Here is a 55,271-nt window from a genome sequence, read left to right on the forward strand (position 1 = left end):
TTGCATGGTTAAATATGTCACATTGCTGGCACGAAGGTGCAAGTAAGGTTAAGGTGGAGATCACGTAACAGGTCAGCATCCTTAGGCACTTTTGAAAGTGAACAGTGTTTCCAGAGGTCAGCTGTTTAGGGTTGTGGTGCCCATAGCATGGATGTGAAATGTTCCTGAGGCTCAGCTGCTGCACCTGCCCAAAGTTGTGTGGTCCAGGATTGGTTGGGGCAGGTAGGCCTCCCAATTCACCATAAAGTAGGGCCCAGGCTTTTTGCCTCTTGGAATGGGCAGGGTTTGGCTCGCCCAAGGTTGAAATTGTTAGGTTCCTACTCTTCTCATTTGCAGATACTATAAATAAACTGTGGCTCTAATTCAACCCATCACTTGTGTCTCAACTCTTTATTTCTGGATCTGTTCACAAATCTATTTCTCTTCTCATGACATTTATCTGCTGTCACTTTGGAGACTGACAAAGTATCTAGGTTATTTTCTTTAGTATACGGTAAGATGCACTTTTATTTCTGGCCCCTTGCTGCCTCCCTACACAGTAAAATGATGCTTTTAGGAAAGTGAACTCATTAACATGGTTTCTGACATAATTAAGGGACATTTGGTTCTGTTTTCTGATCACAGATTTTATACTCTGCAAATGTAAATCAAATTTGCTGAGATGATATTGCCCAGTATTGACAATTGAAATAGGCAATTTTTAAACAAAACAAATCGTTCAAAGTCACGGTTCTAGGATATGTTTAATACAAAGGGAGGAATTAGTGCACCCTATGCCCGCTGCTCTCTTACACATACTCACACCTGAGTAAATAATTTAAACAGGAAAAAGAATCCACAGTGCAGGCCTCATGGAAGCATGACACTGGATATCCTTCATGTACCAGACCACAAGAAAAAGCAACAGCATGCTTTATAGTACAATAGTCAGTTTGATCCAGCCTCTTATCTATTCCTGATAAGATTCTACAAAGAGCAATAGGTCACCTCCGGACTGTCAGTATTTTTCTGGAGGGATTCAGGCACATACAAGAAAGATAGGTTTGGCAATTGAAATGAATTAATGTGCTCTGCTGCCGTGGTGCAACAAATTCACTTTTTTCCAAAATGGAAAAAAGTGTAGGAGAAATGCACTGAGAAGTATGGGATGAACAAATTATTAACAGGAAGATGTATAACTACCACACAAGCAAATCAGGATGAATTCTCATTGTCGAGGCACCAGGTTAGGCCATCCCCACAAACAAATTGGAACAAATGTTCAAGAAAGACGAGGCATAGGCTAACCTCCATACAAGTTTTGTGTAAGCAGATCAGGGTGAGAGCTCAATAAGCAGGTTGTTGGGAGGAATCCAAGGAGACCCTTCAATTTTATTGTCCTTTGTTGCTGATGTTAGTGCATTTCAATGACCTAAACATAAAATCTGTAAGTGACTGTTCATCGTATAAAAACCAGACCATTCCCAATCATTGTCCAGTGTCCAATTAGTGGTATGCTCTTGACACCTGCAAAGCTAAGTGGCATAAAATCTGCATCAACACTATTAGGTAGTACAGCAGAGTTACAAAACATCCGGCTGCTGCAGTCTCGCTCTTTGTTGATGTTACCAAAAGAAGTTAAAAATATAGGCTCTTGATGATGTGCCAGACTTAGATGGTTATATTTACTGGTGTGCAATTTATAAAGCTGCTTCCCTGTAAGTGTTCTTTAAAATTGAATAAATAAATAAATAAAATAAAATAAAATAAGGAAAAGTATTGTGAACTCATCAACATCAGCCCTGTTAAGGAAACAAATTATTTGAGCCAATTTATCAACACTGAGAATTTCTTCATGACAAGGAAATACGTTATTAATCAAGATTCAAGTTGCAGTTAAAGCGCATTGTTCAAACCTCAGAGTTCATTATGAAGCTATAAATGGAAATTTGAAAAAAGGAAAGAGGATGCTGATTTTTAAACTAGCTAGAGCTGAGGCTGCATTTTACTCCATACTAGGTTGTTTACACATCAGACATGTTGCTGATGTAGGCTCAGGCAATCTGCACTAGGCATCTGGACAGTTGTATGCATACAGCCCATGCAGTCTGAACTGAAGGTTATGTTGGTGGCTGCACTGTGTTGGAAGAACCATTGTAGTACCAAGTCATGATGTGTCACTCTTCCTATGTTCCTGATAGCCTTGCCTTCTCATCTCTTTAAGATGCAATGCCTTGTGAAGCTTCAAACCAGCCTGCTTTAAGGGCTGCTGTTTTGCCTGAGTTTGCTGTACCTTCCAGCATTTGAGCAAAAGCTTGAGGGAAGGGCCATAGCCCAGTGGCAGAACATTGGCTTTGCATGCAGAAGGTCCCAGGTCTCAATCCCTGGCATCATCTCCAGGTAGGGCTGGGGGGCGGAATCCTGCCTGAAACCATGGAGAGTCACTACCAGTCAAAGTAGACAATACTGCACTAGATTGTACAGATACATGGTTTAGGGTGATTTAGATAGCAAGTAGTCACCAAGAAGTACATGTGGATTTGGACTATCTGCCAGGATAATCAGAAATAAGAGCCAGTGTAGTATAATGAGTAGACAGTTGGACTGGAGGTTCAATTCCCCACTCTGCCTCAAAGCTCACTGGTTGGCCATGGACCAGTCACTCTCTCTGCCTAACCTAACTCATGGGTTGTGAGGATAAAATGGGAGAAGACAGAACTACATACACTATACTGAACTCCTTGAATAAATTATGGAATAGAAAATCTATTTAATAATTGGGATTAAAATCTTCTTCACAGTAAAGATTTGAATCCATCATGCATTTGAATCCACCATACACAAGACTGCAAATATTAATGTACAATGGGGAGGCTCGTGCTCCAAACGCACCCTTAAAAATATTCAGCTAAGAGGTTGGTCTTCAGCTCCCAATGTTGTTGATTCTGACTGAACATCCAATGTTCCCTAGCCACAGTCTTAGAATTCCTAACTTAGGCACTTGGCAAGGAATCTCGTGTTTCATACATTTAGCATCCAGTAGTTGTCAAGCAATAGTTTCACAATGTAAGATGCTTTAGAAAAACCAGGCCATTAATTTTTGCAGCTAAATGTGGACTTTGGAAGCCAGCTTTAGATCCTTTATTTTGACAATCTGAACCCAAAGTTCACCCGTCTCAGACTTCTCTGTGGTTTTTGGTATCTGCAGCTTTTATTGATCGTTGAACATTGATGGCTCTTGGCACTTGTTTGTTGATTAACTCATTCCTCAAGATGCTTAATTAGTAAAAGATCTACATTGTGGAAAACACTGTTTACACAGAGCAGTCAAAGCCCTCTCAATCAATTAGATATGCTTTCTGGTTTGTATTCTTCTCAGAATCAGTGCCTTTCTTTTTTCAGCCCAGAGGGCCAAGAATCTGTATTCTGGTCACCTCTCTGAAACCACAGGAGATCTTGTAAATGCCCTGACCCCTCACACCAGGGCCTGATATATCATGCGAGGACTGTTCAGAGGATCTGTAGAGGAATTTCTTCAGCACAGAGGGAGGCTGACCAGCAATGTGACCTTCCATAAAGACAATATGAAGCAGCTCCCATTGACAGACTGAAAAGACTTCCTCTAAAACTCATTTGTGGGCACAGTCTGCTCTCCTAGAGCACTGCAGATTGATGTCCTTAAGTCTATGTTACTGATTATCCCAAGCAATTCATGCTGTGTTCTTTGTCTTATTTAATGAACAGAAACACCGAGGAGAGCTAGTAAAACATGGAGAGTTTTACATCCCAAAATGTCTTGACAAAGGGTGTAGACAATTGCTCTAAGTACAGGTTTGAAATGTTGCATTGTTTTTATTTTCATTCCGAGACCTTTGTGTCGAGAGTGGAGCAAAAGAGGAGAAAAGGACAGCATACTGGATTGGATCCAAACTTATGTTATTTGAACTTACCTTCCATTAACATCAATGGGCATTAAGTCCTGACTAACTATCCCAGATGGTTTCTATGGTAATTAAATGTAACTTACTTAGTCTAAGTTCACATGTAACAGCTTTGGAAAATGTGTAAGTGCACCTTGTTGCCCGCATTTCATTAGCTTTCCATATATTTGTAGTTCCTGTTATTTATCTATGTATTCATTTATCTATGTGTTCATGTGCAGGCACATGGTCCTATGTATGGACTTCCAGGCTTTTATGATCCAAAGTGGAAGAAAATATTTAAATATAAAACATAGTCACCTCAAGGACTGCCTTTCCTCATATGAACCAACCTGCATGCTGTTATCATCATCTGAGGCCCTTGTTCATGTGCCTCCTCCACTAGAGGCCTAGAGGGTGGCAACATGAGAACAGGACTTTTCTGTGATGGCTCCCTGTTTGTGGAATGTGTTCCCCAGGGAGGTTCGCCTGGCACCTTCATTGCATATCTTTAGGTACCTTTTGAAAACATTTCTCTTCCATTTCTCCTGAACATTTTATGGCCTTTGAAATGTGTTTGTGGGAGTGGGGCTATTGGTCTGTTTTTGCTATTGTTTTATTATATAATTTGTGTTCTCATTGTGAACCAGTCTGTGATCATCATATGAAGAGCAGTATACTAATTTAAATAACAACAACAACACTAGCAAATTAGCACATTAAGCTTTAGGTACATTTCAAAAAGTACTTAAGGATGTGTTTCCTTCCCACTTCCATTACTAAATGGAACAATTCAGTAATGCAGAGCATCAACCAAGGTTTCATCACAGTGGCTTGGATGGTGCAGTTCTGCTCAGAGAGAAATGTGATACAGTGGTGTCATGTTATATAGAAAAGACCAAAGTGTGGTGAGCTACACTGCAAGATTTTTTTTTTACTGCACATGTCGCTTTCTCTTCCCTGCCCCTCACAATAGCTAACTAGTTTTCTGATTCTGTAAAAAGTGTGTTTTATTTTGCTGTTGAACCATCCGTTAGGTATGCCTCTGCTTTTACCTGTAAGATCACCAAATCTAATAACACTTCCTATACTTGAGATACCACCTATACTTCTGTGGGAAAAGAATGAAACCATCCAGGTTTGCCAAATTACTCCTACTCAAACCATCCATATAGAGAGCTGCATTTATGAAGCTGACCTAATTCATCCACATGAAAGGACTGGAACATATGAGGCTCCCTTATAATGCAGCAGCTCTCTTAGGTTATTCATGGCCCAGGACAAGATAGCTGGTGTGCTGCTGGGCAGGAGGTGGAGGAGATAGGGAAACATGGGGACTGTTCTCCAGGCAGCCAAGAGGGCAAGGAGGAGAAAGAAGCAGGAAAGAGGGGCTGAACTTTACATCTTTATCTGAAGTCATTCGCAACTTCTTTGGCTGAGCCTGCAAGTCGTAAATATTAATGACAGATGTTTGAACAATTCTCACATTTAAAACCTGTTATTCACAAAGTCACAAATTACAGTTCAGGGGAAAGAATAAAGGTCAATGGTGCAACCAATCTGGGATGTGTGTTCTTCTAGTCCTAAGTATACATTTTGTGCTCACAGTTTGCGAGGTGCTGAAGTGAGTGGCAGCTCGTTTTACAAGAGCATGGCATATAGGGGCTAATGGTAGTGAGGTTCCCAGCTTTCCTGCTTCTCCGCTAGCATCTTCTTTGAGTCTGCAGAAAAACACTGTGAGTTTTCAGATACAAATTCTTAAGGGAGCCAGAGAGCTGCACCTTTCATGAATTAATCCAGGGTTCTTAAAATGCATGGTTCTGTTTAATATGGAACATCTGACACTAGGGTTTGCATATCTCTTTGTTCACATGCAGAGTATTAAAGGGAAATGCTGTGTAATCAGTTTAATCAGGTCAGGGAGGGAATCAGGACACCCATTTACTGGCAAAATCCCAGACTCTGTGGGTACAGAGTTTGGAAATCCTATAAATGCATTTAGTTTTATATTGAATGACTTAATCCTGTTTGGCTGCCTATATGGGGACTTGAAGAATAGGCATGGCTTTCCACTGAATCCCATTCTTCACCTGTTCTTTGCAAACTGTTTTTTTTCTTAAACTTCAAAAGCCAATCGCAGATGGTTGGCTGATGGTTAAGCTATGTTGCTGCTTTAACCAGATAAACTATTAATTGATATTATGCTTCTGCAAAGGAGATGTCTAGCCACACAGGATGAAATGTTGCACTCAGGAGAAGACATGGAAAATTACTCTTGAAATCAATGGGTGTATGCATGCAAATTGCAGCTGCAACTTTATGACAAATTAATATGGGAGATAGTACATTTCTTAGCTTGTTCTCTGTTTCTGCTCCTTTTAGTTCAGCCACTACTCAGTCAAATACATAGGCTGATAGAAGACATTTGTCTGAGTAACCTAAGCAACTGCGAGCCACCAACAAGCCTTACAAGTGGAGGTTTTTATCAATCTGTATCTGTATTGGATTTGAAATTGTTTATATATATGAAAATGTTTATATGTGTCCTTTTTGTTGATGTTTTAAATTGCTTAATCACTTTGAAAAATTTCGTAGGAAGCAATTTATAAATGGAAATGAAATTCGCTATGCCATTTGTAAGCAGAGAAATTAGAGGCACCATTTTGCCAAATTTCTCCAGGGAGAGAAATTATTCAAAAGGTTCTCATGAGTGGAGCTCACCTTGCTTGCTTCATTTTAATTAGGTAGTTATATCATCCTTCAAAAGGCTTCCCCACAGGAGTTGGGCAATTAACCATATGCAATTACATATGGAGAACCTGTTGGTGTGTTTATTTCATAAAATTTATACACTGCTTGTTTATATGTTAAAAAAACATAACCTCAACATGGTTTACAAAGAGAATAAAACAATAAAATTACCAGTAAAAACAGTTAAAAACCACTATTTTAAAAATCAACAAATTGTTGTGAGTATAAAGAGGTATCAAAAACTGTGTACGCCATCCTGAGTTCCTTGGAGAGAAGAAGAATAGGCCATTAAGGAAGAGCTGCAGACCTGCTCTTCTAACATCAGAATTGCTACAACTCATCTGAATGGAATCAGCTATATTTATCATCACCTACGGTCTGCAAATAATAACATCCTCAAGGTCCCAGGCCTCAGAGAGGTTAGGCTGGCCTCAACTAGAGCCAGGGCCTTCTCGGCTGCGGCTCCAATCTGGTGGAACGCTCTGTCACAAGAGACTAGGGCCCTGCGGGACCTGACATCCTTCCGCAGGGCCTGCAAGACAGAGTTGTTCCACCAGGCCTTTGGTCAGGGCGCAGCCTGACTCCCTCCTCTGGCAACCTGCTTAGAATCTTGCTTAATTAGTTGCCATTAATTTGATTTTAATTGATTTTTATAATGTAATATTTTTAGAATGTGTGAATATCTGATGGTTTGATTGTTGATTGTTGTTAGCCGCCCTGAGCCCGGCTTCGGCTGGGGAGGGCGGGATATAAATAAAATTTATTATTATTATTATTATTATTATCAACCCATAGGTTGTACAAATTAATTGTGTTATACGATGGTACTATGTTCTAGATGTGCATGCCAAAGGAACAAAGCAGTTTACTAGGATTGTACATTGAATTTTGACAAATCCCAAATCCTGAACTAGCAATGCACCACATAGGGATTATGGTCTGATGAGATACATACATACATACATACATACATACATACACATACATACATACACATACAGTACACACACACACACAGCTGCCCTTCTGGGAAAACACTGCATCTATGCTTCTGACATCTGGCAGAGCCTTCAGAAGGATCAATGTTGCCTGAAAATTGCATTCAATTCTGCTCAACAATTAAGAAGTTATAGATGTTTCTTTTTCTAAAAAAAAAAACACCAGCAGCGCTCATATTTTAAAAGTGCCCCACTCAGAAGGTCCTGAACAGATTTAGCTATGATCTGGCAAGCTTTATCCACTCTGGAGAGGTACTGTACTATGTCTGCAAATTTTACCTTCTTCTGTCATAAAGAAAATAAATTATAGCATGTTTTACATTTCCCAATAGTGAATGGAAAGAGGCAAAGTAGAGTTGGACAGAACCCAAGCTGTAAGCATATAGAAATAAAGATGGGTCCCTTTACCTTTACCTTTTCTGTGTTGCTAACACTAAGTTGTCATCAAATGAAAAATCTCCAACAAAAGCTCTTAATATTCTTAATTACCTCTAAAGGTAGATCTCAGCATCTTGCTTTGATACTTGCCCTTTGACTTTCAGTGCTAGCCTTAGACCCTTTTGCACTTAAACGCACAGTCAAAATGGTGCCCGTTTGCTCAGGACCAGGGCCTAGATACAGGAAACTGGCATTACTTCTGGATTCTGCTGTTTGAAAAAACTGCTTCATTTTGCTTCATTGTAAAACTGACTCTGATTACACAAAACTTCCTTTTAATATTCTGCACGGGAAGAAAGAGATCTGTAGGCCCTGCTGTCAGATGTTCCACCAGATGTTCCTCTTGGCTAAACTTGCTGATATGCCTACTTCCATTTCTTGAAGGCTACATTTTAGCATAGCTAGAGATGGATTTGATGAAGTGGTAACAGATTTGGTCGATTCCAAATCTTAACTCTTTGCAGTAGATTTTTGAAACCAAAAGTTTAAATTTAGCACGTCTTGCCTTTCATTAAAATATCTCTCACCAAAACATTTAATAAAACAAAACTAGGATTTTACTGAATGGCTGATACCCGTGGACATCTAATATACTTTTGTCCCTTCCATCCAAGGTGGCATTTTATGGGCTTGACTTGCCTGGAGGGAACTGTGGTGCAGGGATTTACTCGTGTAATTCTCACCTCCCACACACAGGACAATCAAAACAGTGTAAGAAAGAAATTCAAAACAGCATGATCATCCCAATAACTGGAAAGGCATCTTGAAAATCTTAACTGTCCTTATGGCACAGAAGCCGTCAAGCGACTGCTCTTTGTTACAACAAGTATTGCTCAATAACCAAACTCTGCACAAATTAACATACTTGGCAGAAATATCCTTGTTTTCTCATTTCATGGAAAGACACTGGCTCACTCCCCAAACTGGATTGGTAGGTAAAATAACAAAAGCACTGATCAGACTATTTTTAAAAAATTAGAATGGCAATGTGTGTGTCTCTTGAGGTTCTCAGACAATGAGTAAAAAAAAAGTCCACATTTCTTAGCCTGTTATAGCATGTTGCCTGTTTGGCTGTTGATGTTAATTTAACTGAGGGGCATTCACATTTAACCTTTCCTGCCTTTTCCCTTAACTTATTTTACTTGCTGTTTGAATGTACTCCCCTCTGCCACGGCAGCTCTTTTAATAATTATACATAAACTGTGATGCACAGTGTTAGAATTGTTGGACTGGAGAACATTCTGCCTAATTCCCTGCCAAAAAGGGGGTTCCTCAAAACATCAGCCCCTGCTTCCCAAGTTAACTCCACAAAATCCAGAATACAGTAGTATCACAAAGCCCAACTAATAAGGCAAATTTGGTACAGAACACCCAGGGATTCAAGCAATGTCTGTTTTTATGCTAAAGGGGAAGTGTGATGGCCTGGGAATCAGATCAGAAGCTGAACCTGAGGAATCCCAGCCTGCACAGGAATCCCCGCCTCCAGACCCAGCTGAGCCAGGGCTGGGGCATGAGCCTGAAGGGTCCTCACCTGTGCTGGATCCTCAGGTGCAGGCACCAGCTGAGTCGGCTCTGGCTCCTGACCCATTGCCTGCAGGTGCTCAACCCCCAGCCCCATCAGAGGAAGCTGAGGTTGCCTCTGGGTCTGGTAACCCTCCAGCCTCTCCTGAGCTGCAGAGGCTCAGGGCAGAGAGGCAGAGGGAACTAAGTTCCCGCAGGAGGAGTGCTCGCCTCCAGGCCAGGAGAGGCGAGTCACCTGTGGACCGGGGCCGCCCTATGCCTTGGAGCAGATAAAAGCCAGCCAGCCCCAGTCCCAAGTTGCGGGAGCAACATCGTTGGTAGCCTGTTCCTGCCTGCACCCTGTCCTGCCTCTCCGCCGGAGCTCCTAAACTCACCTGACTCGGACCCAGCTTCAGCTTTGATGGACTGTCTCCATACTGCACCCTCGACCTCGGACTGGACTAGGACCTCGCCTCTCGGTTAGCCCTGGGACCAGCACAGGAAGCAAATGATCTAGTTGTCTCACCTGGGCAAAATTCCATCCTGGCATCACACATGGCAATCAACAGACATAAAGTAAAACCTCATTTCCATCTGATATTCCATGTCAATTTAAAATTAAAACTAAAACTCCAGACCTTACTGAAATTTGACTGAGTAACAGAATAAAATACAGAGTAAGAGCTCCCAGGTTTTTATGCCACAGGGATACCTCAGTCAGCAGACCACGACTCTCTTAATTTCAGGGTCGTGGGTTCAAGCCCTACATTGGACAAAGGATTCCTGCACTGCAGGGGGTTGGACTAGATGACCCTGGTGATCTCTTCCAACTCTACAATTCTATGATTCTTTGATTTCAGTGTTGGCTGCTTGAAAGCTGGTGGAAGTGAGAATTTCTTGCCCAGGGCCCTCTCAAAACATAGCACTGAATAATGGGGTCAATGGAAAAGGGGCTTGAAGAATAGCAAGATAATGAAACAAGGCCAACAGAGTGCTTTTAATTGGCCATGCAATAGTCATTAAGCTTGCAGTCGCCTTTTCAAAGTTGCCACTGAAGATTGCATAATAGAGCTAGCATTAGTCATCCAGTTCTTCATCTTCCTTTTTGAAAAAGGAAGGAAGAAAAGATGCATTTTATATTTACTGCAATATTTAGCACATTAAGTGCTGCAATTACAATTGCATTTGTATTTGACAGTAAATGCTACTTTAAAATAGCATTACAGAAATTATTTAGTACAGTGTGTTGATGTGACAGTTTTTAATGTCCTCTATTAAATCATTGTTTTACATTTTTCTTTCAGAGTGCATTTTCGGGGGTGGGGGGAATAGAAACCCAGAAAATTATTTCAGACACATTTAGGAAGGCAAAATTAGAGGATAGTGCATGCCCATACACAGTAGGCAGAGAGAAGTGACAGGGGGTTCATCCATATACGCTTTTTGCCCTGTGCTTTCTAGGCCCAGGTCCACACTTTAAAGCTCCATGTCCAAGCACTTTTTTCGCCCTGCTGTTTCCCCTGGGAAAACCCACTCTTTAACACTGAATTGGTACGAACAGCAATTAGGATTTTCTGCAGTTTGCAGTTTGCTCTGATTCACCAGTAAAGAGCAGGATATGGAGCTTTAAAGCACAGACCCCTGTGTCTAGAAAGAACAGGACAAAAGGTGAGTATGGATGAGCCCTTACACAAATGCCCTTGCATTCTGTTTCACTGGGCTAATTCACTGCTGGAACAAGTATCAAGATGGCATGCTTCCTCCTCGCACTCCTTATGCCACTCACACTCATACTACCTTCTCAATCTAAGTACTCAGTTACTTCCTCCTCCTCCTCTCTCACCTCATAATTTACCTTTTCATCCAGGCAAAAAAACCCAACAACCCTGATTTGCAGATGCCCTCCAAACAGCCTGCAAGCTAGCTTCACAGAGTTTGAGCTAAAGTTGAGGGTACACAGGAAGGAAAGAATACATAAGCGCATGACTCGTTCACACAGTGCCAACCTGTAGTTTGTCATTACAGCTGAATCAGTGGCACTGTCTGGACCTCTGCTTTCCCAGGTTCATTCTGAGAACTGTAAGAGAAGCAGGGAATTGACTCAAGCCAAGTAAAACCAAAGGGGCGGGGGGAACCCACTATGGAACAACACACAAAACAGCTCCCCAACAATCACACAGTTAAGCTGTGGCTGGGGTCAGCCTGACCTAAGTGGCTACAGCAGTTGCTCAAGAATGGGGATAAGACCCGGCAGCTTAAAAAAGAAAGCGATGTAAATCCTCATCTCCCAAGAACGGGTAAGCAGAGCATTCACTCTCATTAGGATATTTCTTCTTTAAATAAACTCTATGAATAAGTGCTAGAAACCCAGCACTTTATATATATTAAAAAAACCTTTTGCTTTAGCTTTCCATTCCAGCTCATTCTTTGTGATGAAGAGGTCCGAGCATTACTCTGAGTGGGAAAAGATCAGGCTGCTGGATAGGGACAAGAAAGGGAATGTCGTTTCCTGAAAAGTTTCCAGAAACGACATGGGAAAATAACTCTTGAAAGAGATGTGGAACTGGAAACACTTCCTTTTGGAGCAGCATTTCCACAGTGTTGTTTTGTTGGGCCAAAAGTAATAACAGTTCTGCTATTATTGTTGCGAATAGAGTGAGAACGGAGGGGGAGAAGTAATTCATGCAACAAGCAGCTATAATTTCTGGGGCTACAGGCCATGTCTACAATGCTGAGGCATGGTATTCATGTGGTTTCTTTAACCTGCAACTCTGCATTTAAAAAAAGATGGGGGGGCGGTTTCTTCACATCCCACCAAAAGCAGTCAGAAGCTGTGTTTCCAGGAATGCTTTGGGCAGCAAGAATCTTAGCATAAAAACATGTCTTCATTCTTTTGTTTTTATGTCTACATATCTCCCATTTTCAGACTTGTATGGAGCACGTTGACTCAGTTTTTTCTGCACTGTTCCTTTTAATGCAGCAACAGCCTACTGTGAGCCAGTTACCATACAGTCTTGTACGTTGAGTTCAATGGGATTTACTCCCATGAAAGCAAAGAAATGCTTGCAGCCTTAGCTGAGGAATCCATGTAGCCTAAAAACATAACATGAACTGGTTGCTGTTACAGCTTCCACAGGTGAATCTTAAGAATCTGTTTTCTCTTCTAAACAAGACCAGAGTTTTACAGCAATCATGGCTGCAGAGAACTGGGAAATGAGTGGGGTATTTTTGGAAAGCACAAAAGGCTCTGGGGAATCCTGGGATGAGAGGGAGGAACTTCCAGCACAGTTCACACACACACACACACACACACCCTTCTGTACCCAATCTCTGACATAAACAAGGAAAACACTGAAAGTAGATCAGCTGCAGTGCATGCAAAACTAACATATTTATTGTGGAATAAACTTCCAGGGACTCAAGCAAAGCTTATGCCAGAATAAATTTGTTTGTCTTTAAGGTGCCACAAGACACTGTTGATTTTGCTGCAACAGACTAACACAGCTACTCCTCTGGAAGTACACGAAAGGTAAATATTATGGTTATCAGCCTAATAAACTGCTCAGTTTCACTGATTCCTATCAGTCTATTCCCAGAACAGGGGAAAGCTGAGTTCTCCAGATGTCCCTATCATTTGAAGCTGGTCTGTGCTACCAGCACATTGGTGGCACCCAGGCTATGGAATTCCCTCTTCCAACATGTGCACTTGATGTATTATTTACGATCATGTACACACCAGGTGAAGTCTACCATGTTCTTTCATGCTTATTAATATTTGAGACATCTTTTAATTGCTTTTAGTCGGTGAGGGGCTGAGACATCCATGCCCATTAGAGCAACTGCCTGCATGCTGAGTAGCAACTCTGTCCATCTGCAGTCCTAAGGAGTGTGGCCCAGCAAGCCAGAAGCCTTGGGCAGGGTCAAAGGGCATTGCCAGTTGGTGCCCATTTGAGGAAAACACAACAGTTTTGGGATTCCCTCTTAGAAGAACAAACTCTATTAGTTAGTAGAACTGTCCTGCAAATTTATCATCAATTAAACCATACAGAAGATAAGCTTGAGAGTTTGGTTGTTTGGCCAAAACCATCTGAAGAAATCACAGAAACAAGTGCATCAATATGATAAATGAAAATCATTTGGGATGGAAGGGGGAAGTGAAAATATAAAAAGATCAGTCTATGAAGCTGTATGAATTTGGAAAACCTAAACAGCTGGGTCAGTTAACTAAAAGTGCCCTGAGTGGTTTAGTATTTCAGCCTTCTAAATTGGCTTTGGCTTTTCTTCGTTACAAGAAGAATGTCCCTTACTGGGACTCAAGGAAGCTGGCAATTGACCATGTAAGCTACCTTCTTGGGATACCCAAAAGTAGAACAGATCTCACTGAAAGGAGTTTGCAGGGTAGAGCTTGGGTAAAGAGATCCTATTTAACTTTTCAAAACAACAAAGCTTCCAGCTTTAATCCCTGGAAAAAAACATGTCTTATGTAAATATGGGGTGGTTCCATCTCAAGTATTTTATGGCAATATAAAGAAACCTTTGTTAAATGTTGGGAAGTGCACTCCTTTTGGGAGCCAGCATTCAGAAAGCCAGAGTTAAACCACCTGTACAGGAAGAGTGTGATCCTCCAGAGGATGTAATCAACTGGGATATTCCAGCTGTTGTTATACCAATTTGGTGCTCTTTAAAGCCCATTGTAGTGTCCATTTTACAGCATGATAAGGCCGAAAAGCATACTGCTTCACTTACTGGTTATCCTATGGAAACTCTGGAGGAAGAGCTTTTGATTTCTTACTTGGACCTTCCGTACAATGAGCAAAGGGCTATTTTGTATGGATTATTTGGTTAGGTCCTGCTGCTGGGCTTTCTATGGGTGTATGGTTGGCTACTGTAATAACAGGACACTGTACTAGATATGCCGCTGGCCTGATCCAGTAGCGTTATTCTTATATTCTTACGTCTGCTCAGAAGAAAGCTTCACTGGGTTCAATGAGACTTACGCCCAAGTTAGTGTATATAGAATACAGACTATTATGTGCTTTGCGGAGTACAACTCTAAGGTTCCCATGCTCTGCTGTCTCCTCTCCATTTGGCTTTTCTCACAATGATTTACAACAGGAGAAATTACCTCACGCTAGCATGCAATCAAAGAATTTAGGAGATAGGGACAGAGTTTAAAACAACAGCCAATATACTCTGTGCCAATGATATAGTCTGTCTTTCTTTCTCTCTCTCTCTCTCTCTCTTTCTTTCTTTCTTTCTTTCTTTCCCTTCCTTCCTTCCTTCCTTCCTTCCTTTGTTGTTTTTAAAGTATTTTAATTCATAATTCTAAAACTTGCTGTTAATTTCATTCTTCTTATTATTTTTGTGTGTGAACAGAGTTTGTCTTTGCCTTTCTACTATTATACTGACCTTTGGGGAGGCTTTGTGAGTGGTCTCCCATGGCTCAGATGCATGGCTCATATCCACCAGAAGCACTCAGCATTGCAGGCCTAATTCTGTAGAACGTCTGTGAGCCAAATGTCCAGTGGGGGCAGGGAGATTCCAAGGGCTCCGGAATGGCACATGGGATCTCTTGCTGCTGCCATGCTACCCAACTCAACAGCTGTTGGGTGGGAAGTTGCATGTATTGCAGCAGGCTCCCAACTTAACACACATTTCTCTTCTGCTCACGGGGGGCCTGGAATGTAAGCCCCACATAAGTAGAGAGTTGCCTGTATTCTAGAACATGGCTTTAGAGGGGCACGTGTAAAGATAAATAGTGTTACAAAGATTTCGTGCCATCCCCAATCTCTGCCAAGTGGTAGCAAGATTCCAGGCTCTTACCCAGGGTTGTGTTTCTGTAGGAAATCAAGTTACAGATAGGTAGCCGTGTTGGTCTGCCATAGTCAAAACAAAAAAAATTCCTTCCAGTAGCACCTTAAAGACCAACTAAGTCAGTTCTTGGTATGAGCTTTCGTGTGCATGCACACGAAAGCTCATACCAAGAACTCTTCAGATATTCTTCAGATATTCGTGTGGTATCTGAATATCTGAATATCTGAATTCTTCAGATATTCGTGTGGTATCTGAAGAAGTGTGCATGCACACGAAAGCTCATACCAAGAACTGACTTAGTTGGTCTTTAAGGTGCTACTGGAAGGAATTTTTTTTGTAGGAAATCAAGACGCAGTGCAGACTGTTGTGTCTAAGAAATATAGTTTATCGTACACATATTTACACTGGAAGCTTTCAATGGATGGAGTGCAGAGTTTACGGCATTCACATCTCAAGAGGGGCTTGTTCCCCTCAGGAGTGCAGCATCAGATTCCCAGACATTTCTGTGTCTCTGTCCCAGCCTGCCTGCCAGCCTGCCTGGATGGTTCTGCCCTTCAGCCCCTGCATCAAGTTCCACCAACTTCCTCCTTCTTGTTCCCAGAAAACCCCTTGCCAAACAACTCCTCCCCTTCTGTCTGCTATCCCAAGCCTAGTATTAAAAGGTGACAATTTTTCTGTAACCTACATCATCGCTCAGCATAACCTTGGCAACCGTCTGTTGCCAAGGGACCCAAGGACTTCTCTGTGATGAGCCATCAACACCTTTTGTCATGCTTAATGGCCTCAATCCCAAGTGCCGCCCTGGTTTGAAAAGGAAACTTAACCTGTACTTTTTTCCACTGGTCTGGCATCTCCCTTTAATACTCCAAATGTCATCAAAATTCTGCCATTTTACTAATTTCTAACGTTCACTAACTCTAGATTTGCAACAGCAGAGTGGGTGCTGGAAAACACTGCATTCTGAAAAACTTTGATGAAACAATAAATAATTCAATAGGATCAGGGTGCCAGTTATGTTTTATCCAGTGAGTTCTCTGCTCTGTCAGAACTGTGACAAAGAGCAGCAGTGTTTTCAGGTCCATTTGAAAGAAGAGTTACCATTTTTACAATAACTATTCACCCTCTTCTACAGTCCCCCAAATAGGAGACGGTGGCAAGGCACCTGATTGGTTGTCCCTTCCATTATTCAGTAAAAGGTCCTCTTTCCATACAGCAATGAAAGCAGCAATAAAAGATTTAAGGGGCAGATCGGCATGAAATTGACATCCTGAATGGTCAGTCAGATTTAGAAGACTTGGCAGCTATTCCACAGAATCAGACAGAACCAAATGTTGTTAGCCATAAATAGCCAAATGCCACTCATACCTCTTCTCCCTAGCTAGCATAACCATTGTAGTTCTGATCATATCTTTAACCATGCTTTAAAAAGTAATCTAAGAGACCAGTTCATAAACTGGCTGGAGGAAAAAAACCCTTGGAATGTCACTCTTCAATAATTGCTAAAATGCATATTGAAGCAGCTGACTGGTAGCTAACTATAGCTGCTGTAAAATTAACATAACAGACTTTGATCTTTTCTTTACATATTTTCAAATTCAAAGTGTTGCCCATAACCCTGCTTTAGTCTAACGCTGCAACACCTTCTTTCTAAGTTAAGAACAGCCAGTCATATACAGTCAGAGCTCAAGGAGGAATCAAAATGAAAAAGTTAGGTGTGAAGTGGCTTTTCCACTTAAATAACTGGAGCCCAGATTAAACACATTTATTTGGAGGTGAAAAAATACCTACAGAGTTCTTTGGAAACTTATTTCCAATAAAATGAGAGCTTCATCCTCAGACTGCTTGCTCTTGAGTAATCTCATTAATCACATCTCAGTTCAAACTGGCAAAGAGAGTCATGATTGCTATGTGAAAAGTCTATCCAAAGCAGTTTGCAACAATAAAAACTGCATTTATATTACAAAATAGTACAAAACACACACAAAATAATAAAACCCATTCAAATCCTTTATACCATAATCCACTCCAGCAAATAGACAGCGCCTACTCAAGGAAAGGCCAGTCAAAATCTTTGGAGCTTTTCAAAAATCCTGAAGAGTAACAGATTGCTACTGGAACAGTTTCAAATCCATGGGACTACCACAGAGAAGGCCCTGTCTCTGGTGGTCACTAATCTATGCAAAAGACACTAGAGATGGAGGAGAAATTCAACTCAGTTTGCATTTACAGCTGAACCTACCTAATTCATACTTTTTGAAACAGTTTGTAAACCAAAAAGACAAACATCCTTCAAAATGGACACTTCCTTGCATCTCAGGACAATTCTCTGGCCAAGTAATGTATACAAAAAATGCACATACTAGGATAAAGTGTGCATAAAACCACATATATTAGTGGAAATAGCATGCTTGAAAAAGCATTATATAATGGGAAATTGCTTTGCAAAAAATGTGTAATGTGCAAAGTTTCATAAAAGACTCTCTAGTTGGAGAAATTCACACTAATAAACATTACTCGGCTGAAAGACAATTTTAACCATTATTTGGTGCAATTCAGCCAACTGATTTCAGAGTGCAACTGATTTCAGAGAGAGAGGTAAGAAATCTTAGCTGGAAATCAACATGTCTTCAACAGCACCTGACTTAGCTGAATCATGCCTCATACATGTTTGGGCTCAGTTGTTTGAACAAGTATATAAATCTTCAAATACCTTTGGGAGTCCCCAACCCCTATCCTTCTACCACCAATGCTCATGAAAATCACAGTGCTTAAGCTCGCCTTAATCCTTCAAGGCATTCTTTGCAGATGGTGAGAACTGCCTTCAGATGCACCTGTTATACTTCGAACAGCACAATGCCATAGAGCCTAAATCTAATGAGTCATTCTGCAAAACCAGATGAATTTACAGTAATAACTGCTTGCAATTTTGCTGATTATTCCAGGGTGTAGAAAAAGCCTGTGTGGGATCGCTTCAGCATAGGGATCAGCCAGAACAATAATTTAGCTTGCAACTCATGCCAAGGAATGATGCCAGTTTTTACCTGTTGGGAAACTGACACGGACATGATGGAAATCAACTTGTTTTTGCATGTCAGGTACAATAGTGTGTGAGCAGGTGTTTTAGAACTATAGCTGGCTTAGATTTAAATAAGTAATTCCTGGTACCCAGAAAATACATTGTAGTTTATTGGGGTGTCCTAAACACACAATAACAGCAGACAGGCAGCACTGAAAAACCATTAGTTTAAGTTTGCACATTTTTCTTAGGCCAGCTAAATATTCTCTCATATTTTCTGCACTTAGCACCAGTCCAAGCCAAGGAAGAGGAAACACTTGCTTAATCAGATCCTTTTGTGGTTTCTTCTACCTAGAACATTAGCAATGAAAAGGAACCCGAGTAGCAATAATGAACAACTAATACTTAAAGAGACCTGCTACAAGTAAATTTCAGCATTAGATAGAACTAAATCCTGTTAGATGGGGGGCGGGGTTTAAGAAATAGATGCAATACATACATGAATGAAAATATCATGTTTTTGCTCTCAAAATGTTACACTGTTATATAGTTAAGATTATGACCAGAAGTCAGAAAGATCACATGTTATTTTTACATTTCTTCCTTCTGCACACATAGTGAATATATGATCTCCAATACCAGTGGTGACCAGAAATGTAATTATGTTACCCAGCAGGGAAAGCTTTGTCATAACAGCTGGAAGAAATAAAGAAAAACACTAACATTTGAGAATGGTGCCAGGATGTGGAGATACAGGGACCTGGGATGGAATGGGGATGGGGTTGCTACAAATATTTGCTCACCTGTCTGCAGAACTGGCAAGGTTACAGGCAACACATACTGTAATACTCATTCCATGCTCTTAAGACATTGATCTTTTAGTGTGCACACTCACTTTGGAACTCCCTGCTTACTGATATCAGACAAGTGGCTTTGCTGTACTATTCTAAGCACTTGCTAAAAACATTTTTGTTTAGGCAAACCTATTCAAACATATAGAAGCTGTCATTTGTTTTAATTTGGTTTTAGCTTATTGTTAATTTTATTGATTGATTGAAAAAAAAAACCCAGAAAAGAGATTTCCACTGGACACCATTTTAGGCATCCAATTTCCTTACATGTCCAGAAATTTCCAGATGTATGGCAAGCCTATTGTTGTCATTTAATTTTTATATCACTTATATGTCAAAATAGTTTCTTAGTGGTTTACAACTAAAAAAAAAACCAACAGTTAAAATACACAATGACATTAAAACATCCTGAATTAAGCAAACAATTAAAAATGAGTCTTATATCTATCAAAAGTTAGTTTCAACAACTCAGTCTGTCAAAAAGATCTGAGAAGCACCTGTATTTTCATTGGCAGGTGCCTGACATGATGTACCCCAAAATTGTCATAGGCTAGGAAATTCAACATGACTGTAACAGCGATGTCTGTAACCATCCAGAAATGACTCAACCTTTTGTCACTTAAAGTTTTCTTCAGGACCGAACAAGCATAGTCAGCATCAACACCAATAGTTTATTTCATATTGCAGCAACTGGTATGTGTCTTCTTTAACCAATATTGCTAAATAAGTATATAATGACGATAATCTTCCAAACCTAAAAAAAAAGAAGAAAGAAATCTGTAGGGGGGACACTAAACTTTACTAGGGAAATCTATCCTTGTTGAATCAACCACACCATCCAGCTTAAAATGTGAGCATTTATCTCACACAATTAAAAAGCCACATCCTGAGTTCATCCACTCATCTGAGTGTGGTGCGCAGTGTTTTCACATCATAGAAATTGTTTTAATGCAAGGTTTTATTGCTAATTATTTGCAGAGAAGACTTGTGGAATTAGTGGTGGGTTGTAGAGCAATCTTCCCCTGGCACCCACAACTTTTTTATTGTTTCTCAGCCTGTTTCAAGCACAGATGAAATTCATCGTTTCTGGATGGGTCAGAGGGTGGGGGGGGGGAGATGTGAAAAGAAGAGAAAATAGCTTGAAACTACCATTGTGCAGAAAATGAAACCAGATGCATGGAACGGGAAAGATGCTGATGGGAACAACATTGAAATAAAGCACATTTTTCCCTGGGAGATGACAGCCTTGTGCAATCCCTCAAGGCTTCCTTCCCACAGACATCTCTCCCCTGCGGAAAAGATTCTCAGGAGGAGGCACAACCTAACCTCTGGGAAGAGGCGTCAACAGGGAATGTGTCACCATCACCAGTGAAATAGTTCACGTCAAACCTGCATTGTCCTGTGTCCCCCCCCCCCCCCGATTTTTCAGGGAGAAAAGGGGGGGGTAAAACACCCCACCGGCTCTTCAACAAGAACTGAGGAGAGAAGCACCCTCAAGATGGAAAACAGAAAAGAAAAGATTTTGTCTAATCCTGTTTATTTGGAGAGGCTTGGCCAGTGCTTTCCAGCAGGGTGATTCCAGTCTGCTCTGAACTGACACAGTGACATGATGACTGGGCTTTGAAGATAGAGTAGCAGTGTTTATGTGGAGAGCAGTCGTGGTGGAGAGGGAAAGGGGGGGCAGGAGGCGTTGGGAGGGAGATCGGGAAACTGTAACTCATTGTGGATGGGCTGGCCTGGCCTGGGTGGCAAGCTCTTAAAGCTCAGAACATTCATCAACCTGCCTAGCGGGCCGACATGCTGGAGCCACAAGTTGCTCTCTCCCTCTCCGACTGTGTCAAGCGTGATCTAGTCCAACTGTGCGGAGACAGCACAGCCCCGGCCAGACAAGCCCTGGTCAGTGCAAATAATCACAGCTCTGACTCCTTTCTCTGTTACTCAGCAAAGCCTGGCCACCGAACACAGCGTTCTCACAGGAAGTTTACGTCAATTCTCTTCCACACATACACACACACTCACACGCACAGAGTCCGATTCATCTCAAACTCCATTTGAATTGCTCAAGTTACACCCAGGGCTCCTTTTGGCCTTCTGCCTTCACTTTTAGACATTCTTCACCAATTAAAGCCTCATTTCTTTCAAAGCTTATATCCCTAGCGCAAGTCTCCTAATGTCTATAGCATTGCTTCTGGCTTATCACCAAGGGTACTTTTGCCATCCTTTTCGCAGGGCTAGGGAACTGCAGCAGCCTTATACTGACCTCAAGGAGAGCAGTTTTCCCCCCATATCTACCACTCGTTTCTTAGCAATTAGGTTATAAATGTGCAAAAGTAACAGACACAACTCCCCCCCCCCACACACACACACAAAAAAACAGTAAGATGTTGAGAGTCATGCAGGAATCCAATATCTCTGCTGGAATTTTATTCTAAGAAGTCCAGTCTCACTGTGTAATGTGAACAGATTTACATATTTGGAGTTCTGTCACATTCTATTCCAGAAGCTCATGACAGGAAGCAGCAATATGACGTTTTGGGTTTTGTTTGAGATCAGTGGGGCTTACTTTCAGGTACATGTGTATAGGACTGTAGACTTACATTATTATTTCAAAGTAAAATGAGTCTGCAAATGACAGGCAGAATGTTACAAGGGCAAGAAGTCTTAAAATAAAGCGGGAAGGTAAACGGCATTTCTGTGTGCTGCTCTGGTTCGCCAGAAGTGGCTTAGTCAGGCTGGCCACATGACCCAGAAGCTGTACACTGGCTCCCTCGGCCAATAAAGCGAGATGAGCGCTGCAACCCCAGAGTCATCCGCAACTGGACCTAATGATCAGGGGTCCCTTTGCCTTTAACATATGGCGTCCCACTCCTGCTGTAAACAGACACAAGTTAGCAAGTATAATAATAACCCATATATTCTAACTTCTTGAATAACTGGGGGTGGTCAAATAGCCAGGTTTTATTAATCCATCTCAGCCTTAAAATAAAATCCCTTATTAATGGGATTTTCAAGGTGGTTCATATACTGTAACCATTTGCAGTGAATGCAACCACATGGACAACCAGAACTCGGGGGCATCTGGCCACACAGTGAGACAAATGTTATCAAAGTTCAGCAACATGCCATGAATGTGCATGAAGCTACTGGGGAGTCTCTGATCAGCTACTATGGCCCAAAGGGGATTAAGCTTGCAGCAAACATGGATGCGTGTCAAATATATGGTCAATGTATAAATGTTCATTTAACTGACTATTAAAACACCTAATAAATAACAACACAAAGATATTAGAGTGTTTTCTTTAGCATATTGCTTATCCTCTTATCAGTACTTCTAGCAAAGATGCCCAGGACACACTGGGGAGCAGCAAAGTGGGGAATTGAGGGCTGCTGAATCAGAGTATACATACAACAAAAGCCATGCTAGCAACTGATGTTTTGCCACTGATACCCAACAGGCATTCTAACTTGTATGAATTGATTTGGCATTAGTGAAAAGTGCAGGTGCTAAACAACTCTGGCATTTAGGAGCAAAGAACTTACTTGTCCTAACATGGAAAATTTACATATTCTAGAGATGGTAAAATATCTCAGGGCAATTAGGTCATGGCATTACTATACATTTAACTACAACTTCCATCAGCCCCAGCAAGCATGGTCAAAGGCCAGAGGTGATGGAACCTGTAGTTCAGCAACTTCTGAAGAGCCACACCTGCTATTTGAAGTGGGCATCTAAAAGCTGGTTTTAAGAACTGACATCCTATCACTTTTGTTATGGGGTCCTGGAAGTGCTTTAAGGGTCACATTAATTGGTGAAGTCCTATTCATTTAAAAATTGTACTTTCGTGTGTTATGTTAGTTCACAGAACGATCAGTCCCAGGGCAGTGTTCTGCCATAGAGACAGCATGATGGCACTTTGAGACTGCACCACAGATTGTGCCCAAGCATCATGAATTTTAGTTTTCAGAAAGAAGTGCCCACACTGCATGGCAAGATGATTAATAAATAAATAAAATTATCCAGCCACAATCCAGAAGCCATGTTTAGGCCCAGAAAAACAACAGGCTTAATTGCAGCCAGCTTTACACAAGATGCTAACTTCTGACTTTTCCCATTAGATTTCAGTGCTATATAGAGGGATTACTGTACATTTAAAAAAAAAAAAAACCTGTCTGAGTGCCCCAATCTACTGCAGCTGGGATTGCAACCTTTGGCATGTCATCAGGTTTGTGAATGGTAACCCAAAAGGTATGACTGTGTCATTAAATATATAGGTGTGTAGTATGTTTGGGTTATTCTTTTGTGTTTTAATTTATTTGTATTGCAATGAGAAATTCTTTGAGGGCACAAAAAAGGGCTGGATTTTGCTTTGCCAGTAGTTTGCCCATGAGTAAAAAGGAGTGTTCTTAAGGCCAGTGTTTGTGTGTACTTATTTGTATGTGTATGAATTTGCAAAATCAAAGCCTGGTCTTACAATGCAGCCTGTTGTCTTCAGGTTAGGCTTGTTAAATGATGACAGAGAAGTCACACACCGAAAGAGTGACACCACCCTTAGAACTATTCCCAAGGGAAAAAAAGAAATTGGTGCTGCACTAGACTTAAGGTGACCTTTTCTTAAGTGATAATATATGTGCACAACACTAGCAGGTTGCATCACGATGCTAAACCTTGTGATCTAATTATTCAACCCTAATATAAAGGGCAGGGCTTCATGGGAATGATACATTCAGAGCAATACCAAGAACTCTGTTTCACAATATGAAGGGGGAAATAGTGTCAGGTGATCCCTTAACATGGGAAAGTTCTATTAATAAAGGGTTTGGTTCCCTAGACTTCTTGCAAAATGAAAGCTGGACTACATTAACAATATAAAATAATTACCTCTGTCTTCGAAATTAACTTTATTGTACTTTATGTTTATTTTTTATGTCTGTTCATTTTAATTTTTGTGTTTTTTTTATTTTAACTTTATGCATGACTCAAGGAGCAGTGATTTGATGACAAAGTCTAAAATCAGGGTATAAAACAGGTATGAGAAATGTTTGGCCTTCCTGTTGTAGGGGCCCATATACTGTAGTCCTTCCTTCTTAAACACCAATCAGCTCCTATTTGTATCACACAATGTGATGCAAAATATGTTGATCAGTTATTGACACCAATGTCATAGCCAGCTGATTAAGAGATGTAAAATTGGAGCTCATCAGGTCACCACTCCAGTGGCACCTAAATCAAAATCAGGTCCTGAATACACCTTTGGTCTTAGAACTTATGTGATGCCACTCATGACCATAGTCCTCACCCAGTGCTATGTGTTTGGATGGAGACATTTTCCTCTGTTAATTTTAATTCAATATTTCAGCAGCATTTAACCCCATTGTCCATGAAATGTCACTTTTAACACTGCAGGACCAGCAGGTGTCAACTGGATGACTCACTGATGGATTGCCTTTTACCTAGCAAGATGTCTGAGAGCAGAGCAATTGCTCTTAGACTCAGTGCTGCCCTTGGGAAAGAGTAAATAGGTAAATCATTGGTTTCTTATATCAGTATGTTGCCCACATAGTGCTTGATGGCAATGATTATGGAATTAGAAATAAAAGACTGGAATGTACACTGAGCACATATGGACAGTGGTGCAGAAAGGTAATTTTAGACCCTGAACTTAATGGTCTAATGGGGAGGGGGAGCTTTAGATAGCCATATATTTTACTTCATTTGGGATGCACATAATTAACCTTTCTCTTCTCTCTCTTCCTCAATTCCATGTTTTACAACTCCTTCTACATTCCTGACCTGTTAGAGCAATAACAGAAAACAGTGTGCAAGCCCTGATTTTTGTTTTAATGCATGCCCAGGTTTGCATTTTAAGTTAACTTAAGGCATAGTACCATAATGATACCAAAAAATAGGATTTGCTTCTGCTACGCTGAGATCCTGTTTACTTGTAAATATGTTTGTCATGTTTATTATGGCAAACAGCCAGCATAATTTACTTGGAAATAAGCCCCATTTTGTTGCAGAAAAGGATAATAAAAATAATAAAACAAGGATCTGTAAGCATGCACATGCCATGCTGGCTACCCATCTCCCCCAAGTATAAAATGCTTCTTATTTTCAAAATGTTTGCTACATTGACCAGCATTGGCCTCTGAGGGTTCCAGCATGTGCTTGGCAGCCCAGGGCTCATGCCAGATGTGCTTTCCACTGCCCCCATTGTCTGCCATTCTCTGAGTGATAACTGGGTGGCTAGGCTGTGGTGCCCGGGACTTACCGTATTTTTCGTCCCATAGGGCGCACCGGCCCATAGGACGCACCTAGTTTTTTCCTTTATTTCCCCAAAAAAACCAGGTCGGGGAATCCAAACCAGGTCAGGGAACAGCGGAATGGCGGCGCTGCACCTCCCCGCTGTCCCCCGAGCTTGTGGGGCTGCCCAATGTCTGCCCGAAGCGCAGGGCGCTCTGCTTCAGCACGCCCTGCGCTCCGTGCAGGAGGCTGCTATCCGCAGCCTAGGGAGCCCTGCGAGAACTCCCGCGGGCTCCCCAGGCTTGCGGATAGCTTCCTGAAGCCTGGAGAGCGAGAGGGGTCGGTGTGCACTGACCCCTCTCACTCTCCAAGCTTCAGCAAAAGCCTGCATTCACCCCATAGGACGCACACAGATTTCCCCATCATTTTTGGAGGGGAAAAAGTGCAGGGCGAAAAATATGGTAGGTCCCAACATCCAGGCATAGCTGAATCGCTGCATACAAAAGGTGCACACACTCATAAGAATGAAAATCTACCACAGGCTATTAGTATGTTTCTGAAAAGAGTGTGCCTCTGGAGTCGGTATCACTGGCAATGTCTCTATGCCCCACCAGGGGCCCACTGCCAGTCTCTTGAGCTCCCTGGCCCTGCTTCTCCTCCTCTTCCACCACATTCCCGTCACTGCCTGCTCTGAGTAAACCACAAGACAAGAGGCTTTCTTGGTTTGGCTTGCCCTTTACCCTTGGACCAGGCCTAGAGGAATGGGGCAAGCAAATGGGTAGTGGTGGCAACAGCAGCAAGGAGGCCTCTGAAGACATCTTGCCAAAGGGCCCAACCCTACTGGACCTGGCACACTTTCTACCTACCAGCTCACAATTTCCAAATTTCCCTTTTTTAAATAAAGTAATTGCTCTGATTTACCAGCCAGGGAAATCTGGCTCTTCCTTCTTTCTGCCCCCGCCCCCTGCAACTCCACCCTAGTTCCTCATACTCCCAAATCCATTTCCAACTCTTTTCAAAGAGAGAATGGGAGAATGCACATGTTTGCATGAGTTCTTGAGGAAGAACAATGCTCATGTATGTTTTTTGGCATGGGTCGCTTGGCAATTTAAAATTGGCAACGTGGCCCTAGAGGTTCCCCACCCTTGCAGCAATACCTAATAGGAACCAATAGCATAGCAGACGGGGAGTTAGAGTCCAAGCATGAAAAAAAATAATGCATACAAGATGTTCAACACTTTCCCACATAATAAACGTGGGAATCCCATAGAATTTGTCCCAGGACTTGAGGGATTTTTTTTTTTTTAATGAATCATGTTTGCTACATCCCCAATTTCACCGACCCACTCTAACTGCAAGACGATAAGTCTAAGGAGCCAAAGCATTTCAGCAGACACCTCTAAGTTGTCCACAAGCAGCAGAATACAGTGGAACAGAAAGAAGCAAAGAGGCTAGCACATTTCTCAAATGGAAAAGCTACATTCACAAACTGCTGTCATGCAGGGAAGATAGAATGGTTAGGTTAGCTCAGATGTAGCTGAACAACAACTTCCATCATCCCTGCCCATTGCTCATGCCGTCTAAGGCTGATGGGATTTGTGATTCATTTGAATTGCTTTTGAACTGTTTAAAATGTATCTGCTGTTTTTTTAATGTTCTAAATTGTGTTTATTGTATACCACCTTGAAGCAACTGGGTAGAAGGTGATTAATAAATTAATGATACTAATAAAAATAATAACATCTGGTGAGTCAAAGGGTCCCCACTGCTGGGTTAGCCCTAAGTAAGACTCTCATGGAAGAAGATCTGTTTTTATTGAGAGAGTTGAGTATGTTGGAGTAACAGGAAAAGTTGGGGAATAAATGTAAATGAAGAAGAAGAAGAAGAAGAAGAAGAAGAAGAAGAAGAAGAAGAAGAAGGAGGAGGAGGAGGAGGAGGAGGAGGAGGATGTTAACTCAGAAGACGCCTTACTGAATGCACTTGAATTTACCATTTTGTAAGCGTGCTCAGCACTGCAGTCTTTTATTATGCCTGATGTTAATATTTTCACTCCATTTCCCCTTCCAAAAAAAGGAAAATCTGTCATTAGTTAGAATATATTTATATAGGGGGTTTTGTTGTTTTTTTGAGCAAGCATTTCAAGAAGCTTCAAAATAAGATTATCATCTAGCTTTGCAGACACAGCAATTTACCAACTGCCTGACAAGTGTTTTCATATGAAGAAATAATAAATCACAGCATTGTCTGTTTTGGGAGGGTAATGGTTTTAGTTTGGTGACCCAAACAATCATGGTTTCCTGATTTGTGTCAGCAGGGCTAAGGACTAACCAGAAGTGTGTTTAAATTAATCCAGTTGTGCTGTACTGATTCTTTTAATCCCCCTTTTAAGATGATAGTTATTTTGAAACGATTGCATTTGATGCTCCATTCTGTTGTTCCCATTGCTAAGACTTCCAGATGCCCCCTTCTGAAGAAGGTTCCTTCATTTCAGAATTTGCCTTATCAGGTGCAGCTACAGTGGTACCTCGGGTTAAGAACTTAATTCGTTCTGGAGGTCCGTTCTTAACCTGAAACTGTTCTTAACCTGAGGTACCACTTTAGTTAATGGGGCCTCCTGCTGCCGCCACATGATTTCTGTTCTCATCCTGAAGCAAAGTTCTTAACCTGAGGTACTATTTCTGGGTTAGCAAAGTCTGTAACCTGAAGTGTATGTAACCCGAGGGACCACTGTAGATTAATTTGGTAGCTTTTAAGGTGCCGCAAGATTCTGTGAAGCTTTTACCAAATGTTTCAATTCATAAAACGTTAAGGCATTTACTGGTGTGGGGAACATAGTTTTCCATGCTCTATGAATTGTAGAGCTGGAAGACACCCTAAGAGTCATCCAGTCCACCCCCTTGCAATGCAATTAAATTGGAAGCAGCTAGGGTTAGGAGAAGCTTACACCAGGTTCTCTTTTCAGTGCTAAATCATCTTAAGAGCTCCCTTATGTTTTGTTTCATGAACTTTCTTGGAAAGAACTCAGAAAATCCCAAGAGTTGGGTTGTTGTTTTTCAGGATTCTCCCAAAAAACAATTAAAAAAACTAATTACAAGCCAAGCCTAGAAGAATGGAGGAAGGTGGCCCATAATCAGCTTAGCTGAAAACCTTCAGTTTGTGTGAGGACAGCCTATTGTACTCAGGTCCTGCCTGTGGTCTTCCCTTAGGTATCTGGTTGGCTACTGTGAGAACAGGATGCTGGACTAGGTTGGCATTTGGGGTGATTCAGCAAGACTTTCCTTATATTCTTATGACACAAACAGCATGCATGCTGGAGCTAAGGAGTCGGGGTCTGGTCAGTGCCTTGATGTGAGACTGGTTGTGTATTGCCATTATCTCCATAATGGAATAAAGGTGAGATATAACTTTAATAAATCACAGCTCATTGTTCAGCAGCAGAGTGGCTGTGGGATCACTAATTGTAGTACTTCATTTGCTTTAAATACTTCAAAACACACTATTCAAATAAGTTTTCTTATGATATGTATGAATTTGATATTAATTCCAGGCAGGATTAAGTGGCACTGGCAATCAGCTCTTTTCTTTATGGGATGTGCAGGCATGTTTGTTTCCTGAGAGAAAAGTTGCCACTTACATCTTTCATGAACAATCCAAACAGATATATGTTTTTAATGTCCTAAAAATATACTAAAATGCTATTTTTTCCATACTGCATGTCTTATTTTCCATTTGCTTGTTCTCTTCATATGAATTGTGTGTTCCAACAGAGTATTCATCACCTGATGGGAATGCCACAGATTGCTGCAATCTGCTGAGATATATATTTCTGTATCACCTCACACACTAGCCAGAAATTCATTATGTCAATGATTTATTGTCTCTGGTGAACTTCTCATTGCTGCTGAGAACTTAAACTAGTTCAGCTGCTCTGGTTGATGAGGTACCAAAGCAGATGACAAGCCCACAATAATGTCTGGAAATCCAAGCTGGGAAAAGATGCATCTAGAGTGAATTGAGAAATACTGTCTTAAGGACAGGAGAGAATCTGAGTCTACATCTGAGCCCTGGTGCATGACTTATAGTGGTTTTCAGGGGCCAGAACTTGAGATCTTCCTTCAATTGTCTCTCAGACCTCATTCAGGTGAACAGCAAATGGTGCCTTCATACCTCCACCTTTGCTACACACCTGTATCTGCAAGTGTATCTGCAGGGGCGGAAGCATCCCACCTGTGGCCTGCTTAGATCTAGCATGGGTCCCAATTTGGCCCATGGGGCCATTTCCCCCCAAAACCTATGCCCACATGTGATGTCAGATGTGGAGCAGGTAAGGACATGGCTCAAAAGGAAGAATTGGGAGCTTAAAGTGAGCCTGGGATCTGCTGCATTAAGGAATTCCCCTTCAAGAACTCCCTAGTGCAGCTGAAGAGGCACAGGGCTCTGCAAGTGCCAATCATCGGCTGATCATGGTAGCACTTGGCAAAATCACCAGGCAAATGCCAGTTTACACTGTCCTTTGACTTCACTCCCAAAGGCACATTCTTCCATTGTCTCCCAAGACAGAGGGATGCCAACCAAACCAACCAATATATTATACTGCCATATGCCATTGCATGAAGCTGAGGCTCCAATACTTTGGCCACCTCATGAGAAGAGAAGACTCCCTGGAAAAGACCCTGATGTTGGGAAAGATTGAGGGCACAAGGAAAAGGGGACGACAGAGGATGAGATGGATGGGCAGTGTTCTCGAAGCCACAAACATGAGTCTGACCAAACTGTGGGAGGCAGTGGAAGATAGGAGTGCCTGGCGTGCTCTGGTCCATGGGGTCACGAAGAGTCAGACATGACTAAACGACTAAACAACAGCATGCCATTGCAAACATTTATAATGCCTAGACTGGGGACACCACCTTTTTGGAGCTCATGGGCACATCTGCAAACCAGAGAAACTGCTGGGGGATCCACACCACACTGCAACCAAGCAGACAGCCGAGCATACTCTGTTTGTTACAACTGAATGCTTCCTTGAAGCCAGAGAAGGCCTTTGTGGGCAAATGTGTGCCCATAGGTGCCATGTTGGCAGTCACAGGCCTAGGCTAACAAATTTCACCAAATGCTTATCAAGTATTTTGGTTTTCAGAGCACTGGTGTTATTATTTCTATTAAGCGAATGACACACTAAAAAGGTAGAAACACCCACCTCTATTTTTGAATGGGAAGAGAACACTGGCTTTTAAATCATTCCCAGGACTGACTCTATGACATATTTCTAAATGGTTTGCCTTTCAAAGCATCTAGTAAATTTTTCAACCTAAGTACTTTTTGGCATGTTAATCAAAAACAGATCTTTCCATCAAACACAGTCATCCTGACTGCAAAGGTCCCATCTTTCTTCTCTTTGCACATTTTTTCATACAGAATTGTTTTTCCTTTTTAAGGTTTAACTTTAAAACCTTATAGAAAACTTCAAAGGTTTGCAACATGGAAGTAACACCAAGAATAAGTTTTTTCTATGATTTCCACACACACCCTTAGTGCTTCAGGTGCTTCATATCTATTATCTCCATTATCCCACAAAAACTGCTAAGTAGGCTGATATTGTGATCTACATTTCACAGATGGCAGTCAGAGGCAGAGAGAAGACCCTTGCCGAAAGCCACCCAGTGGGTTCGTGACTGAATCTGGATCCAGTTCATTGCTCAGGTTCTTAACCACTAGGCTCTAACAGTGTTTCAGTCTGTTAGTCCTCAAAATAACAGCATAATAAAAATCTACATTAATATGGTGGGTTTGATATTTCCTAAATGAAGCAAAAATGGAACTGACCTCTTACTCTTTATGAGTCTGATAGAATTATAAAAACTTACTATCAGCAAAACATGCTGCTATGATTTCATCATTAAGTTTGTTCTGTCATATATTTGTGCAAAAAGTTCTTCTATAGCAACAAACCCACTTCCATGAAATGTTCAGGTTTGCTGCTTGACTGTAACATCACAGTTTATTTCTCTATGGCCAAAATCAGTAGTATAGCAATTCAACACAAAATTAACCCTGGGAGAGGTTCTTCATATTCATTAGCTGCTTCTTCTGCCCTAGCTTTACTGGAGACAGAGAGAAGTGGATGCAATCTATTTTATTTCTTGCAAAACCCAGAACCATCATCCATAGTACCTGATCTCCATCTCTGCCAGTAAACCAATGGGAAACCCAGTTCAATTCAGTGTCACAGTCATTTCAGCTTCCGATTCAGTTCCTGGTCTTGCTCTGATAGGAACTCTAAACTTCCTAAGCTGGTCCCCCCCCCACACACACACACCCCAATCCATCACATATGGTGCCTGCTTTATTTCTATTACTATCTCCCTTTTTTGTTATTTCAGTGCACAGTAATTCTACTGGTGGTGAAAAGCTGCACTAATGCTTGGCTTGCAGAGTCTCATCAGAATACCTTTGTTTGTGTCAAAGGTATCTGAAGTCTATCTCCCTAACATATGAAAAAGGAGAAGTATTTGCAGCCCAGTTGTTAAAATATACCACCACACTATGTTTATGCATTCAGACTATATAACAGAAGTAGCTATACAGTATAACAGAACTAAGCTTCATTCTACCCAGATCAGCTTCAATGCTGGTAACTAAGCATTGCCAGGGAGACAGAGTCCATCATGACCCCACGTCGTCTCCGTTGCGGTCCATCGACCTCCCGTAGACACGCAGTATCAGCAATTAGCAACACAAGCCCCAGAAATAGCTTCCCACATTCCAGAGCTGGTGCACGCTCTATCAGCAGATAATGCACAGTGAAAGATGCACGCAGGAGAGCATATTTACAAGTTTATTCAGCGTTGGTCAGAACAAAGAAAAAACATGACTGCCTGCTTCAGTGTCTCAGACACAGAGAGATAACCGAAAGCAAAGACACAACAGAAACATCCTGTGAACAGGAAATACACAGGCTGTGACACAAACATCCTGCTCCCTTTTAAGGTGGAACGGAAATATCCTAACATCCTCCCCCTTTCCATGTAACCTGTAGTACCTGTGGTTCAACCCAATTGCAACTTCTGTACATAAACCTTAAGTTGTTCTCTGTTAACAACCTTAGACAACAGATCAGCAGGAATTTCATTTCCTGCCATGTAGAATGAGTCCTTTCTGAATACACTCGCTTGCACGATGTAGCTTAATCTGCAAGTACTTGGTTCTTTGCTTGCAACTCTCTGAGTTCAGCAAAGCCAAACAGGATCTATTGTCTTGATACACTTGTATAGGACATTTCACAGACACTCTGATGTCCTTAAACAGTTGCATCAACCATTCACAATCCATGAGTGAAAATGACAGAGCATTGAGTTTTGCTTCACAGGAACTTAGGCTTACTGTTGTCTGCTTTTTGCACAACCAGTCAAACAGACAGTGGTTGTACATGTAGCATACTCCAGAAGTGCTTGTACCATCCGTGGTGTCACTTCCAAAACTAGCATCTGCAAAGATTTCAAGACCTCCAGTCTTCTGACTGGTGAACCTCAGCCTGTAGTGCAAAGTCTCTTTCATAAACAGCTCCTCCCCCAAAACCCCGTACAAAAAAGCTATATTAATGTCATGATGGGAAACATGCAGTTTCTCCTCTGCAGCAATCTTGAGCATTAGCCGAATGCTCTCATACTTGACGGTGGGTGAGTAGGTCTCGTGGTAATCCTGTCCTGGTACCTGTGAAAAACCTCTGGCAACCAATCTGGCTTTGTGTCTGACAACCTTGCCATTCTGGTCTGTCTTGGCCTTGAAGACCCATTTGCTGCCAACCAGTCTCATTCCTGGGTACCAGCTCCCAAGTTTGGTTCCTGTTTAAGGAATCAACTTCAGCCTTCATGGCATTAAGCCAAGGCTCAGCATCTTTAGAGGTTAACTCCTGAACCTCTTTGAAGCTTGAAGGTTCCCAAACCTTCTCTGAGCTACTAAGAACAGCAGTTGCCGTCTTAGCAAACTCATTAGTAAATCTCTTTGGAGGTTTGACTTTTGTCGCCCTTTCAGATCTGCGTACTAGATGCACGTCTTCTGGACTCATCTCCTCCTTCTTAGGAGAAAAGTGACCAATGGTGAACAGTGGTTCTTCCAGTTCATTGTCAGACGCATCAGATGGTCTGACTGAGGCCTTTGCGCTCTTGTAGTCTGCTGTGTCATCACTGTCGCTGACACCAGCAGCAGCGCCACCCACTGAGCTGGAATCCGAACTCTGATCATCATCATCATCATCCTCAGCTTCCTCTTCTGCCTCAACATCATCTGCCTTTTTCACATCACCTTCATCCTCCTCTGGGTAACTCTGGAAAATTCCCACATTTTCCCCCCACTTAGGATTGTACTCAACACTCTTTGTGAACTTAATGGACTTAGAGTCAGTCATCCATACCTTGTATGCTCCTTTTTCGTGCCCCATGAACAAACCATGTGCCCCACGCTTCCCAAACTTGTTGCTCTGTGGGGTGTGTACCCACATGTCAGAATCAAAGATTCTCATGTGCTTGACGTAAGGTTTCTTACCAAACATCTTCTCATAGGGAGTACAACCAATAGGTGATGACAGTCTGCGATTATAAGTGTAAACAAACGTGGACAGAGCCTCCCCCCAATACTTCTCAGGGAGATTGGCATCATGCAACAAGGTTTTCAGGCCTTGAAGCAAAGTCTGATTTGCTCGCTCCGCAAGTCCATTCATCCATGGCGATCTAGGAGTTGACAAGTCATGCTGGATTCCCTTCTCAGTCAGGAAAGCTTCAAACTGCTGAGAAGTGAATTCCCCGCCTTGATCAGTAAAGAGACAGCTGATACGTTTACTGTGAACATTCTCCAACCAAGCACAGAATGCCTTGAACCTAGGAAACACTTCTGATTTCTGTTAGAGCATAAACACATGAATGTACCTGGAAAAAGAATCAATTAGAACCATGAAGTACCTTGCTCCACCCAAAGAGGGTGCAAGTGGACCAACCAGGTCTGCGTGGACTAGCTGGTAGGGTTTGGAAGCCTGCCTGCTAGACTCCTTGCCTTTTGGAGCAACCTTCACCTTGTTCTCTGCACAAGATACACATTTCATGTGAAACTTACAAGGTTTGATGTTCAAACCCTGAACCAATCCAGGCATCTTGGCCAGCGCTTGCCAAGACATGTGACAAAATCTTCGATGTGCCTCATGAATGATCCTGCATGAAGAACTTTGTTAGTTTGTGCAACACAACAAGAATCAACATTTGACACAGCAACAGCACCATTGTCATCATAAGTTATACAGAACAAACCATCCATAAACTTTGCATGCAAAATGTCCTCTTTGCCTTTCCTGATGACACAGATGCTCCTCTTGAAGGAAATCTCAAAGCCACGCCCAGTCAGCTGTGGGACACTGAGCAAATTGTCTGCAGCACCTGGAACATAAAGTACATCTTTGATGGTAGTGTGCAGACTTGCCAGTTTCACAGTCCCTTCACCTGCAATTCGGTCTTTCCATCAGCCAGGTGGATCTCTCTGTCTTGAGGTGTGAAGGAGATAAACAGATGCTTATCTTTTGACAGATGGCGGGTGCATCCAGAATCTACAATAAATCTAGCCTTGGCCTTTGGAGCAGCTTTTCCAGCAAGCAAAACCTTGTTTTCCACCGGCGTGGGCTTTTGCTGCTTGCCCCCCTGCTCCTGGCCATCAAACTTGCCTTTAGCCTTTGGTGAAGCTGTGCCAGCAAACAAAGCCTTGTTTTCCACTGGCGTGGGCTTTTCACCCCCCTTCTGCTTCGGGCCATCTGCAGGCATCTGTCTCTGTTTACCTCTGGTCTTCCGGTATCTGTGAGGATGACCTTGGCTCCCATGAGAAACAGAGCTCTCAGCTGCCGACTCCTTGGTGCCCCCTGGAGGCTGGAATGCTGCCTGGGATGACATCACAGTCAGCTCCCCCTGCAGCTTGCAACCGGTGCCCTCAGCATCCCTGCATTCACTCGCATTCTGGGAAACAGCCAGGGCCTCCGATGCAGTCAAACTCTGGGCTGGGATGACTGGCAGATGGGCTATCTTCAAAGCATTCCACATCTGACGTGCAGTCGTGTTGCCAGCAAGCGTAGCAATTTCCTCCAGAGAGACGGACAAGACAATTACGTCTATGGCCCTTGAATCTTGGGCCCTCCATCTATCTGTCATAGGAACTGAAGGGGCTTCACACACAGTATGCCACACTCCAAACTGACGCAGCAAACTCTCACAGCAACTTGCCCAAGTCTCATAATTGTGCTGATTTAACTTTGGGCACTCAGTGCCATCATCTCAGGCTTGGAAAAACTCCATTCCAGCTCTTTACTTGAGCCGTGAGCCTATATGCCTTCAAAAACTTCTTATCTTGGCAGCTCATAAATCTTGAAGCCTGCTTGGCTCGACTCCCAGGCCAATTAGCCGGCTGGAGTTCAAAGAGACTTTGCCGCAGCAACGAAAAGCCTTGACTTTTCCACACATACCTCACAGCAGTCTCTCGCAGTCTTACTCTCCTGTAAGTGCCGTGAATCTGGGCCCATAACCTGTTGTTGGGATACTGCCAGGGAGACAGAGTCCATCATGACCCCACGTCGTCTCCATTGCGGTCCATCGACCTCCCGTAGACACGCAGTATCAGCAATTAGCGACACGAGCCCCAGAAATAGCTTCCCACATTCCAGAGCTGGTGCACGCTCTATCAGCAGATAATGCACAGCGAAAGATGCACGCAGGAGAGCATATTTACAAGTTTATTCAGCGTTGGTCAGAACAAAGAAAAAAACATGACTGCCTGCTTCAGTGTCTCAGACACACAGAGAGAAACGAAAGCAAAGACACAACAGAAACATCCTGTGAACAAGAAATACGCAGGCTGTGACACAAACATCCTGCTCCCTTTTAAGGTGGAATAGAAATATCCTAACAGAGAATAAGCCCTACACAGAAAAACTAAGAACAAGCTACAAAACACCAGGACCCAGATGCAGATACTCTGAATTGTGTTTAACAGCTCTTTGGCAGAAAGGAAAGAGCAGGGAGACTAATCCTGCTCCCTGATCCAAACAGCAATTGCAATTTAAATCAGATTAGGTGTGCATTGCCTGGGGCTGGTCAATGCAGCTCAGAAATCATCTGTGCACTTGCAATAGCCCATTCAGCTAGGGATAGAAGCACAGAAGCATGCTCCCACAATCATATAACAGCTAGCTGGATCAGATCAAATGTGGTGAGCCTGCTTCTCTTGATGTTCAAGAGGGGTGAGGAACCTCTCATCCAAGGGCCAAATATGCCCTTTCCCAGGGTTCAAATTTGGCCCACGAGACTGTTTACCCCAAACCACACTCACCTGCCCCACATCTGACATCATATGCAATGTCAGGTGTGAGGCAGGTAAAGACGCAGCTGCCAATGCACAATCAAGAGCCTTAAAGTGCACTCCCTGATTGGCAAGGGAAAGCAGGCTTTCGGTCTTCTGCCTGTCAGCTGCTGGCTGGCAGAGAGCCAAATCCTGCTGGATCATCTTTGCTAGAGAGGTCCCCATAGGAACTCACACAGCCAATGCCTGAAGGAAGCAGGCCTGTTCTCTACCAAACATGCCAGTTGTACAGGACACAAAGCTATGGAGGTAAAATTGCAAATCTAAGGCTACCTTCACACTGTACATTTAAAGCACCATGATACCACTTTAAACAGTCTTGGCATTCTCAAGAGTGGTTTAACAATCAATCCCTCTGCCCAGGGAACTCTGGAAACTGTAGCTCTGCGAAAGGAATAGCAGTCTCCTAACAACTTCCAGTACCCTTAAGAAACTACAGCTCCCAGAAATCTTTGAAGGAAGCCATGTCCATTATGGTATCATAGTGCTTTAAATGCTGTTTGTCTTAAATGTATGAATTGTTGCTTTACTTGTTTTAATTTTGGTAGACTGCCTTGAATTTATTAGTAAAATGCGGAATGTAAATGTTTGAAACAGATAAATAAATATGTTTCCTAGTGGTGGATGCCTAGCTTCAGCCATGTAATCCATTATTTAGGAAGTCACTTCTTGTTATCCAATGTTCAAATATGCCAATTTGGATCAGTACTGCGGAGACACGATGTCTCTAAAACAGGCCACATATTTAGTCATAAATATGTGTTTCTATGACCCATTTTAAGCATCTATGTTATTCTGTTGCCTAAGATGTGGTTTAGTCAATTTCAGATGGACTTCTGAAATGCTTAAGTTCATGCTTAAGTGCTCTGCACAAGGATGAAAGTCTGGAGCAGTTAGCAGAAGCCCAGGTAAAGAATCATGTTTCAATCTACTTCCGTTTTTAACCTGAATGTTGATTCTAGGCAATATAGTTTTTACACTGGAATTACAAGCATGGGAAATGTCCAAATGGATTCAATTATCACTAGCAAAAACAGTGTTAGAGACAGCATGAAAGCCAGACCAAACTGCTTCCAATATACAAGCTGAAAAGAAAGAATGTATCTACAGCCCCAGCTCACCCAAGAAAATTACACCTGGTGGCAACAACAGTGACAATTACACAGTGACAATAAAATCTGAGGATCCCTGCTGTTACAGACACACTAGTGTCCTCTGAAAATGTGAAGTTATTTTCTCTGCACCATCGAAGGCCTGTGGTGGGTCGGCTCCACTGATCAGTTGGAGATTTTGTTTAGAAGTCTTCTTCATGCTGTTTATGTCACTAACAAACCCAGTTCACCACAAACCTAACACTGCCACCTTTTCTTGTTTACATACCTCCTTTCCAGGACATTACTGCCCTCATCTACTAATCTAGCTCAGCGTGTGAGAAAACAGTTTCTTTTTTATGTGAAGTTTGTTAATTATCTTTCTGGAGGCCATTCACTCAAATGCCACCTGAAGAGACCTCTTGCTGTCTGTGTTTAATTAATGCTCACATTCCTGTATACAGAGAGACTTCATCAAAACACAACTCTCTTTTTCACAGGGCAGGAGCATCTTGAGAAGAGAAAGTGGCTTCAGCAGCAGTGGCAGCAGCAGCTAATCTTTGAGATGTAAATAATTTCTGAATGTAAAATAATGCATATGCTAGAGGGACCTCTGTTAGATGCAGATCACTTGCCCTTTCATGGAAGCTAATGTTTTTCTACTATGAGGGAGCATTTATACTTCACATGAAAAATATGCAGTCCACTCATTTGTAAAATAAGTGTGAGCTCAAGCCATGCATGTGTGATTTACAGAGTATTGCTTGACCTGGCAAAGCTCTTCCGCAGTGTACACTTTATGTAAGGTTCTGTTAGAAGGATTAGATATAAAGAATAATTGTCTGATTTTGGACCAGGCAACCCCAAGATTCCACCTGTAATATGATCCTTTGCTACAAGAAAACCAGCCTAACCATTCATCCTTTCCTTCTTAATGTGAGTAGCCAAATTCTTTTTTGGTATTCTCGTAAAATGGCTGGACAAATAAGGATTATGGAGTTCTGGCCAAAGACAGGTACACTATACCCAAGAATAGTATTGGTAGGTTGCCATTATGCATAAAGAAGGTGACAGAAGTGATTGTCAAGTGCTCTCACTCCCTTTTCAGATTTGAGGGTCAAGTACCATGCATGTGTTTTAGTATTTTGGAGGTTGGTCCAATGTTAACAGAAGCAAATATCTGCAGCTTTTGAGTTGTTCAGAATCTACCTTGCAATAAATAAATGGGAAGGGGAAAAAAAAGCAATGCCCAATCTAGTGTTAACATAAAATATGATGTAAGGAGGAAACTGCGGCCCAAGATAGGAAAAGAGGCTATAAAGGAACACTTAGCTACTTTAAACGAATTCCAATCTCCAGGGCTTGATCAGCTGTGCCCAAGGGAGCTTGCAGATGTAATCTCAGAGTCTCTGACTATAATCTTTGAGAATTCTTGGAGAACAGGTGAGGTTCCTAAAGATTGGAGGTGGGTAATTTCCACCTCCCTTTTCTACAGGTGGGCGGGGTTTGCGGCACTGAGCGGGGGTTCACCTGGACGGGTGCCTCCCACCTGCTTGGGTTGGCCTTTGACCCACCCTCAGTCAGGGAGGACAATGGATGGCCGGCTGGGGGTGGGGCTAAGGCCAAAGAAAAGAGGCTGACCCTTTTGACCAAGCCTCACTTGGTTTTCTTCCTTCCAGGATCATCTTCCAGGTTGCAGGACGTGTTCCAGTGAGCAACCAGGTTGAGGTAAGTCTTTTGCGTTGTTTGTTTACAGGCTGCTTGCCAGCCTTCTTTGATTGTTTTTCAGTGGCTGTGGTGCTGGGGAGGGGGCATAAGGCCCCTCTGCTGCTTCCGCTTGCAGGGGGGGCACCTCTCCAGGCCCGAGAGGGTGGCAGGCGCCATGGCAGTAGTCTTCATGATGGCTTTTTTATTTTGGCGGTGGCGCTGGGGAGGGGGTTCAAGGCTTGTAGATGTAATCTCAGAGTCTCTGACTATAATCTTCGAGAATTCTTGGAAAACAGGTGAGGTTCCTAAAGATTGGAGGTGGGCAAATGTCCCTATCTTCAAAGGGCGGGGGGAGAAGACCAAGGTAACTACCAACTCATGAGCTTGACATCAATACCAGGAAAAGTCTTAGAACAAATCATTAAGCAGTCAATCTCTGAGCACAAGACCCAGCATGGGTTTCTCAAAAAGAAGTCATGCCAGACAAATCAGGGGAGTGCTCTGGATTTGTAGCTGGCTGACTGACCGAACCCAGAGTTCTCATTGATGGTTCCTCCTCATCCTGGACAAAAGTTACAAGTGGGGTGCCGCAGGGTTCTGTCCTGGGCCTGTTGTTGTTCAACATCCTTATAAATGACTTGGATGAAGGAATTGAAGGGATGCTCATCAAATTTTCCCTTGACACTGAACTGAGATTATTATAGTGGCTCCTAACCTATTTCCAAGCGCAATTTCAACCTAGGGAGCATTAAACCAGGGGGCGGTGAACTTTTGGTCCTCAAGATGATGCTGGATCCCTGCTCCCATCATCTCTGACTATTGGACATGCTCATTAGGGCAGATGGGAGTTGGAATCCAACAAACCTGGGGAGCCACAGGTTAGCTCCCCTTGCCCTAACACACTGTCTTTTCCCACAAGAACTTGCCCAAATACTAACATCAACCCCTGATGCCCTGCCCTGAATCCCCCAGCACCTGAAGCTAGGGGCATGGTAACACTTTTAGAATTATCTAAATAATTTAAATGAATGAATAAGTAATGAAATCACATATTTTCTTTGTATTATTTTTATCACCACCACCATCATGACATCACTATTCTTTCTTTCTGCTGGGAGTGCATAGAATTGTGATTACACTTTGCTGGTGTGGTTATGGCACAGCTGCTGGTGGTGGTGTAGTGGGAGCATATGATTGATCTGCCTGTCTTAATGAACTTGCCTTGGATTGGGGCCACTGTCTAAGTGCTTTGCACAAGTCTCAGTACTCATTCTCCAAGGCATAACATCAAGCTAGCTTTACAATAAATGTAAAGTGAGTTTGGGGGGTGTTTTTTTTAAATAAAAATAACAAAGCATGAATCTCCCAAAGAAACTATAACGTACATTACATTATTGGTTTGATATATCACTTGTGTTTTAAAGGATAAATCTATGTCTGAATACTTTACTTAAAATAATAAGCTAGAATAAAAGACAAAGTTTATGCTCCTTGGTTTAGATGTGTCTTTTTTTCAACCTGTTGTTCCATAAGCTGTGTCCAGCTGAATCAGCTTACACTAAGTTTCAACAGTAGTCAGCAACATGGTGGTGGGATACCGTATGGCACATAGTATAATTCTCTATACCACAAAGCTAGCATCTTATACAGGATAGTACTCAAATACCTGGAAATAATAATAATAATAAAAAAACCCGTCCATCTGACTGGGTTTCTATGTACAGTGGGTGGGATTCTGTAACACTGGTTCATGCATTAATATCCACAGATTATTGCTTATTGGTGTTTAAAAATTGCCTTCTCAGTCACTAGCCACCTCACATACGCAAAGTGCTTAAGTAATTCACAATTGTCATATATTATCAGAGTTGCCATTCATCTTTCAGCCATGGGGAGGGGAAGAAATAAAACAAGGAAAAGCTCGCATCAGTGAACTTAGCCTCATTAAGTCTGAGCACACATGACATGGCAATGCAAATGTCCTTGTAAAATTCACAGACCCCTGAGTTCACAGGAATGGCAGCAGCAGAGGAAAATTATTCCACATCCTGCGGAGAGGAAATTAAAGGTATCAGAGAAAAAAGATTTTGCTGCATGGTGCAAAATGCAAGTTTTTTGCCTCCTGATGCTGAACATCTGCCACATTTGTGTGTTGACTCACTCAGTTGAGTGAGAGAGTATAAGCATCTTCAGGCTTACATGAAGCCTATTCCAGACGCAAGCTGTCTATGCTGGCAGCTGTGGGAAGACCCACAGGAAGCAGGGACCCTGGAAGAAAGAGTGTGGGAGTATATCCTGTGAAGACAGATAACAAGTCAAAACAGTACTATGGGAACTTCTTCAGCACCCGTATGAGAATGAAATTTCACAAGTCAAGGCCCTGGTTATTTGTTCAAGGAGTGTGTGTGTGTGTGTGTGTGTGTGTGTGTGTGTTTAATAGTCTGTTTTACATTTGACTGAATTAATGAAAATGTATTCTTTTTATATTAAAAAAAATCCATTTTTTGCAGTTTTTCTCTTCTTTTATCAAGCAGAATTAAACTAGCCAACACCCTGGCTGAGATATTTGCCATGAAGCATAGAAAAAAGGCTCATTGACTTTAATATGTTACCTTCAAGACTGATAAATTCAGCAATGAGATTTCATTATTCTTCATAGGGCAGATGAAACTTTGCATGAATATTAGTGGTGTATACAGACCACAAAATTTGGTTTAGATCATGATCTAACACTTTGGGAAACAGCCCACCTTGATCTAAAGTGCTTTCATCATTTCTTCCAAGAGAATGAAGCTTGCCAAATTTTAAAAAGATAGCCACAGTGATTTTCCTGCAACAGCAGCTCATAAAATTTAGGGCCCACTTCATTTCCATACCCCTCACTCCATTTACTATTGGTAAATTTATAAAACAGCTATCATGTTTTCCCCCTTTTTGACAGAAGTGGATGGAATTTGCAGGGGAGAGAACTAAAAAGGATTAGCTTTCTAGGTAAAATTATTCCCTTGGATTACAGTGTTGACCTGCACGCCATAACAGATCTCTCCCTCCCCTGTCTGGTATTTGCAATAGTGGATGGCACGGATGGGGTGGCACTGCTCACCTGACCTGCAGTCACTTCTGTCACTGCTGCTTACTGGGACATAGAGGGGGAGGGGCAAGGGCAAGGTGGGAGTGAGGTCAGTGTAGATGCACCAGTGGGATCACCACTGGCTATGCCAGTGCATTTGCAGCATGCCAACCTCACAGCTGCCTTGCCCCTTCCACTCTACCTCCTAGTAAGCTACAGTGACACAGCTGACCAGAGGTCAGGTGAGTGGCAACACCCCACTACTGGATATTTGTTACCCCTTATCTCATCACTTGACTTAGGTGTTTGTCCTTATATGGTAAGCTTAGAGCCATTTAATTTTTCTTTGCTAGTTGCCTCTCTTCAACATTTTCTTATGTCAGAATCACCAAGTAACCAGAAATAATTTGACTTATGCTGCCTTGTACAGATGCTCCTTTACTTCCAGCAAGCCCCAAGTCCTTATGAATCACCCTGCTTCAGCTCAAGATTCATCCATCACAAATTAACATCCCTGTGGTATATTAATTGGTGTCATTCTTTAGCATTTCACAGTATATTCTTTTATTCAGACTCCATCTTACATGATAGTTTTGTGGCTGGATCTCCGAGTGCACTTTTCTTCTCCAAAAACTAGTCACACATGTCCATCTGCATCATGGACCCAAGACAAATCACTCTTCCCTGAGCTGCGCTGTGCTTAAGTGCAGAAGGAAAAACATGCAACCACAAAGTTGTGCTTGTATAGTTTCTCCTCTGTGAAATAGAGCAGATTAGAGGAACAATTTAAGTCACACACAATGATCCAAATCACACAAACACCACACACAACTTTTTAGAAGAAATTTCACGAGGCACTCCAATTGCAGAACTCCCCACCTAACATGTAGTGTGGCCTTTATTATCACTTCTTAATAAAACCTGATATATCACTCCTTCCTTGAACATCCTGAGCAGATGTGTTTTCCTTGATGACAGCTTTTCCTTAGTGACAACTAAAAAATGTATCTGAAAGATTAATCAGTAGAACCTATTAAGACATCTACAAATAGCAGGTCAATAAAAGGATTCCTTTCATTATGAAGGACCATAGGTTTGTAATGTTTGGTCTACAGCAATCACATGCCTTAAGTAAACCAGCTTAAAAGAGCAAGCTCTCTTGCAAATTACAGTGAAGCATGAAGAATTGGTGAGCATCTTTCAAAGCATCTTTTGATTCCCCTAAAGCTGATGGGAAGTACTCTGGAGGCATAAATAGAACGCAGATGTTCAAAAATGCATTTTAGTGTTCTGCTGAACATATTACCCTACTGGGAGGCTGTTTCTCCTCTCTGGGGACATTCCAAAGAGAGCTCAGCTGATTGTCTCATATTGAAACAACATGTCCAAGATAAATTCCAAGAGGAAAAAAATAAAGCAGGACTACGCTTGGACCAAACATAAATCATGAAGCTAAAAGGCAGTTTATCTCTCTCTCTTTTTCTATCCTTCCTTCCCTTGTCCTGCCTCATCTCTTCCCCCTTTCCTCCAAATTCACTAAAGAGCTGCCCAAAGGGAACAGAGTGGTGGGTAAATGACTGCCAAACTTGATGATTCAGGCACTCACCACTGTTCCCAAGTGCTGCACAGATGGCTGCTTGATGGGAAGTCTACAGCTTTCAGTGCTGGAGCCTTTTCTTGCAAAGAGGAAGTGAAAGAAATTTCCATGCAGCATTACTTCAGATCTCCTGTACGGCTCTTACAACACTTATTTCTCCCAAAGCTTGGATCTTGACCCTATAAACAAAACTCCGCAAACACATTTTTAATAATGAAGATTGGGGGGGGGCAGGGGAGTCTAACACAGCTGGAGCTAAGGAGCAGAGCTCAAACATCATTATTGCATATGCAGTAATGAAAATGTACTAAAACGTTAGAAGAACAAGGCATTATGTCACAGGATGGCCCAGCCCATTCCTATGTTCCAATGAGATATTTAAATCTACTGAGAATATGCAGCTAATTATTTTATGTATGTTGTGTCGGGAAGGTAAACGGTGTTTCCGTGCGCTCTGGCACTCATTGTGGTGTCCTGTTGTCCCAGAAGCAGTTTAGTCATGCTGGCCACATGACACGGAAAGCTGTTTGTGGACAAACGCTGGCTTCCTTGGCCTGAAGCGAGATGAGAACCACACCCCACAGTCGCCTTTGACTGGACTTAACCATCCAGGGGTCCTTTACCTTACCATAGAGAGCTGTTATTGGTGGCTGTCCCACAATCAGGAGTTTCTTTCAGGAATGCAGACTTTTTGTGTTTGCTATTATTTGTGTTATGCAAGAAGTTAAGAGCATCATATATACCCACCCATTCTACTTTGCCAGTGTTTGTATGGGTTAAGCTTTAATTGACATGAGTTGTTAAAAATTGGCTAGGCAAATTATAATTCATTTGCACATTTCATTATATACTTCTCCATCCTTGAGAAGCTGCCTTATACCAAAATAGTCCATTAGTCCATCTAACACAGTCTTGTCTGCATTGACTGGCTGTGGCTCTCCAGAATTTTAGACAGAGATCTCTCCCAGTCCTAGCTGGAGATGCCAGGAATTGAATCCGAGACCTTCTGTATGCAAAGCAGATGCTCTGCCATTGAGCTATGGCCCTTACTGATGTATGGAGAGAAGGAAATGGATACATATTGACAGTACTTTTTCTGGGGGTACGCAGGGGTACGCACAGCCCTAAACATTTTGTGAATCTAGATTTGGCCTCATTGAGGGGCAGTATTTCAATATGAGTAGGAAAATGAGAGTACCCCTAAACATTTTTTTAGGGGGGAAAGCACTGCATATTGAGAGAAAGGAGGGAACTGGAACAATGAGAGCCTGAAGCAAAATGGTAAACTAGATCCAAGCAAGACATTACAATAAACACACAACTGTTAAAAAGAAAAGGGAAAATGCCTGTCTTCCTCCAATATACAGTGGTACCTTGGTTCCCGAATGGCTTAGTTGTTGAACAAATTGGCTCCCGAATGCCACAAACCCGGAAGTAAGTGTTCCGGTTTGTGAACGTTTTTCAGAAGCCGAACATCTGATGCAGCTTACCTGGCCTCCGATTGAGTGCAGGAAGCTCCTGCGGCCAATCAGAAGCCGTGCCCTGGTTTTCGAATGGTTTTGGTAGTCGAACAGACTCCCAGAATGGATTATGTTCAAGAACCAAGGTACCACTGTACATACTAAAGTTTATCCATGCCCTGATGTCATAATATTCTGTATTTCACTGCCTCCACTTGACACTGTCAGCTACTGCTGGCCTGAGGATCAAGATATGTGAGCTTTGCACTAGAGATTACAAAGAAGGAAGGAAATCAAACATACAGCTGCCTTTTTTGGTGGCAGCTACTATAGTCCCTAATGCGGTTTCGAGTTTGGCTGTCAAACAGCTTAAGAAAACTGAGACGCCAGTATATTTAAATGATGATGGCAGATTTCCTTCTTAGAATAAAGACATAACTATTTATTTATTTATTTATTACTTACTTACTTACTTACTTACTAACCTATCTACTTACAACAACAGTAACAACAATAACAATTTATTTATATGCCGCCCATCTGACTGGGTTGCCTGGGCACCTTCCAGCAAATTAAAACATCATTTGTATCCCACCTTTTTCTCCAAGGAGCTGAAGGTGGTGCACATTGTTCTCCCCCTCCTCATTTAATCCCCACAACAACCCTGTGAGGGGGGTTAGCCTGAGAGGCATTAAATGGCCCTAAGTCACCCTGTGAACTTCATGACTCAATGGGGATTTCAAACATGGCCTCCCTGGTCCTAGTCTAACATGCTAACCACTTCATCACACCATCTATGCTTTTAAAACAATTAATAGGACATTTTTTAAGAGACTTCAGCCTTTACCTTCCAGACCCTTGTGCTGTTACTCCCTTTTTAGAGTTGTGGAGTGAAGGATGAAATATAATTGCTTGCCCAGGGATACCAAGGGAGGCTGTGATCTGAAGCAAGTTTCAAAACTGGGTCAGAAGCTTCCATTCTATCTCCTGAACCACACTGATCCCCTCCCCACCCTCTCTCACACACACTTAAGTTGATGTTCATATTCCCAGAAGTGTGATAATCCTTGGGATCCACATATTCATGTGAAGCAGCTTGGGTGGGAAGAGTGTAAGCTGTTTACTTCCCTAACACTCACTGTTTACACTTCACACTGGGAAAGTCTGTGGAAAAGGAACACAGATATTTCTCTCTCACACACACACACCAGAACCTAGGCTTAGGAAAAGCTCTGTGGGGACCAATAGATCATACACTATAAATCAAGCCATTACAACTGTAAACATATATATACCATGAGAAATGGGAACTGGCCATTGCTTACTAATACACAGACACAGGTCCAGCTGTGGGGGATAGAAGTGGTGGGATAAATCACCAGCTGAGAAGAGCCAGGGTCTCCCCAGCTCCACCCCGCTTGCCTTTTAGGAGCTATCAGCCATTTTGCGCAAAATGATTATAGCGCTGTGTGACAGCTATATTACTGCCAATTCATGGGACACTGTATCGCATGGTAACTGCATGCAAACATGACATGAAAGCATTGTCAAATGCCTCCCAGTGATACAGCTTCCTTGTGACAGGAAGGCAGAACCCATCAGTGGAGGCAAGCTTTAAAAGTGATAGATTTACTGCTACTCAGCTAACGTTCATCTGCCCTAAATTCAGGGAGACGCAGAACTGCTTGTCCCTATTTCCACATTGACTTTAGACAAGACACGTAATGATTCATTGAACTATAATTATCTGTTCTAAATATACACTTCACCTAGTGTGCCTTCCAAAATTATCTCCAAAACTGATAATATACTGACTTGCCTAAAGTGCCGGGATGGAAAACTTGTTCTCCAAATGTAATTGGACTCTAGCTTCCCATCAGCCCCAGCCAGCATGGCCAGTGGTCATGGATTGTGGGAACTGTAGTCCAGTAATTTCTAGAAAGCTGCAGGTTCTCCATCGCTGCTGCATCTGTTCAAAGTGGCATGCATTGTTTTACCAGCATTTCATGGATTACAATAATAATAAATAACAATGCAGGTTAGTTGGTTGTTCAGCAGAAATGCACTTAAGTACATCAAGCTAAAAGCAATGGTTTAAAAAACCACTAACCCTAACATCAGCTAAACATTTGAAACATTACTTCAAAAACCTTCATAAATAAGCATCTGCATTCTCTGTCCAAGGCAAGAAGGCTTGGACAAAAGAAAAGCTCTGTAGTCAATATATTCCACAAGACAGGGGCTGCCTAGTGTTGCCAGCTATCATGCATAATGCAGGATTGTCCCATATTTCTATGTAAAATGCTGTGTCCTGTATTGATACAGTTTTGTCCTGTATTTCAGGTCTCTCTCTCTCTCTCTCTCTCTCTCTCTCTCTCTCTCTCTCTCTCTCTGCGCCAAGTTAGGGATCCTCTCCAAGTGCATGTGTTTGAAAGGCTGTGTGAAAGGTCATGTATTTAAGCTCTGGGTAGCCAAACACAGACAGATTTACAAATTTGTGTGTGTGTGTGCCTTACCATAGAAGGCAGCCAACAATGTATGCTTTTCTTCTTTGTACTGGAAAATTTCAATAAATACTACAGTATTTCTAAACAAAACATACTTGGAATTTTAAAATTCTGAGCCCAGAAACTCTCAAAACTGTACTGAGCTTACAGTCCTTCGACACAAAAAGCCACCTCAGGTTAAACACATGCAATAATCACACACCGCTTTCTTTGCTGCAACAGTATCATTTCGGGTATATTTTTTATTGTTGTTAAACAACTGAGAGTCAGAACATTTTGGTGATCTACTTCCATTACTGCCAGAAAATCCTGGTCTACCTTTTCTCCATCCCTTCCATAAGAGATTCGCCTGACACCAAATGGCAATTTTGCTGCAGTGACAAATTTAAGCTCTAGACCTTCTGTACACTTGTCAACAAATCCACTTCTTAGATCCAAAGTGTTTCGCAATAAATGTGCAGGTGTATTAGACTACCCATGAATGCAAGAATGAGTTAAGGGGCCCAACAGAAAGATGTGTGTGTGTGTGCGCGTGTAATCTTTGCAAGCTTATATATCTATGTCTTTAAACTCTACAAGCTTAGAAGGAAGGAGTTTCCACTGTAGGCTGACAAGAACAATGCACTAGGCAGAACCAAGGTGGCACTGTGCTCGTAAGTGGACCCTCCCATTTAGGCCTTTCCTTTCCTAATAAAGGATCTGAAGTCATGCTATTGTCACCGGAGTTTGGCATGCGCTCAGCCACCGATACCGTGGCAGCAAGTGTGCCTGGTGCCAGTCCTTATTGTCACAGCAGCCATTGCACTGTATGAAGAAGGGCCCTCCAGGATGCAGGACAATACTGGGAAGGAAAAGGAGGGAATCCTCGACCTTGAGGCAAGGCCTGGTGGCAGACTATTGAACCTGGTGTCTCGACAAGCTGCTAGGAGTGAAAAATAAAGTAAAATATTGGAAGCTGCAGAGGTTGCAGATGAAAACAAAGGATTCTATCAAGTAGGAAATAGAACAAAACACTACAAAATTTGCTTTGTTTTCAGAGATAAAATAAGCACAGAGCATTCCAGGAGGGTCAGGAGAGATCTGCTTCCTTCAGAGAAACTGATGAGCGCAGGGGAGAAGGGGGAAAAACACGCGTGCATTTGACAGTCGATAGCAAATTCTCAAATAAAGAAGGGGTTTATTTTTTAAAAAAAAAATCCTTGCAAGCTCACTTTTCAAGAAGCACATAGTATGGAGGGAAAATAGCAAGGCATTTCATCCAGACTGAGAAGCGCTAAAAATCATAGATGGGGAACCATCATTAATTTCTATATTGGCATCTGTACATATATATCAGCATATGCAAATTCTATGCAGATCTTTCATGGTGGTATCTTCTTTCTTGTTGATGCATAAGTTGACCACCCTCATACCAAATTCAGACACAGAAGAACAAACAGGTGAGAAAAATTCAGAGATGATAAGCAGACCCTGGAGTATATTTGCCGTAGAAACTGCCAATGAGTTCTTTGAACAACTTTTGTTTCATTTCTCCACTAAGACATGCACTGTGGACACTTGATTGACCATACTTATACTGAGCTGTCAACCTTATTTTGGTTTAATCAGAGTTGTTGTGCAACCAGGTGATGTAACTGAGGTCAATGAAAGAGTGTCCGCTGCAGTTGCTTCATACCACAACTAATGCAACTCACTGCTGATGACCTTCCTAGATTTTTTGTCTGAGCAGCTTTGTAGATTTCAAAATACATGTGAAGCACCTTTAAATTATGTCATTCAAAAACAGCCATTGAACTCAGATATATAGCATCAGTTGTAGCTGTAGTCCAAACTGTCTACTTCCACCTTGACTACCTAGCTCAGACTAGAAGGGAATGTCAGTTGCTCCAAGACACCACTAAAACTTGTATTTCCTGCTTCAGGTGCAGTACCATTGATTAACTGCTGCAGGACAGACTTGCCCAAGGTCCTGGGTTTGCCATAACTGCCATTTGTTACAGAACTCTGGGCCTGTTTATCTGGGCAACACCCCATCATAGAGAAATACCTACAATTTTATCTACCCTTAGTCCCATGTGTCCTCAACCAGTCACACCACTGGCCTTGTTTAGCCAACACAAAGCAAAGAACAAAATAGTGGCTACTCTATCCGAAATATGACTGCAAACTTTTACCCACTTTCCATGGAATAAGCCCCACTGAATTCAATGGTGCTTACTTCTTAGGAGACATTTATGTGGAGTGGTCACGTCAACCACTAATTCTATCATGGAAGGGCAGCCACTTGTTATTTAATGTATTATACAATAGTAATACATTATAATAATAGTATTACTACAATAATAGTAATCGGATATACATCTTACTGCTAGGAGAGGCCCTTGTAGAATTTTATGCCTCAGGCACCAAAGTAACTTGACCAGTCATGAGTACTATGAATCTTCACTTGAGTGGTGAGAGATTCAGGGAATGGACACCACTTGATGCTCTGCCTAAAGCAGGAAGATGTCTTGGACTAGCCCTACTTTAAACTGAATAAGAGTACAATGACATATACATGTGATCCACATTCAAACAACTTTTCCACTTTGTGTGTGTGTGGCCCAGATTCTTCTCTCCATGCCTTCGGCAGAAGTTCATTCGACACATACAAAATGGCCTCCTCCTTCCACACTCTCACATCCTGTCCTGCCTCATGTATGGCAAACTCCATTCTTTTTTTACCTCCCTGGTACTGAAATAAGAACAACTTATTTTCTTGACTACTCATCACATCTTCTGTGAACTTATTCTAGTCATTTTTTTAAAAGGCAGTGAGGAGGGGGAATGGATGTGGCATTGGCTTTTCAACTGTGGTTTTCATTTCCATAAACCTTACAGCACAAGAATGCATGAGATATTTACACAAATCTTTCCACAATTCCTGTGGCCTTGAGGGGCATTGCATTTGCATGAGTTCACCACTGCGGCTCATTTGTGCTTTCTCAGCATCATTGCCTGAGACAAGGAGCCACCAGACCCATTCCTAAGAGTTTTCTCCCTCCTTCCCTTTCTCACAAAGCAGATGGCACAAAACGCTTTAATGCTCCCAGAAGAAATTGTTCAAAAAAATTATTGGCCACCCTCAAAGAGTTAATTTGATATGTTTTGTTTATTTATCAGATTTCTGTAGCATCTCCAAGGTACACAGCGTGGTACACATGGGGGTTATCCCATTTTATTCTCACAATCTTCATGTGAAGTGAGTGAGACTGAGGGACTGTGACTGGCTCAAGGTTACCCCATGAGCTCCAGGGCTCTGCAGGGATTCTTAATCCTTGTAGTCATTCCTCCACTGATGTATATGTGGCGTTCTTAGTCCATCGCAGGAAGAAATTAAGAAAGAGTGACTTCCAGGTCAAAGGTCATGTCTACATCAAGCTCAAGATACTGGTGGGGTGTGTGCCTCTTCTTTAACACAACAGGATGAACATAATTCAGATAACATGCAAAGAATGTGTGTGGTTCTCAAAGGTCCATTGCTCTGAAAAGCAAAACCTTCACCTTCTCAATTGTTCTCTCTTCTTCTATAAAATCTAATTGCTTTGCCCATTAAGAACCATTCACATTTGCCCAGTTTGCAATGTTGAGAATTTATCAATTTCCAGACTTGTTTAATCTTCAGACAGTGGTGAATTCTTTGTCAGATTTGAAAATCCTTTTCACACAAAGGATTAGTAACTGTTCTGCTGAGGAAAGTTTAGGGGCCTTTAAGAACTGAACATTCAGGAGTATCGTTATTCTAGGTGTCATATACTATTATAATAATATATTAATCATGTCTATAAAGCTGGTAATGTATTATGTGCTGTACCAGCCATGAGGCAGGTGAGGCCGCTGCTTCAGGCGGCAGAAACCCCCATGACAGCATGCCCAAAGGTGCACTGCCATGTCCACCACCTGCCATTGGTGTTGATTTTGTGGCCATTTGGGGGGGGGGTGATCTCACATGATTTGGGGCAAGATCACACCAAAATTGGTGTGATCTTGCCCAAAATTGGCACCGGTGCTGGTGGTGCTTCTCCACCAGCAGAGGATGGAGCAGGACGCATGGTAGCAGCAGAGCAGATGGCAGCAGCAGGAGCAGATAGGTTGTGCCAGGATCAGTGGTGGCAGCAGGGCAAAGTAGCACTCCCCATTTCACCTCAAGCAGTGAAACAGGACACACCATCCCGGCTATATAGAACACAGAAGTGAAACATCCTCTGTCCATAGGGCTAATAACGGACATATAACTGTATAATAGTGTGCTAAGAATAAAGTTTGCTCTTGTGCAATTCCCCTTCGTTTCCATTGGGGACTTGTGCAGGAGACATTTCTGGTCTGCCAGAACAATATTACATTTCTGAAAGCTTACCAAAATGAACTGCTAAAATTATCCTGGAAAGTAGCATGGCTATGTCAAATCTGGCCTCAGCTAAATCAACAACTCAGCTCATTCTATAGATACTTTTGCTAACCTCCTGAAGAAGTGCATGAATGGTTTCCCAAAAGACTCTTTCACAGCCTTCCTCTTAAAGTGATTGTTGGTATGATCCTTGTGTGTGAGTCACAATTTGGAGACAACATAACAGAAGGGACTAAAACAGAAACTAACATCCAAGTGAAGGAATATTCCAAAGAGAGTGTTAGTTAACACAGCCCTTGAGCAAAAAAAAAAACAAAAAAAAACAAAACCTTCAGCAATTACTTTTATCCGTGTCCCAAATTTTTTCACCAGGCTAAGGGCTCATTCACACTTCCTTTGTCACACTGCTTTTCCTCAGGAAAACTGCTCTTTAATTGGAGCATTCAGGTTTTCTCCAGATTGACATTTGCTCCAATTTAGCACTAAAAGGCAGGTTTTCCCTGGGAAAGGAGTGAGACATGTGGAAAACAGTTGAGATCCGTCCCTGGAAAGTGCAGGGCACAGGACAAACAGAAGTGTTGATAAGCCCTAAATTTTTATATGCCTGCAGTAAAGCGGTCATTGGAATCTTTCACCATGGATGTCAAAAAGGATTCAACAGACTTCCACTCCGGTGTTTGCAGTGAGATTGCAGTTTATACCACTGCACCCTTTGCAACAGGTGCAAAAGAAGCAAGGGGGAGTGGGATCAGCAGTGACCAAAAAGAAAAGGCTGGCTATCCACCTAAGACAGTGATAGCTACCACAGTGTCCTCCAGATGTTAGACTTAAACTCCCATCATGCCTGGCCATTGGCCAAGCTGAATGGAACTGCCAGGAGTTACAACATCTGGAGGGCACCAAGTGGCTACCCCTGATCTAGGACATGCCAACTACATTCCCATCTTAGGGTGCATTCTGCAAATTCCCTGCTATAAAACCTAGATTAAAGCGCTGGCATGCATTCAGCTCCCAGAATTCCTCAGAAATGAATAGCCTGAACCTTCTTACATTTGCCAGTCACATCCTATGCCAAAACTGACTGCATGTTGGACCAAATTCTATGTGTGGTATTACAAATCCATTCTAAGTGCTGCACCAACAGGTAGATCCCAAAATCCATTTCATTCTGAATATTCCTTTCAACAATTTAGCCCACAAGGCAAGGAGGAGCCATGAAAAGAATAATATACTGCAATTGGAAGCATCAGCATATTATATGTGAAGTGAAGCAAATAAAAAACTATAGCTGCTATAGAAAATCAAAAACAATTCACACATATCTGACACCATATTCATTTGTCTTGTGACCAATTTAAGAAAGCTGTTCTTAAGGGGCCAATCCAGACTGGTGTTTTATTGCAGGTATATTCTGCAGCATATTATCTTAACAAAATAACTAAGTAATAGTGCATTACTGGTGGATTTTTTCTGCTTTATTGGCTGTTCTGTAGTGATTCCCCAATGCTAGCACATCATTGCTGTTCAGTAGGGCTATAGCGCAACAAAAAACACAGAACATTTGTGGTATGGAAAGTGACAGAATTTCAGCAGGAAGTTACACATTACATACTTTTGGAAAGGATTACCCTGAAATTTTTGCAATATTGAAAGCGAAATCACATATGGGTGCCCCTATAGCATCATAAGCACAAATAATTATGAATGCACAATAAAAAGGCCATCTGGAGAGGCCCTGAGTCTGTTTTTTAAAAAGAAAAAGACTAGCAACTTTGTCTAAACACATATTTGTTTTTAAACACTTAGTATTTTCTGTATGTGAATATGTTCAGCAAGGCGCAGTTCATTATAGTTCATCTTGAAAGACTCTAGTGACTGCAAGAAAATATCAAAATTACAGGCTTATGAGGTACAAAGTGTTGAAATACCATCCTAATGCAACATTTGGTATGACTTGACCTTGCTATTTCAACACCTCTGAGGTCTTTCAAAAAGCACCAGGATTGATTGGAATGAAAGCCAGTACCCTAGTGTACAAGAAGAATGTGGTGGATGATGGATTTCACTGTTTGGCATCATACAGTTGTACTTGACTTTATTGCTTATGTTAGATTAGTATTCTCAAAGGAAAGGTGAAAATATGGGTTGGATGTCAGATGAAGAGACAGAAATGTAAAGAGTCCAGGGACAGGGCTTCCCCCTTAAATCTGTTCTTAGCATTGATCCCTTGTGATATGCACAGGGAGAAGAACAGGTTGAAAGGTTAATAGTTTCAATTGACAATAGCCTGGAAAGAAGATCCAATTCATTCCTTTAAAAACAAAAGGCTTTCAGAAAGGAAGATTTTCAGTTGCGCTGTGGGGGGACTGATTTATGATTGTCTAGTTTCTGGTGATTGCTCCCCAGATGGCAGAGGGTGTGATCTTTATTGTAATCCCTTCTCCCTCCACTCTTGTTCAGACGTCAGAGATTTTTATTGCAAATCCCTGCTGGTATTGACCTTCATGTTCCAAGTCTTGTTTCCCACTAAATTTCCCTCCTACGGCTGGCCACAATTTT

At 42.0% G+C, this 55,271-nt stretch overlaps 1 long non-coding RNA gene across 1 annotated transcript; it reads left to right on the forward strand.

Moving 5' to 3' along the window:
• Positions 1 to 5,472: 5,472 nt before the first annotated feature.
• Positions 5,473 to 32,134, forward strand: LOC309349136. The gene is made up of 4 exons (XR_014159749.1): positions 5,473 to 5,635; positions 24,672 to 24,787; positions 28,811 to 28,901; positions 31,124 to 32,134. It is a non-coding gene; the product is annotated as an uncharacterized lncRNA (long non-coding RNA).
• The last annotated feature ends 23,137 nt before the right edge of the window (positions 32,135 to 55,271 follow it).

This window comes from Podarcis erhardii (assembly GCF_964252035.2).
Source record: "Podarcis erhardii genome assembly, chromosome: 8".
Taxonomy (NCBI): Eukaryota; Metazoa; Chordata; class Lepidosauria; order Squamata; family Lacertidae; genus Podarcis; species Podarcis erhardii.